Source organism: Bubalus bubalis, chromosome 11 (assembly GCF_019923935.1).
Source record: "Bubalus bubalis isolate 160015118507 breed Murrah chromosome 11, NDDB_SH_1, whole genome shotgun sequence".
NCBI lineage: Eukaryota > Metazoa > Chordata > Mammalia > Artiodactyla > Bovidae > Bubalus > Bubalus bubalis.
The window spans coordinates 35,964,412-36,036,500 of record NC_059167.1 but is presented as its reverse complement, the minus strand read 5'-3'; the positions used below and the strand labels follow the sequence as shown (position 1 = coordinate 36,036,500).

The following is a 72,089-nucleotide window of genomic DNA, read 5'->3' as shown; positions in this document are numbered from 1 at the left end:
TGAAATGTGCATGACTACATGGCTAAAATTAAATTGCATCTTCTATGCATTGTATGTGTTCATTTTTCCAGGCTAACTGAGGAACGATTTATCCTAAATTGCATTCCTGGCCCAAGTAACTCCCCATGCTATATTGATGTATTTGTGCAGAATCCCTTCTAATTCCACCTATCCCCACCTATGTTGTTTTTTACATTCCTTCTAGTCCAAATCCATCCCTATATTGTTGTTTATAATCTCCTCAATTGCAAGTTCAGCAGTGCTCTGCCTTTAGGAGAAATGATAGCTTATAATAAAAGGTAGATCCCACTGATTCACTGTAGATCAGTAAGAATTCTGAGACCACAAAAGGAGCCTGCTGCAATGATGACTTGGATTACCCTGACCAATAACGAGCAGAAAGAGTAAGCTCTTTTCTCAGGGAGAGAGACTGTGAGGGCCCCTCCTCCCAGAGGTGACCTCCACTCAAAGAAAATAAAATGATTTTTCATTGAATTGTACTTAGGAAAGGTAAATATCTTTTGATTTAGATCAAATCCCTTTTAGAAATAATGTTTGCAGTCTTCCAGTCTGCCCTCAGCCAGAAAACCCCATTAAGGAAAATACTATTGTCTCAAAACCATGAGAAGAGTTTCTATAAAGTTAGTATCAGCTTTGTTAAAGATAGAAGTCTGTATGCTTATTGCATTTGGCAGCTTCAGTGATTTGATTTTTGCTGACAATAATGTTTTGAAGAATTGAATATCCAAAGAAATGAAAGAACTGCCTGTCCTATATCCTCTAGGAAAGGACTAGTAATACTCTTTGAGACTCAAGTTGATAATAAATGTATTAAAAGATGGTTAAAGTCTTTTATGTTAAATAAAGGTAGGACAGTGACAATTTTGTTCTCCACTAATATATTACATTTTTAGAATGATATCCAATTCTGCTAATACCTTTCCAGGAAGTAGTTTGGAATATTTATCAAGAGTCTTTTTAAAATGTGAAGGGAGGGGGTATGATTTTAATAAGACAATATGAAGATTCTCTGTGGCACTGGAACCATTCAGTATCGAATACAGTGGTAGATACACCACCCCACACATGTGATAAAATTGCATAAAACTTAATACATACATGCATAAGTACAAGCAAAAGTGGGAAAATTTGAATAAGATTGGTGAATTGTATCAATGTCAACATCTTGGTTGTGATATTATATGATAGTTTTGCTAAATTTAGCCTTGGGGGAACATATACAAGGGATCTCTGCATAGTGTTTCTCACAACTGTATGTAAATCTACAATTGTTTTGATAAAATGCTCCATTTAAAAAATGTAAGCCTGCCAAGACAAATGAGATGCAAAGTATCCCTGGATAAAGAAAGAAATTACTTTGTGTGCTATAAAAATTTTAGCTATAAGGAACGTCCCTAGTGGTCCAGTTGCTGAGACTCTATGCACCCAATATGGGTGGTCCAGTTTTAGTCCCTGGTCAAGGAGCTAAGATTCCACATGTCACAACTGAAAGATGTCACATGCTGCAACTGGGACCTGGCTCACCCAAATAAATAAATAAAAGACATTTTTAAACATTTAGCTCTAAGGCAGAGGATGACCACGTTGCAGGGAATGAGCAGTGAGTGGCTCCTCCTAGGCTCTCCATTCTTATCACTTGGGGGAGGGAAAGAAAGAAGGGTGAGTGAAGAAGGAATTCACAGGGCCTGGACTCCATCTTAGGCCTGTTCATGCTGATCATGCTCGGCCACCTTTCCAATGGACTCTGAACTCTGTGTTTAGTGCCTATGAAAACAACAACAGAAGGATAAGACCCCCTCCAGAGAGGGGAACCTTGAAGATCATATCTAGGTTATTCATCGCCTAAGAGAAAACACACACTAATCACCCCTTCCTCCAGACAGGCCATAAATTTTTCTGTATCTATCGGAGTGTAAGCTTGGGGGTTATTGATTATTGGCTAATTGTTTGACTGAGCACATGAGCACATAGCATGTGAATGATGGGGTTACTGGGATTGTATTTTCCTTGGTTTATGTAAGTCTCAAGGAATTTGGGGTGGTGCGTTCAGACACATGCACATGGGGTATAAAAGATTTTCACAAATTCTGGTCGGGGTCCTTGGCTAAGAGGAGATGCTGCCTTGGGCCCGCCGGTGTAATAAACTGCACTCCACTATCTGCATTGTCCTTCTGAGTGAGTTTGTTTCCCAAAACTCATGGCTATAACATGAGGACTTCTTTGTCCCGGTAAATTCGTATCTTGAGCCTTATTCTCAAGAAATAGAGATAAATGCTGTAGTATTATTTATAATAATAAAAAACTGGAGATAACCTAAAAGTCCATCTTTATGAAATTGATTGCTACGTTATAACATTTCTACCCTGGAATGTCTTGGAACCATTTAAACAAAGCTACAAGGTAAGACACACCAGTATAAAATACAGTTAAGAGAGGGAAGGGCTTCCCAGGTGGTGCTAGTGGTAAAGAACCCACCTGCCAACGACGAGATGCAGGTTTGATCCCTGGGTCAGGAAGATCCCCTGGAGGAGGGCATGGCAACTCCACTCCAGTATTCTTGCCTGGAGAATCCCATGGACAGAGGAACCTGGTGGCCTACAGTCCATAGGTGCGCAAGGAGTCAGACATAACTGAAGCAATGTAGCACAGCGCAGAGCACAAGAGAGGGAAAGGCTGCGTGTACTTTACAGTATTCAAGTATTGTAGACGGTCACCTGAGGAGAAGCAGGGGGGCAAAAACGCAGAGTATCTGTCAAAGTGTTGCTAATGAACTCTGAAAAGAAATTTGAGACCATCTGGGGAAAAGTCAATGCAGAACAGGTTGGATATTAAGTAATCATTGTAGATTTTTGTTGGATGTAACAATGTGTGTGTTTTAAGTCCTTCCTTACCCTTTATGTATTAGTGTTACACACTAAATACATACAGATAATGTCTGGGTAATTTTCTTAAATCCAGAAGTGTTCATATATTACTTGCACAATTTAAAAACTAAATAAAATAAAGCAAATGTTCCCAGTAGTTGTCTCTAGGCTATGTAATTAGGGGTACCTCTTTTTCTTGATGCTTTACTATATTTTCTATGTTTTGTATGATGAATAACTATAAAAATCAGAGGGGGAAAAGTAGGGTGTGTTTAAAAAAATCAGGCCAGAGAACTAAGTGATTTATACACAGGTAATTGCAGCACTGATTTTATTAATCTGGAGACAGTGCCTTTTAAGGGACAATTTACCTTTAGACTTATCAGCTGAGTGGTTGCAGATGCCCTTAACCCTGGGTGGTGGAACCAATTGCTCACAGAGTGACCCACGCAGCTGTTTTCCTGCCCAAGTCGCCTGGGCATGGGCCCCGTAGCTTCCTGGTGGGTTCCCCAGGTCTGAGTGATTGTATCTCAGGCTGCTGGCTTATATCCAGGGAAGCCCACCAGAATAACCAAGGGCAATTTTTAAAAATAACAGTTAATAGCGAATAAGGCCTCGAGGGTGCAGGCGCATGGATTATCTAAAAGTTGCCCGTGTGATTTTGATGAACACATATGGTCAAGCATCTTTGATTTAAATAAGCAGACAGATGTGTAATATATATAATATAGAAATAATTTTGTGTGTATATGACTTTGCTTACATAAGCCTTAAATATTTTTGGAAGCAGATGTAAGAAGGTGATACAAAAACAATGACTTTGGGAGTTTCTAGTGGTGGCTGGGAACAGAGAGGAACTTTTCAGTGTATATCCTTTTGTGCATTTCACATTTTATGTGAATGTATTGCCTATTCAAAAAAAATAAGCCAAAAGTGAAAGAAAACCAAATTTTAAATGAACCTCTGCTTTAGACACTCAGCTCACCAGAATCACTTTTCTTTTGCTAAAATGGTCAAAGTTCTGTAAAATGGTCACATTTGAAGGGGAGAAGTTTTCACTAAACAATTTTTTGAGAAAGCACCCAACATTGATTTTAAAAAAGCACTAGAAATTTATCATCATAACAGATCTTATATTCTAATAGTTACGGAAACCACTTACCACTGTTGAACCATGCAGTCTACCATCAGGCAGAACATACAGCCAGATTGGCTGGAGAAGGAAAGGGTTCTCATTGTGCAGTAATCATAAAGCATTTCATAAAATATTTTGGTGATAGCAGTTACCTGACTCACTCAAGGGTGAAGGTGGGAGTAAGATTTTCCTTAATATTCTTTTCTGCCATTTGAATTTTGTGCTAAGTACAACATATTACCAGTTTAAAATATATATGCAGTATTTTTAAAGTGTGAGCATTAAGACTGTGTGATCAGCTAGAACTACAGGTAGCTGATTCACACCTCCCCCAACCCCCCCACCACACTTTAAAGTTACTCCCAGCAGCACTTTTGAGTTCAAAGGGCAAAGTCTATTGTGGACACCTTCAAAAATCTGATTCTATATATTGAGGCTGACACATTCTGTGGGTGGAAAACTCTGTTTTAGCAAATACTGCACAATAATCAAACGTGGCTGGGCCTGATCGTAAAATCTAAAATTAAAATAAAATCTGATTCCAATTCAAAAGAGTGGGCACTCAGAGGTTCAGAGGTCAACTGGAAAAGACTGTTCATTTACAACAGTGAGCTAGAGATGATCTCGTGGTTTAGGACCATTGGTTAACAAGGTGACCAACAGATGGAGAGCCAAGACAGGAACCCCCTCTCTTTAACCCAGTGGCCAGAAGGCAAGTCATTTAATTCTCCCTAAACCCCAACTTCAAGGTCAGGAGGGGCCCATGAGGAGATACCCCTCATCCAAGGTAAAGAGCAGCGGCTGTGCTTTGCTGGAGCAGCTGTGAAGAGATACCCCACGTCCAAGGTAAGAGAAACCCAAGTAGGACAGTATGTGTTGCGAGAGGGCATTAGAGGGCAGACACATTGAAACCATAATCACAGAAAACTAGTCAATCTGATCACATGGACCACAGCCTTGTCTAACTCAATGAAAATAAGCCATGCTGTGTGGGGCCACACAAGACAGGCGGGTCATGGTGGAGAGGTCTGACAGAATGTGGTCCACTGGAGAAGGGAATGGCAAACCACTTCAGTATTCTTGCCTTGAGAACCCCATGAACAGTATGAAAAGGCAAAATGATAGGATACTGAAAGAGAAACTCCCCAGGTCAGTAGGTGCCCAATATGCTACTGGAGATCAGTGGAGAAATAACTCCAGAAAGAATGAAGGGATAGAGCCAAAGCAAAAACAATACCCAGCTGTGGATGTGACTGGTGATATAAGCAAGGTCCGATGCTGTAAAGAGCAATATTGCATAGGAACCTGGAATGTTAGGTCCATGAATCAAGGTAAATTGGAAGTGGTCAAACAGGAGATGGCAAGAGTGAATGTCGACATTCTAGGAATCAGCGAACTAAAATGGACTGGAATGGGTGAATTTAACTCAGATGACCATTATATCTACTACTGTGGGCAGGAATCCCTCAGAAGAAATGGAGTAGCCATCATGGTCAACAAAAGAGTCCAAAATGCAGTACTTGGATACAATTTCAAAAACGACAGAATGATCTCTGTTCGTTTCCAAGGAAAACCATTCAATATCATGATGATCCAAGCCTATGCCCCAACCAGTAACACTGAAGAAGCTGAAGTTGAACGGTTCTATGAAGACCTACAAGACCTTTTAGAACTAACAGCCAAAAAAGATGTCCTTTTCATTATAGGGGGCTGGAATGCAAAAGTAGGAAGTGAAGAAACACCTGGGGTAACAGGCAAATTTGGCCTTGGAATACAGAATGAAGCAGAGCAAAGACTAATAGGGTTTTGCCAAGAGAACGCACTGGTCATAGCAAACACCATCTTCCAATAACACAAGAGAAGACTCTACACATGGACATCACCAGATGGTCAACACCAAAATCAGATTGATTATATTCTTTGCAGCCAAAGATGGAGAAGCTCTATACAGCCAGCAAAAACAAGACTGGGAGCTGATTGTGGCTCAGATCATGAACTCCTTATTGCCAAATTCAGACTTAAATTGAAGAAAGTAGGGAAAACCACTAGACCATTCAGGTATGACCTATATCAAATCCCTTATGATTATACTGTGGAAGTGAGAAATAGATTTAAGGGACTAGATCTGATAGAGTGCCTGACGAACTATGGATGGAGGTTCATGACATTGTACTGGAGACAGGGATCAAGACCATCCCCACAGAAAAGAAATGCAAAAAAGCAAAATGGCTGTCTGGAGAGGCCTTACAAATAGCTGTGAAAAGAAGAGAAGCAAAAAGCAAAGGAGAAAAGGAAAGATATAAGCATCTGAATGCAGAGTTCCAAAGAATAGCAAGGCGAGATAAGAAAGCCTTCCTCAGTGATCAATGCAAAGAAATAGAGGAAAACAACAGAATGGGAAAGACTAGAGATCTCTTCAAGAAAATTAGAGATACCAAGGGAACATTTCATGCAAAGCTGGGCTTGATAAAGGATAGAAATGGTATGGACCTAACAGAAGCAGAAGATATTAAGAAGAGGTGGCAAGAATACACAGAAGAACTGTACAAAAAAGATCTTCATGACCCAGATAATCACGATGGTGTGATCACTCACCTAGAGCCAGACATCCTGGAATGTGAAGTCAAGTGGGCCTTAGAAAGCATCACTACGAACAAAGCTAGTGGAGGTGATGGAATTCCAGTTGAGCTATTCCAAATCCTGAAAGATGATGCTGTGAAAGTGCTGCACTCAATATGCCAGCAAATTTGGAAAACTCAGCAGTGGCCATAGGACTGGAAAAGGTCAGTTTTCCTTCCAATCCCAAAGAAAGGCAATGCCAAAGAATGCTCAAACTATCGCACAATTGCACTCATCTCACACGCTAGTAAAGGAATGCTCAAAATTCTCCAAGCCAGGCTTCAGCAAAACGTGAACCATGAACTTCCAGATGTTCAAGCTGGTTTTAGAAAAGGCAGAGGAACCAGAGATCAAATTGCCAACATCCGCTGGATATGGAAAAAGCAAGAGAGTTCCAGAAAAACATCTATTTCTGCTTTATTGACTATGCCAAAGCCTTTGACTGTGTGGATCACAATAAACTGTGGAAAATTCTGAAAGAGATGGGAATACCAGACCACCTGATCTGCCTCTTGAGAAACCTATATGCAGGTCAGGAAGCAACAGTTAGAACTGGACATGGAACAACAGACTGGTTCCAAATAGGAAAAGGAGTATGTCAAGGCTGTATATTGTCACCCCGCTTATTTAATTTATATGCAGAGTACATCATGAGAAACGCTGGGCTGGAAGAAGCACAAGCTGGAATCAAGATTGCCGGGAGAAATATCAATAACCTCAGATATGCAGATGATACCACCCTTATGGCAGAAAGTGAAGAGGAACTCAAAAGCCTCTTGATGAAAGTGAAAGAGGAAAGTGAAAAAGTTGGCTTAAAGCTCAACATTCAGAAAACAAAGATCATGGCATCTGGTCCCATCACTTCATGGGAAATAGATGGGGAAACAGTGGAAACAGTGTCAGACTTTATTTTAGGGGGTTCCAAAATCACTGCAGATGGTGACTGCAGCCATTAAATTAAAAGATGCTTCCTCCTTGGAAGGAAAGTTATGACCAACCTAGACAGCATATTCAAAAGCAGAGACATTACTTTGCCAACAAATGTCCATCTAGTCAAGGCTATGGTTTTTCCTGTGGTCATGTCTGGATGTAAGAGTTGGACTGTGAAGAAAGCTTAGTGCCGAAGAATTGATGCTTTTGAATTGTGGTGTTGGAGAAGACTCTTGAGAGTCCCTTGGACTGCAAGAAGATCCAACCAGTCCATCCTAAAGGAGATCAGTCCTGGGTGTTCATTGGAAGGACTGAGCTGAAGCTGAAACTCCAATACTTTGGCCGCCTCATGTGAAGAGTTAACTCATTGGAAAAGACCCTGATGCTGGGAGGGATTGGGGGCAGGAGGAGAAGGGGATGACAGAGGATGAGATGGCTGGATGGCATCACCGACTCAATGGACATGAGTTTGAGTGAACTCCGGGAGTTGGTGATGGACAGGGAGGCCTGGCGTGCTACGATTCATGGGGTTGCCAAGAGTTGATCATGACTGAGCAACTGAACTGAACTGAAGCCTCAACTTGCTCACTGATAAAATGAAATAAATGTTCTTAACAAAACTTGAGAGTGCTGTCATGTGATTGAATCAAGATAGTGGCTCTTGGCTCTCATTTTCCTTTCAGGGTCCTGCACGCCCCTAATGCTAGGGCATTGTGACCCATTGGCACCACTGCCCCTGATGGGTCTAAAGTAGTAAGCAGTCTCTGTAACTATCAGAATGTAAGATGCATTATGATCATTATTTCTGGCATGGGATGGGAGATAGCTGTTGTAATCCCTTAAGCATGGGTGATAGTTTAAAAAATGGTTGAGAAGAAAATACCTGAAATTTATGTCTTATCTTTAGGGATTGGTAAGACGCTGATAGAGGATGTGGTGAACAGCTTCTTTTTGAATCTTGGCTTCCAAGTAACAACAATTTGTCAGATTCTTGCTAAAGATCCTAGGTTTCAGTAAGGCTACAATGCTATGGGATCCTCCCAGGGAGGCCAATTTCTACGGGCAGTGTCTCAGAGATGCCCATCACCCCCCATGAGCAATCTCATCTCAGTTGGGGGACAACATCAAGGTGTGTTTAGACTTCCTTGGTGCCTGGGAGAAAGCGCTCACATCTATGACGTGATCAGAAAAACACTGGATGTTGGGCTTACAGACAAAGCTGTGCCAGCACGCCTGGTGCAAGCAGATACTGGCACAAGCCCGTAAAGGAGGCCAGGTACCACAACCAGAGCATCTTCTGGGCAGATATTAATCAGAGAGGTGTCACTGAGTCCTCCAAGAAGAACCTGATGGCCCTGAAGAAGTTTGTGATGGTGAAATTCCTCAATAATTCCACTGTGGACCCCATGGATTCTGAGGAGTTTGGATTTTACAGAAGTGGCCAAGCCAAGAAAACCATTCCCTCACAGGAGAGCACCCTATACACAGAGGACTGCCTGGGGCTAAAGGCAATGGAAGATACTGGTCAGCAAGTGTTCCTGGCTTTAGAAGGAGACCATCGCCAACTGTCTGAAGAATGGTTTCATGCCCACATCATACCCTTCCTTGAGTGAAACCCTCATAGTCTGCACCAGAGTTCAGGGAACCCCTCACACTTCCAAACCAGTTTCCTCCATGCCCAAGCCTGAGCTCAGATCCAGCTAGCAATTAATCCTCTCTAGTTACCATCTAACATGCCTGTCTGGAAAGATCCAAGATACGAATCTTATCCTTTGTCTCATCCTATCAGCATATGGTTTGTTGAAATCTGGAAGATTTCTCTTCCGTCCTCAAAAAAAGCTAAAATACAGGAAATGTAAATTATCAGTTCTCAGGGTTTGGGGTTTCATCTTGATTTTAACATTCTTTTACAGTGTTTGTGGGTTGGCCAAAAGTTTCCTTCAGTTTATAAGTAAAAATAGAAGACACATTTTTCATTTTCACCGAGAACTTTATTGAACAATATACTCACGATTTTATTCTACTACCTTCTGCCATTTTTCAAGCAACTTTATAATTCCATCTTCCCAAAACTTTTAATCTTTTTGAGCAAAGAACAGTTTCAGGTGTTTTTTTACAGTCCTCTAGGGAATTGGAATTTTTTCCATTAACAGAATTTTGTAAAGACTGAAATAAATGGAAATCTGAAGGTGCAATGTTTGGCAAACAGGCAGATGAATCAGAACTTCCCAGCCCAGTTGTAACAAAGCTTGGTCATCAAAGAAACGTGCAATCTTGCATTACTCTGATGAAAGATTATGCATTTTCTGTTCCCTAATTCCAGATGTTTTTTGTCGAGTGCTGCTTTCAGTTGGTCTACTTTGGAGCAGTACTTGCTGGAATTTATCATTTGGTTTTCCAGAAGGAGCTTATAATAGAGGACTCCCAATGCCACCATATACACATCACCAAGACCTGCCTTTGGTGTGGTGGTTCATTTCAATAGCCCCATGAACTCTTCCATTCCATATTATTGTACAGTATCCACTTTTCATCACTCATTACAATATGTTTTAAAAGTGAAATGTTTTCTTTACATTTAAATGGAGAATCACGTGCAGAAATACGGTCAAGAAGGTGCCACCCCACTCCTGCTTGATTTACATGGACCCCAAACATCAAAGTGACTAACATAATCAAGCTGATGCAAATGATATTCTGTGCTCGATTTGGATATTTTGAATTTGTCAGCTATCTCCCACATGTTATAATGTTGATTTTTCTCAATTGATGTCTCAATTTGATCGCTATCAACTTCAACTGGTCTACCTAGCCATGGAGCATCATCCAGTGGGAAATCTCCAGCAAGCTTCAGAAGCTTCATAAACCACTTTTGACATTTCCGATCAGTCACAGCCCCTTTTGCATACACTGCCCAAATCTTTTTGTGTGTGTTTCAGTAGTGTTTTAACTTTTCTTGAAATAATAAAGCATAATATGCCAAAATGTTGCTTTTTTCTTCTATCTTCAATATTTAAATGGCTACACAAAACTTCAGCAATTTTTTTTAATGCACACTGATATGACAGCTGTCACAATACAATCTAATAGAATTGTTTCGAATGAAGTTAAAGACAATTAAGTGCTACTAGTACCAGTCCATCCTAAAGGAAATCAGTCATGAATAATCACTGGAAGGACTGATGCTGAAGCTGAAACTCCAATACTTTGGCCACCTGATGTGAAGAACTGACTCATTTGAAAAGACCCTGATGCTGGGAAAGATTGAAGGCAGGAGGAGAAGAAGACAACAGAGGATGAGATGGTTGGATGGCATCACCGACTCAATGGACATGAGTCTGAGTAAGCTCTGGGAGTTGGTGATGAACAGGGAATCCTGAAGTACTGCAGTCCATGGGGTCACAAAAAGTCGGACACAACTGAGCGACTGGACTAAGTGCTGGCTTATAGGAAAAACTGAACAAACTTTTTGCCCAAACCAATAGTTAAAGGTTCACGAGAATTCATTGTTGACCTATTGATGTTTTAAGTACACAAGATATTTCTACTGTTCTAATTATCTTCTAAATATTAAATGTATATGGAAATTCTGCTAAAATGATCAAGCATTGACCTAAGTCACCTTCAGCCCTCTGTTAGAAGGTGATTTTGACAACTGTTTAGCAAGAAAAAGATAAGATTTTAGATGAGAACTTCAACCTCACATGCTTCTTGCTCACAGATGAGTCAGCTTTCAGAAGGACCTAGCAATGAGAAGTTTTGCCTGAGATTAGATATGCTTAAAGTTACTTTCCAAATGACCACTGTGAAATAATTACATGGTCCCTGGTTGTTTTAAACTGATTTTTACTTACTAGCGTTTCTGTTTCTCATTCAGTTTACCCTTAGATTTTACAAGTGACATTGCCCTACAAAAAGAAAAGTCTCCATAATGAAATACACCAGTCAAGATCAAATATGACTTTAAAGATTATGTCATCACATGGGTGACATGAGAAACCTCCAAAAAGACAAGTATCTTTGTCTATTCATTTGGCACATTTTCAAATATCTAAAAAGAGGAGAAACTTCTAAAACCCGGAGAAAATTAACAAAACCTAAGTATGACAGCCTCAGAGGAAGTTTTGATACACACCCTGGCATTTCATCACAGCTCTCCCTCAACACAGCCTTCTCAGCACCAATCAACAGCCAAACCACAGCTCTCTGGGCAGCACGGTCAGTTCCCAAAGTTCAAGGATTTCTCAAAAGGTCAGAGTTGTGGACACATTGCTCAAACCAAACAAGAGAATGTGAAATAAGAGGAAAAGCGGATGGACACATTAGGGGCTTGCACTGCATGTGCTAGGAGTCATCCCAACAGGATTTGTAAGCAAGTCATAACTACACCATTATGGAGAGCATTAAAAGAACCCCAACCTAAGACTGGGTGTGTCACTCACTTCCCTCCAGTCAGCCAGAGCCTGGTATTCATGCTCAGAGGGCCATGGAAATATTAAGTAATTGAAGTCAGGCACACAAACACTCCAATTGGCCCATCTAAAACCCTGGAATTCCCCAGGATCAGGCCAGCAAAGTGATGTCCAGACTTGTGGGATTCACCATTTCCAGTCCTACAATAACACTTCCTCCTTAACTCAAATCTTGAAAGCCAAGGAAACCACCATGATGAAGCCAAGGAAGTCATGTGGTAGATGTTTTAAAACTGAAGCCTGTCCAGAAAGGACAGACCCTCCCAAAAAAGGAGGAGTGAACTCTGTTCCATACGTGGGAGGATGACTCTGAGCTACGAAACAAAGGAGCGCTGTGTCCCAGATGAAGGCTGAGCAGGACCAAACTGGGGGGTGGGGGGGGGGGGGGGCGCGGGCTGCCTCAGGAGTAGAGTACAAGGTCATGGAGGAGTGCTGTAGAAGAAAATGACCCTTCTCTTACTCTCAGCTGAAGTTTCCCTTGGTTGGACAGCCATAGACATTCCAGCATTTAACATTTCTTGGGGGTAAACATAGGGCTTCTCAAGAGCAAATGACCAAATAAATGGTAAAAGAGAATATGGAAGAAAGGGAACAAGAGTGAATCTACAGCTTTAAAAAGGCTGTGAAAACACATCAACCAAAAAAACAATCTAAAGAGGAAATAAAGAAAATAATTCCATTACCAAGAATAAAATCTTGGAACATGAATGATTTTTATGGCAGTGAAACTACTCTGTATGATACTATAATGGTGACTATATATTGCAGACGGTGACTGCAGCCATGAGATTAAAAGACGCTTCCTCCTTGGAAGGAAAGTTATGACCAACCTAGATAGCATATTCAAAAGCAGAGACATTACTTTGCCAACAAAGGTCCGTCTAGTCAAGGCTATGGTTTTTCCAGTGGTCATGCGTGGATGTGAGAGTTGGACTGTGAAGAAAGCTGAGTGCCGAAGAATTGATGCTTTTGAACTGTGGTGTTGGAGAAGACTCTTGAGAGTCCCTTGGACTGAAAGGAGATCCAACCAGTCCATCCTAAAGGAGATCAGTCCTGGGTGTTCATTGGAAGGACTGATGCTGAAGCTGAAACTCCAGTACTTTGGCCACCTCATGCAAAGAGTTGACTCATTGGAGAAGACCCTGATGCTGGGAGGGATTGGGGGCAGGAGGAGAAGGGGACGACAGAGGATGAGATGGCTGGATGGCATCACCGACCGGATGGACATGAGTTTGGGTAAACTATGGGAGTTGGTGATGGACAGGGAGGCCTGGCATGCTGCGATTCATGGGGCTACAAAGAGTCGGACATGACTGAGTGACTGAACTGAACTGAACATATTATTATACATTCGTCTAAACCCATAGAATGTACAACACCAAGAGTGAAACCTCATGTAAACAGTCGACTTTGAGAGACTATGATGTATTGGTGTAGGTTCATCAGTTGTAACAAATGTACCACTGTGGCTGGGGATGTTGATAAGGGGAAGCTGCACATGAGTAGGGCAGAAGGTATATGGGAGTGTGATTGCTGGATTACATGGTAACTCTATTTTTAGTTTTTTGAGGAACTTCTGTATTGTTCTCCATAGTGGCTGCACCAATTTACATTCCCACCAACAATGTACAAGGGTTCCTTTTTTTCCACACCATCTCTAGCCTTTATTACTTGTAGATTTTTTGATGATAGCCATTTTGATTGGTGTTAGGTGATACAGTATTATAGTTTTGATCTGCATTTTTCTAGTAATTAGTGATATTGAGCATTTTTTCATATGCCTGTTGGTCAACTGTATGTCTTTTGGAAAAATGTTTATTCAGGTCTTCTGCCTATTTTTTGCTTGTTTTTTTTTTTTCCATATATATATATTGAGCTGTACTTGGTGCTTGGATATTTTGGAAATTAATCCATCTTCAGTCACATGGTTTGCAAATATTTTCTCTCATTCCATAGGTTGTCTTTTCATGTTGTTTATGGCTTCCTTTGCTGTGTAAAAGTTTACATCCCATTTATTCATTTATACTTTTATTTCTATTATTCTAGAAGGGAAAGGGAAGTCACTCAGTCATGTCCGACTCTTCACGACCCTATGGACTGCAGCCCACCAGGCTCCTCCGTCCATGGGATTCTCCAGGCAAGAGTACTGGAGTGGGTTGCCATTGCCTTCTCCAATTACTCTAGAAGATGGATCCAAAAAAATATTGCTGCAATTTGTGTCAGAAAGTATTCTGCCTATGTTTTCCTCTAGGAGTTTTATAATATCTGGTCTCTAGTCCATTTCGGGAGAAGGCAATGGCACCCCACTCCAGTACTCTTGCCTAGAAAATCCCATGGATGGAAGAGCCTGGTAGGCTGCAGACCATGGGGTTGCTAAGAGTTGGACACGACTGAGTGACTTCACTTTTACTTTTCCCTTTCATACATTGGAGAAGGAAATGGCAACCCACTCCAGTGTTCTTGCCTGGAGAATCCCAGGGATGGTGGAGCCTGGTGGGCTGCCATCTATGGGGTCGCACAGAGTCGGACACGACTGAAGCAACTTAGCAGCAGCAGCAGCAGCAGTCCATTTCGAGTTTATTTTTGTGTATGGTGTTAGAGAATGGTTTAATTTTATTCTTTTATTTATAGCTGTTCAGTTTTCCCAGCACCACTTACTGAAGGGACTGTCTTCTCTGCTGTATATTGTTGCCTTCTTTGTCATACATTGGCCATAAGTGCAAGGGTTTATTTCTTGGCTCTGTTTTGTTTCACTGATCTGTTTCAGTTTTTGTCCAGTACTGTAGCTTTGATTGCTGTAGCTTTGTAGTATAGTCCAGTCAGAGGGCATAATTTCTCCAGCTCTGTTCTTTCAACCAATTCAATCTTTAGTGGAAAAAAACTCAGAAGCAGCAACTTGGGCTTATTGGGCAGCTCATTGTTTTATTGACACCTGTGAGTTGAGGTTTTCAGGAATGTTTCAGGAATGTTTCAGGAATTCCCTAGTGGCCCAGTGAATAGGACTCTGCACTTTCACTGCCAAGGGTGTGGATTGGATCCATGGGAGGTAAACTAAGGTCCCACAAGCTGTGTGGCATGGCCAAAAAAACCCAGGAATGTTTTGTTCTTTCCTAGCTTAGGTGATTAGGTTCACTATCTATAGGCTATCAGATCCTTCAAGGAGAAGCAGACCACTATAGTGGCCCCGGCTCCTGGACAGGCTGACAATCAGTGAGGGCTGGGGCCTCTGCTACTTGGAGTGGGGAATGGGAAGACTGCCCAAGAGATGGATTGATGAGGTCACCAGGCATGGACAGAAAAGAGGCAGCAAACTTTTCCTCCTACTTGGAAGTTTCCAGGCAGGCTCTTCCGTATGAAAGACAGAGAAACTCTTCTACTCCATGCACTGCACAGTTCCCTGCCCCAGCCAGCTCTTCTCTCCTCAGCTGCTCCCACACAGAAAGCAGTGCCAGTTCTCAGGAGCTGCAGTTACCCAAAGTTAGGCTTAGAACAGGGACATGAGAGTCATTCAGATTCCTTACTCTTACCCTAGATCTCCCCTTCCCATTACTGCAGGAGGGTGAGGAAAGTAATATCCAAAGGGAGACAGAGAGCCGGGGGTAAATTTATGTTCTGGGATTTATAATCTAATAGCTTGGTGGCTGAGAGAAGCCATTATGAAGGGTATCTTTGCTAAAATAGAATGCAATAAAAATAATTGAGTGGTTCAAAAAGAAACTATTTTCACAAGAACAAAGTCATAACAGTTTAATAATTTAAATAAAACCAACTTCAGGAACAATATACACCATACATAAAAGTTGAACAATTAAATTGAATAGTGTATTTAAATGCATCAAATTCTTAAAAACTCCTGAAATGAACTCAAGGCCATGGATATGAAAAGGTAATTTTGAATAACTTACAGACCAGAGTAAAACAGACAAGGTAGTTACTCTGCATTTACCAATACTCTAGACTGATACCATGGATATTTTAAACTTTTATGAGAACACTTCTAAGGAATCTTAAAGAGTTAAAAAGGACTACAATTGATTTCAGGAAGATGAATTAACAGCTAACATTCTCTTTGGTCCTCCAAGTCACAGCTGTAAAAACTTTAAAATATTAAGCATGAGATGAATGTTAATTCTATCTCTATCTAAATTTTAAACAGGATAATGTCTATATCAGGTTAGATTTTAAAAGGAACTCAGAATCAACCACCAAACTACTTTAGAAACTCCAAATATAGAAAAAAATAAAAGGAACTAGAAGTAGGGAAGAGTTAAAATTAAAAAAAAAAAAAAAAAAACAACAAAAAACACCTCTGCCATCTTGCCCTTGCATAAGCCAAACAGTATCAGAGTGGCAGAGACAGAACTGCCAGAGTTACAGCAAGTATGTAGTTAATCCTTGTTAAGGTAACAGGATAAATTTGAAGAGCACAGTGTCAGCCTTCTCCATGTCAGAGACTTCTCCATGGAATAACCGTGTTTGTTTTTGCAGAGAGTTGGGGTTTTTAGCTGTTGTTGTTTGTTTCGATTTGGCCCACACTGCCCCAGTGGAGGAAATTTTAAGATAATCATTAATAAGACAGCAGCTTCCTGGGCTAAAAGACCTATCCCACTTGAACAGTCACACCAAAGATAAGATCCACTTGGACCACACGGGAAACTAGTATACCAGTTTCCAGTATTTTACACTCATTCCAGAAAATGATGGTGCATTTTCACAGACACCAACAAAATCGCTTTCATTAGACATGGGACAGAGCTCAAAACAGTTCACTGCAATCTGCATTCTCTCACATTCACGGAAGCTATGGTTCTGCAAACCTGAAAATGATGGACACTTTCAAAAGTTTCTGTAAATACTTAGAAAAATATTTGACAGGTAAAAAAAAATTTTTTTGAGGCATCTACAAGGAACTCACAAAGTAAGCTCCCAAGAAAAATGAAAAGGTAGAACTGTGAGAACTAGTTATTTGCAATGTCAGGACTAAGTCTTATAAAATAACGGCTTTTTTTAAAAAAAAGGCAAAGGTATCTACACTCTAAATGGTGTGATATTCTCCTCAAGGCACAGAGAGTTAAATGTCTAAATCCCTGTATATTGACATGAGAATATACTCGTAAACAACTCCAGGAACTAATTTCCTGTACTTGAATTTTAAAAAGAATAGAAGGTAGAAATTGCCTTTTTAACTCATAACGAAATTAAAATACATAGATATTCCACTTACCTTCCCTTGGTGACATGTTACAACTGGATAGTTTAAAAAATATATAAAAAATTAAGTGTCACTGGTGGTTAAATAATCATGATTAAAGTGGAGCCTTTTGGATTTTGAATTTGCAGAGCAATGCTGCATACTGTATATAAATTATTTCAAGCACGACACCATTTTTGTTTGGAGAGGGTAAAATAAACATATTGACCATAATTTTCTCCCATTCCCAACATTCCTATGCTTCTGAATCAAATTACCATACTCTGAACAAAACACATGAATCCTTCTCCCTTCCCAGCACCCTCAGGTTACCTGAAAGGCAGTGGTTTTATACAAGTAACTTACACTATCCTGGAGAAGGGAATGGCTACCCACTCCAGTATTCTTGCCTGGAGAATTCCAGGGACAGAGGAGCCTGGCGGGCTACAGTCCATGGGGTTGCAACTTACACTACGGGCAGTTTTCTTGAATGTTGCCACTAAAAGGTGGCAAGAAGAAAATTCAGGGCTCACCCCTTAATTAATTACTTTTATTTGACTTGCTATAAATAATTATTAAATACAATTAATGACAAAGATGAGAGTTTACATCTGTAACAACTGGAAGTGGAATGTACAAACAATTAAGACCAGACAAAACAATGCTTCTAGCTGCACGATCTGAAAACCACGTGGCACAAGCTGAGGCTCAGCTCTTGATGAGGCTCAGAAACTCTTCCCGGGTCTTCGGGTCCTCCCGGAACACCCCCAACATTGTGCTCGTCACGGTTCTGCTGTTCATTTTCTGCACTCCTCGCATTACCATACACATGTGTCTATGAAACAAGGCAACAAAGGTAGTCCATGGAGTAGACAGTTGCTGGTTTGGTTTTTAAATAAAAGCAGCCCAAAAGATTAAATCACAGTTATCAAGTATGTCAAAATGTCACTTCTTAGATAAATTTGTTCTAAAACATTTTTTAAAGTTCCTAAGCCTTACAGCTTTTATTGTTATCAATGGTTGGGTCCTTAACGCGTCCAGTCAGAGGAGGAAAAGTGGAATTTTCTTCCTGGATGAAACTAATACAAAGGTCTACAGAGATCCACAACTTCCAGAGAAAAAGAAATTCAGAGTTCTCACTTGATCCATCCTCAGGACCAAGTCAGCACTTAGCTGCTGCTGCTGCTGCTAAGTCGCTTCAGTCGTGTTCGACTCTGTGCGACCCCATAGATGGCAGCCCATCAGGCTCCCCCGTCCCTGGGAATCTCCAGGCAAGCAGCACTTAGCTGGCCTAGGTGTTCAGAGAAGTACTGAGGCACACTGGTCTCACCAAGCGGGATCCAGAGAACGGTGACCCAAGTGGGTGAAGTTAGCCAGCAGTGCACAAAGAATGGGTGAAAACTGCCCACAAGATGTACATAATCCTCAAAATTCAGAAGAAGTGTCTTCAGTTGCCCTTTTTACTTGTTTTTAGGTACAACTCTTTATTTTTTAAATATGTGATAACATATTCGGAAAACTCTGCTCAAAGAATCAAAGAGCTAAATAAATCATTAGCTGTTACTGTTGTGTACATTCACTACACCTAAGCCTATGACTCCCTACACCTCCAACCCCAAAAACCACTATGACATTATTAAATGCAAACAGACTTACGTTGCTTCAACCACGACCCCCACTCCAGCAGGTCGCAAGGCCTCTATGATTGCTACGGCAATTTGTTTCGTAAGGCGCTCCTGAACTGTGGATGTGACAAGGAGCTCAGTGAGTCTGACACGAACAGACAGCTGGCAGCTTTTGCTGTTTCTAGAATATTTGAAATCTTAAAAGCAAGACTTTGGTGAGGTTGAAGAGCCACCACCTTTCACCAATGTGCTTGCTCTGCTGCCCAGGCCACAGGACGCCACTGTTCACCTCCCTCGCCTGCCGTACAGGCACCAAAGGGAACTGAGGAAGCCCCGGCGCCCTCCAGCGCCACTGGAGAGAACAGATTAGAATGACGACTGTCTCTTACATGTGCACAAAGACCGACAGAATCCTGACAACACGCGCCCCACGTACAGAGAGCAAAATAAATGAATACACAGCTTGCAACAGGATTAACAAAGGGGCTATAGTCCAATTATTAAATTGCTCTTAGAGCCATGTTGATAACCAATGATTTAAGCTAAATTTTCCTGTGCTGAATAAACAATATCTTTGAAAACATAAGTATTCACTGCAGCACTGCATTTATTTGAAAATTGACAAAATCCCCAAATATCAGAGCAGGAATTGGTTAAATCATGCCACGGCCCAGCTGTACAATGGAATGCTGAACAGTCAGCAAAATAAAAGACATGGTTATGTGTATGTGAAAAAAAAAAGTTTAAGATTTGGTAAGGGAAAAAAGGGTGAAGCCTGTTTTCAAATACATAATAAAAGTAAGTTGATTTTTAAAATGTTGGTATATGCAATAAAATATGAAAGTGAAAGTGTCAGTCACTCAGTCTTCTCTGACTCTTCACAACCCCATGGACTGTAGCTCATCAGGCTCCTCTGTCCATGGGATTTTTCAGACAAGAATACTGGAGTGGGTTGCTATTTCCTTCTCCAGGGGATCTTTCCGACCCAGGAACTGAACCCAGGTCTCCTGCATTACAGGCAGATTCTTTACCATCTGAGCCATTAGGGAAGGTGGAATCTGCAAATACAATGATTTTTTCTGGAAGCCTGAAATATAGTAGACTTTCTCTTTCTGTTTTATATTCCCAACAAAGTTTTTTTTTTACTCTTTTATTTATTTATTGTGTGCCATGCCATGCGGCTTGAGGGAATCTTAGTTCTCTGATTAGGGATTGAACCTGGGTCACCACAGTGAAAGCACCGAGTCCTAGCCATTAGACCGCCAGGGAATCCCCTTAATTTTTATAAGACATATATATTACACTTGTAGTAAGAACAAAAAAATACTTTTCCCTTAATAAAAAATGATTTTCTGTAAATAAAATAGTTTAAAAGTTACCTTGTAATCTTCTACTGTAGATTTCTACAATCCTAGAAAAGAAAGAATTGTTTTAATTATAAACTGAAGTGAAACTTGAAGCCTTCCCCATAAGTCTAAAGAATAATTGCTTTATTGAAGTAATTGTAGGGTGTGGGCAGTGGATAAATGCTTAGAGGAGAAGGATACAAGTAAATGAGAAGAGGGAGGTCAGAAGGAGACCACCAACCACAAGAGTGGTGCTTGTGAAGAGTGAAGAGTGGTGCTTCCCTCAGTCTGCAAAGACAGAAGGAATGAAGTGTAAGCATTCACTGAGGAAAAACAACAATTAAAGGTGAGTAATTTTCAAGCTCCCAAATCACCAATTTTAGACCATGTCTCAAGTGTTCTAATTAATCATATTGTTTAATCAGAGCTTAAAGCTCAAGCTAAAAATAAAGACTGTTAATTAATAGCAGACCAACGTCAACTATGTACCAACTAAACCTATTAGGATAATCAGATTAGAGTTAAACGGACTTCTTCAGACATCCCTTTATAATACATAAGCACACAGTAATCCCCCGATAGGAGCCCCTGATCTCCGCTTATAACAGTCTGTGCAGTGACGCATTCCCTTTCAACACCTTTTCTTCTGGCTGTAAAACATGGAGATAGTCACAGAATTACACATTTGAGGATTGCAATTCATGTGAAGGATCTTTTCTCTAAAATTTGGCCTTTTAGTCATGAATTTGGACTCAATTTAAGGATCAGCTCACCTACAAGGTGAGTTGCAGCCCTTTCCCCACTGTGCCATTCAGACAGAACTGCCATTCAGCAAGAACAGACGACTTGCTTCTTTATTACTTGTGACAGCCAATGAAGGCAGTCACAGGTAGGCCGCCAGTCTAACAGGAACGCCTCTTACCTTTCTCTGCCACCCACAGTGCCTGCCTGTTGCTGGTTGACAGTGGCTACCATGCTGAAAGAGCGTCATTTGTTATTGACTGTCTACTGTGTGTGTATGTGAGTATGTAGCAAACAGGGGTCTTATACCCACAGTTTATAATTTCTTATTCCTAGTTTATTTTTTCAAGTAAGAAATAGGTATGGAATCCCTGTCTTCTCAGCATTAAAGAGAATCATCTAGTGTATTGTCAGGCCATTCAAGATGGCTGTAGTCTTGCTTTCTGGACGTCTGCTCAATGAGGCCCTGCTTCTCTCACATGACTATCCAATTCTCTTAATTACAGAGCTTAATTGGTAACTGCCTCTGTGCTTGCCTAACACCCAGTTGCTGGTTTCCCTGGTAACTGATGAGCCAACCTGACAGTCAATCCCCTCTATAAATGGTAGCCTCCTTCTCCCCGAGTAGCTAAGGTGGCTGCTGTGCACAATGAGGTGTTGTTCCAGGACTTTGCTTTGAACTCATAAGGCTCCCCTGTGCACCAAACTGTTGATATCTCTGTTGCTGTTTTGGGGCTTGTTCTTCTGTCTTGAGGCTGGGCAATCACAAGGCTTGCAGGCCTGCAGGGCGCGCCCAACAACTGCCAAGCCAGTCAAGGCTGAGGAAACTACCACGAATGCAGAGATATCAGGGAATATGGATGGGGAATGCAAAGTTTTGGGGGAATCCTGAGGTGGCCATCTACGAGCAATGTGGGACCCTGTGGCCGCTGACCACCATCAGAGATGCCTGCTTTATATTTCCCCCAATGAGTGAAATGTTGATACACCTTATATCATATGCTATATCAAGATATAGAAGTATGCCGTACCAAGATATCATTACAATCTAGTTTACCATATTACTGGAATCAACAGTTTTCAATTTTAATATTTTAATATTAAATATTATAATATTTAATATTATAATATATTAAATATATAAAATATTTAACATTTTCATTTCAATTTTAATGTTTAATATATAACATTCTTAAAGTAAAGCTCCTTGGATGATAAAAGTTTTTTCATAGGGTTTTTATGACTACACTCATAATTGAGATTAGTCTATAATTAAACAGCTTTGTCAGGCTTTGTTATCAGGCATAGGTAGCTTCATCTAATACAGCTTTTTAGGTTTTTTCACACTCTTGAATTACTAACATGAAAGTCAGTGGTTATGCAAAAGTTTGAAAAAATGCCAACTACACTAACGAGGTTTAGCCCCTTCTCTGCCACCCCCTCTTCCAATATTAATTTTACTTTTCCTAATGGTTACTAGCTTATCTAGGTTTTTAATGCTTGGCTCATTCCCATCCATCTTTTTCTTTAATCTTTGAGTAAGTTTTTAAGAAATTTTTAAAGAATATGTTTGGTTATATAACCTCTCATCTCCAGATAAAATTATTAAACTTATAAGCAATTATGATAGATCATGCTTTCAGCTTGTCACCATTGAGTAAGATGCTAGTTGGGAGTTTGTCATACATAGCCTTTACTTCATATATAGCCTTTACTATACAAGGCAATAAGGTATATTGCCTTTATACTCTGAGTTTTTATCATGAATGGACATGGAATTTTGTCAAATGCTTTTCTACATCTATTGAGATGATATGGTATATCCTTTAGGGCTTCCCTGATAGCTCAGTTGGTAAAGAATCCACCTGCAATGGAGGAGACCCCAGTTCGATTCCTAGGTCAGGAAGATCCCCTGGAGAAGGGATAGGCTACCCACTCCAGTATTCTTGGGCTTCCCTGTGGCTGAGCTGGTAAAAAAATCTGCCTGCAATGTGGGAGACCTGAGTTTGATCCCTGGGTTGGGAAGATTCCCTGGAGAAGGGAAAGGTTACCCACTCCAGTAGATCCTTCTGTCCATATCAAAGGTTGGGAGGTAATTAGTGTTCCTACTCCTTCAGGTTTGTCAGTTGCTCTATGCATTTCAGCCAGTTCATGTTTTGTTTCCATTTGATGAAGATTCATGACAACCTTTAATTTTTTTTTTGGCCAAGCCACACAGCATGTGGAATCCTAGTTCCCCAACTAAGGATCAAATCCATGTCCCCTGCATTAGAAGCACAGAGTCTGAACCACTGGACCACCAGGGAAGTCCTCATTACCACTTTTATTATACAACCTTCTCAAAATAAGAGGACCCACTTTATCCCCTCTGACACATTTTGCCTTAATTTTAATTAGCATTTTATTTTTTTAAAGGGGGGATAGGGTTGGATACATTTAATCCAACGAGCCAGGTGGCTCAGTGGAAAAAAACCCACCTACCAATGCAGGAAATGCAAGCTTGATCCCTGGGTTGGGAAGATCCCCTGGAGAAGGGAAAGGCAACCCACTCCAATATTCTTGCTGGAGAGTCCATGGACAGAAGAGCCTGGCAGGCTACCAGACCATGGAGATGCGAAAGAGTCAGACATGACTGAACATGCACACACTTACTGGTCTTATAAGATCTGTGCTAGCTCTCTTTCTCTCTGTATTACAATATAATATATTATATATAATAATATATATAATATAATATAATATAATAACTCTGTATTATACTTTCTTGTCTCTTGCTCCTCTGGCAACTGGGAAAGTAATCTGGTGATACTTTTACAGGAAGAACCCATGGATGGTATAATTTAAGCTTTGCAAATCTTAGAAGTGTTTCTGATGCCTTCATATAATTTGACTTGACAAGCTAGACTTGATACCAGGCTGCAAATTCTCAAGTGTGGCTAGAGAAAAAAAGGAAAAGAACAGCAAAAAATACAGCCAGGTCATGGTGGGACTTATCTAAAGTAAGAAGCTTGAACTTTATTGAGAGCTATAGAGCTATGAAGGGGAAGCACTATCAAACCCTCACTTGAGAAAGAACATCCTAGCAGCATATGAGAGCGGAGCTAAGGATCCTAAGAGATGTGAGGACAGGAGTTAGGAATTTAAAACATAATCCAGGAGGAACATCAAGGTCCCAAGAGTGGCAGTAAGGATAGCCAGCAAGCAGCATGGTGATGCGAGGGAAGCGGGGGTGGTATAGGAGGTCAGTGAGCATACAACAGCAAGAGAGGGATTCCTCCTCACTCCTCACCCCAAAATACATATAGCAAAGATCTACATATAAAAATAAGGTCATAAAAATAACCCCCCAAAACATGAATTTATGACTATGCAAGTTTTAAACTTAGTGAAAAAGGATAGTAGAAAACAAGACAAATGATAAGCCTGGAAAATGATTCCCAGCTTTACTATTCAGAAAGCTCATATAAACCCCTAATAAAAAGACAAGCAACCTAATTGAAAAATTAGCAAAAACTAAGATCAGAAAGTTTCTGAACAAATTCAACCTCACTTTTAAGTGCAAATTAAAACCTTAGATAGCAGTTTTTACTTATCTTGTTTGGACTTCAGACTCTTCAATGTTTGCCAGTGTTGGCAAAACGGTAGAGAAACACATGCCACTAACCTATTATCAGAGTACAGATCTGTAGGATCTTTTCTGGAGAGCAATTTGGTAATATAAACAATTTAGCTACTCTCAACCCAGTAATCTTATTGTAATCTTATAGACTCAAAGTATGGAAATAGATAAAAATGTATTCACCAACAGTTTTTTCCCCCATTTTTGACAAGTCTCAAGCTGTAGGCTTAAAGACTGGTTAAGTGAATTATATGAAAGAAATACTGGACTTTCCTGGTAGTCCAGTGGTTAAGTATCTGCCTGCCAATGCAAGGAACATGCGTTTGATCCCTGGTCCGGGAAAATTTCACATGTTATGGAGCAACTAAGCCCCTGTGACACAATTACTGAGCCTGCTCACTGCAACTAGAGTAGCCCTTGCTCGCCAAAGCACAGACCCAGCTCTGCGAAAAGTAATTAATTAATTTTTTAAAAATACAATGTGGCCATTAAAAGGAACTTGGACTTTCTAGACTAAAAGATGTCCAAGGAATTTCAAGGAATTTTAAGTTTTTTTTAAAAAGTAGTAGTGAATGTAGGACATGATCCCCTTTTGTCTTACTTAGCGAGTAGTTTTAAGGCCACATGTTTGCATTAAAATCTTCCAGAAGGATAGTGAAAGATCTCTAGTGGGGAATGGAAATAGGAAAGAAAAGTTTTCCCTTTACTCATTCACTTGTATTTAAGTTTAACTGGCACGTTACTTTTATAAGAGAAAAATGAGAAAAAAAAAAAAACATTCCCTTTGTAATCTAATCTACCGTTGTTAACTATCTCCCAGTCTGAACCTCTTGGATCAATCGACCTGCTGCCCATCCACTGGAATATGCCTTGCTCCTACCCTCTGATTTGCCTTTGGCTATCCATTAACTATACCTAGAGGCACTTCTCTTCTGTTCAGAACTCTGCTCAGCCCTCCGCCCCTCGGTCTCCTCCACCCTGCCAGGCCACAGCCATCGTGGGTCCTCTGCACCCAGGGCTCCTAACCAGGTGAGCCTGCGGCACCTGCTGGCTCTCCTAGAGGGTAGTGGCCGTGCCCTACTTCTCTCTAGCAACGACAGTAGCTGGCACAGTTACTTTCACAGTAGTTGTCCAACAGCTGAACCATAGCCACGTGAGGCACTACCATTCTATATTCAAGATTTCATTGTGTTCACTCAATTATTCTAAAGCAAGAAAACGAATACGTGTTCAACGGATTTTCAGCAACAGACGGAATTTCTATTCAAACTAAATTTACTCTAGAATTCTACCAGGGTTAAACCAGATCAACTTACTTCTGGCATTTTCTTGTTACTTAAAGCTTTACTGTTTGATATTTGACTTCCCTGGAAATGAAAGGTCATTCATTTGAAGGCAAGCATATAACAAACTTCACATACAAGATTAAAATGAGCGGTGAAATTTTCTAAGACATTCAGCTTTATTCCTTTTCATTCCCTAAATATTCCCAACTTCTTATAAGGAATAAGCAGTTGGATAATATCTTAGCCTTCTGTTTTATTTAATAGATTCTTTATTTAAAATCTTTACAAAGTATCTGAAACTAACATACACTCAGTTCTTTGGTTCCTTTTTTTGGTGTCTTACGTTTTAATCCTATTCGTGTAAGGACAAATCCCCATGCTAATAATTAACTCCTTTGTATTGTTCATAAAAGCTTAATTATTGGAGAGCTTTTCCTCCCATTAGGAAAGGAAATAACCAAAGGCTATTGTCTTTCACCCTCAAGTCACCACTTTTTCCAGGACCTCACTAGATCACTCTCACACTCATTTTTATAAGGTGTTGCCCATGGTCTACACACAGTGAAGTCTTCTAGAGAAGACTGCTTACATTAAGACCACAGTCTAATGTGGTCTGCCAGGCTTTTTATAGTATAAAAACTATCTATTTTACACCTTTCAAACACAGAGAGTCTAATACAGGAGGGAGCAGGGCCAGGATTTCTATATGAAGTCTAGGACTCGCAATCTTGCTGGAAACGTGGGTACCAGGGGACTGGGCCTACCACTGCATTTGCACAGCAAGCCCACTGAACTTAGACTATGTATTATAAACAGTAAGCATAACCAATTATAATAAAGACACGTACTCAGTTGATACAACTTTATCATTTGGGAGCAAGTTATTGGGGAGGAGGTTGCTAATAGGAATTCTAATAAGGTAGATGGCCCCACCACCACCAGTGCTATTTCTCAGCCACTCCTTGGCACTGCCACTGGGTACAGACCACTGAAGACCAACATGCTTGCATATTTGTATTAAGAGCCTGACTGCAATAAGGCAAAAGTTATGACTTAAGAACATCCTTTCACGGTACCAAGGAGCCCTGTCTGGTTAGGAGATTGAGGAATGAGGTCGGAAACTAGGGAAGTTAAATTTCTCTCTTCTACCTACTTTCTCCTTAAACCCTAGAAGAAATGAGTAAGAACATGGAAGTGAAAACAAAGGAAAAAGAACAGCTGTGGAGAGCAGGTGTCGGACTGCTGGGGTGGTGTTTACAGAGTCCAACACAGAACTGGAAAGGATTTGGGCCACTGTTTCACGATCGTCTAAGTAGAGAAGAAGCAGGAACATATCAGAGCCACAGGATAGTCGGTTGGTTACAAAGGTATGTTTATTTCCATTTTGATATGGTCGCTTTCACCTCAGTCAAGTTATCCAAACTTAGCTTGGTTTATTTTTAGAAGGAGGAGGTCAATTACTGCATTTCATTACCTACTCCTTCATTTTAACTCTCCTCCAATACACACACCTTACAGTATCTGCTCATCACCCAGGAATACAAGGAAACTACACAAAAGGGTATTTAGGTCTGGCCCCCAGTATTTCACTGTTCCTATCAGAGATATATAAACACTAACCCTCAGGTTGACTTCTAGCTAAGCACAGGCGACCATGCTGGTATATCACCACTTCTTTCCTAAAACTAAAGAACGGTGGTAAAGGCCTGAACTCACGGGATAAAGAGAGAGAAAAAAGACTGTAGCACAAACAGAAACAGAGGAGAGTAAGTATTATCTCAGAATAGAGCTGAGGGGGGAAAAAGAAAGTGAAAAAGTCAAGAAAGGCATAGTCTTGGATCTGAAGAGTTAAAGGAACCAGAAGTGAACCAACTGGCCCTGCAGGACCCAGAGAGAGGCATGGAGGTACCCAGGCACAGTGGAAAGCAGGGCTGAGGCCAAGGGTGGTTCGTTTAAAAGTCAAAAGTGCAGTGCAGTTACACCTCTGCCCAGGTTTCCTCTCTCACCCCTCTTAGCTAAACCACCCTTAAAGAATGGGAGCTGAGCTGTACTTCCCCTCAGGGCCTCTCCAGTCAGGAAGGCTCTGCCGAGAAAAGCGTGAGGTAAGGCTTCAAGGCTGAGCAGGTGGGAGGTGGAGAAGGAAGGCTGGCCAACAGGGGAGTGAAAAGAAAAGGGCATCAGTGTTGCAGGCCCTCTAAGTATGTCTTAGACGGACTATATATATATATGTCTATGTATTATCTCTGCAACCATAAAGTAAGTTGGAATGTGCCTTCCAAGTGAGACCCACATGGATCAAGAGACAAAGCTTGATAAGATTCTCACCATGCAGGGACAGGTCCTATAAACCTGTCCTCTTGTTCACTACAGTCATACTTACCGAGCAAGTTTGCTGAGGCCAAGAACTTGCTTGTTAGGAAGATAACCGATATGGACCTTCAGAGAAGAGACAGAAATCATGAACTAAGTGAGACACAGTACTTCTTTGTGGTAAAAGGAAACAATGCAGTAACTTACTATGTGGTTCACATAGTGAGCACAGTGCAAACATATTTCTAAAACATCTAGATACTTTAAGATAGAAAATGAGGCACTTGCATAAATAATTAAAAAGTACATAAATGAAATAAAAGGGAAATAAGAATGATTATTAATAAAATGACAAGCTCGAAGTATGGTCGTAGTATTTCCTGGTGAAGTTAAACTCTGGATACAATTCTTAAAATCCTTCCTCTGTTGAGAGGAAACGTTCTCAGGAAAGCGCAAATTATCCCGCAGCAACATTAAAATGTAGTTAAGAAAGCCTCCTTTAAATGGCTGAAACTGTAACTATAAATACTGCCATTCCACACATCATGGTGGCCTTGAATCCCACCCTGTTGCAGATCTCTGTCGCACAGAAAGAGGGTACCCATGCCCTTTGTCGTGCTGGGAAGCCCCATTTCTAAGCTGCTGAAGAACACCATCCTCCTGACAGGGAAAAAAGGACACAGTTAACAGCTGGGACTCAGGATGAACCGGAATCCTAAGTCCTAAATTCTTGTGGGACCTACTATAAAGCAAAGCCACTTCTATAATCTTAAAGAGCACTGGTTAAAATAAAAAAAAAAGAGGACTGATTAATATCTAGCATGAAAATGTTACCTGTCTTTCAGTCAAGTGTTAAGTATGAGAGGACATTAAATTCTCCAAAAAGATTAATAAATGATCATTTATAGGCAATCAATTTACCTAATATAAAATGACTGATTCATTTGCATGACAATTTGCCAGGCTTAGTTGCATTTGTTCACCTGATATCTACTGTACACCTGAATAATCAGTAATTAGTCATTTTAATAACTAATTAGTCATTAGTCCTAGTATAGGTGCTGTGCTTTGGGAGTCTGAGAATACCAACTCATCGCCTTCCTGGTCAGCAGAAAGAAAAAATTATGTAGCACCTGGACACTGGGTATCTCAAAGAAAAATTAAGTGGAAGCTTCCCCATAGAACCAAGATACAGACATATCATCGAGATTTACATACTTATATGCAGAGCTATAATTTGTTTGCAAAGTTTTTGGTCTTCCTTAAGATCCCATCATCTAAGTGACCACTTTAGACAATCATCACTGAATAATATGTTCAAAAACAGAGCTAATAAGAACACAGACACAGAAGTAATCATAGCAGAAGGAAAAGGATACAGTGGAGAGAGACTGAGTACAGGATCAGGCTCCCAGGTTTGGCCCCAGCCAAATCACTAACTCCCTATGTCTTCTTGGGCAAGTCATAGCTTCCTAGGCCTAATTTTCTCACTTAAAAGGTAATGATGAGCTCACACGTTCCCTCATTTTTTAAAATCCTGAACCCTACAGTCACAGCCCAGCATCATTAATTGTGGAACTACCAGACCACATATGCTTCCTGATATGATGGAGGACAGAGTTCCCAGCATCCCAGTGAACTACTCTATTCAAATATATTTTTAACCTTACACTTAAGAAGTTTTAGATCGAATCTAGTATATAGAAAAATCCAAAGACTGAATGGAGAGCAAATTGAGAAACTGAGAGGCTCTATAGAACAACTGGCTTAGTTAGTTGAGTAAGAGAATGTCATTAGGGTGGACAGGTAGGTGGCTGTCAGGGGAGACTATTTTAAAATAAGAGACTTAAGATACGTAACAACCAAATGTATAAGCCTTCTTTGGATTCTGGTTTAAACAAACCAACCACAAGACAGTTGAAACACCTGAGAAAATATAATATGGATTAGTTATTAGATGCTATTTAGGAATTACTGTTACTTTTGTCTGGGCTTCCCAGGTGGTACAGTGGTAAAAAAAAAAAAAAAAAAAACCCCGCCTGCCACTGCAGGAGATGCAAGAGATGCTGGTTTAATCTCTGGGTTGGGAAGATCCCCTAGAGGAGGAAATGGCAACCTGCTTTAGCATTCTTGCCTGGAGAATCCCATGGACAGAGGAGCCTGGCAGGCTACAGTCCATGGGGTCGCAGAGTTGGACATGACTAAGTAACTAGAACACGCACACTTTTGTCTACTGTAGTGCTACTATGGCTAAGTAAGAATATTTTAGAGATGTGTATTAATAATTAGTAGTGAAGAGTCCTGCTGTCTAAGATACTTTAATATACTAAAGGACTTACTGCCAACTTTTAAGGTTGATAATCCAATCAGAGTTATATTTCTCAAAAAAAAAAATCCTTATCTTTTAGGGAAATATGCTGGAAGAAATTACACGAAAAAAAAACGCCATATAGGATTTGCTTCAAAACAGTCCAGTGGGGATGTATATATTAATAGAACAAGACTGGCCCTTTACTGACAACTGTTGAAACTGGTTGATGGGAACATGGAATATTATATACTAATCTACCTATTCTTAGATATGTTTGAAATTTTCTACAATAAAAGGTTTAAAAAGAGATGCCACTACACACACATCAGAATACTAAACTTAAACACTACAAGTGCCAAATGTTGATGAGGACTCATTAGAGTAAATGAAATGTAAACTGTACCAAATTGTTACAACCAATTTGGAAAACTAAAAGTCAGATTTAATAAGTTGAACACAGGTATACCCTGTATCTGCAGTTCCACTCCTAGGTATACTGCTAAAGAAATGCATTTGATAGGTGGGTCAAGATGGCAGAGAAGGAGGATATGGAGCTCAGCTTCCCCCACTCCCCAAAGTCACATCAAAAATCCGTCTACACGTGGAACAATTCACACAGAAAACCAACTAGAAACTGACAGATTTCTTATATAACCAAAGCTATAAGAAAGATCTCCATGTAACCAGGTAGAGATCTGATTATGGAAAAAAAAAAAAAAAAAAAAGGCATCAGGGCCAGTGCCCCTAGGAAAGAAGGTCCACAGGTGCAGACCCTCCCCCTGTGGAGTCCCCTGCCTACTGGGAGGTCTGCTCAAATAGAGAGACGGGCTGGAGTGGCCTGGACTCTGGTCGCAAGGAATGTATACATGCTAGCTTACCAGCAGTCAGTGAAAAGAGACTGGCACTGGCTCCACCTGGCCTCAATACTTCCCAGTCCAAAATGCTTGCTGAGGGAGGTAGGGGTGCGTGGGAAGAGTGCTGCTAGTATAGATGATTCAAAGAAATGGAAATATATACCATCCTCTTAGATTAGAAGGATTTTTATTGTGAAAATGGCCATATGACTCCAAATACATATCTACAGATTTAATGCAATCCCCAGTTCAGTTCAGTCGCTCAGCTGTGTCCAACTCTTTGCAACCCCATGGACTGCAGCACACCAGGCCTCCCTGTCCATCACCAACTCCAGGAGTTTACTCAAACTCATGTCCATTGAGTTGGTGATGCCATCCAACCATCTCATCCTCTGTCGTCCCCTTCTCCTCCCATCGTCAATCTTCCCAGCATCAGGGTCTTTTCAAATGAGTCAGTTCTTCATATCAGGTGGCCAAAGTATTGGAGTTTCAGCTTCAGCATCAGTCTTTCCAATGAACACCCAGGACTGATTTCCTTTAGGATGGACTTGGTGGCTCTCCTTGCAGTCCAAGCGACTCTCCAGAGTCTTTTCCAACACCACAGTTCAAAAGCATCAATTCTTCAGCGCTCAGCTTTCTTTATAGTCCAACTCTCACATCCATACATGACTACTGGAAAAACCATGAGTGAAGTGAGTGAGTGAAGTTGCTCAGTCGTATCCAACTCTTTGCGACCCCATGGACTATAGCCTACCAGGCTCCTCCCTCCATGGGATTCTTCAGGCAAGAGTACTGGAGTGGGTTGCCATTTCCTTCTCCAGGGGATCTCCCCGACCCAGGGATTGAACCTGGGTCTCCTGCGTTGCAGGCAGACACTTTAACCTCTGAGCCAACAGGGAAGCCCATAGCTTCCCTGGAAAAACCATAGCTTTGACTAAACAGGACCTTTGTTGGCAAAGTAATGTCTCTGCTTTTTAATATGCTGTCTAGGTTGGTCATAGCTTTTCTTCCAAGGAGCAAGTGTCTTTTAATTTCATGGCTGCAATCACCATCCACAGTGATTTTGAAACCCCCAAAAATAAAGTCTGCCACTGTTTCCCCATCTATTTGCCATGAAGTGATGGAACCAGATGCCATGATCTTAGTTTTCTGAATGTTGAGTTTTAAGCCAACTTTTTCACTCTCCTCTTTCACTTTCATCAAGAGGCTCTTTAGTTCTTTGTTTTCTTCCATAAGGGTGGTGTCATCTGCATATCTGAGGTTATTGATATTTCTCCCAGCAATCTTGATTCCAGCTTGTTCTTCATTCAGCCCAGCATTTCTAATGATGTACTCTGCATATAAGTTAAATAAGCAGGGTGACAATATACAGCTTTGACGTACTCCTTTTCCTTTTCCTATTTGGAACCAGTCTGTTGTTCCATGTCTAGTTCTAACTGTTGCTTCCTGACCTACATACAGATTTTCTCAAGAGGCAGGTCAAGTGGTCTGATATTCCCATCTCTTTCAGAATTTTCCAGAGTTTGTTGTGGTCCACACAGTCAAAGGCTTTGGCATAGTCAAAAAAAGCAGAAGTAGATGCTTTTCTGGAACTCTCTTGCTTTTTGGATGATCCAACAGATGTTGGCAGTTTGATCTCTGGTTCCTCTGCCTTTTCTAAATCCAGCTTGAACATCTGGAAGTCCACAGTTCACGTACTGTCAAAGCCTGGCTTGGAGAATTTTGAGTATTACTTTACTAGTGTGTAAGATGAGTGCGATTGTGCAGTAGTTTGAGCATTCTTTGGCATTGCCTTTCTTTGGGATTGGAATGAAAACTGACCTTTTCCAGTCCTGTGGCCACTGCTGTTTTCCAAATTTGTAAACTCTTTGTAAACATCAAAATACCTATTTACATTTTTCACAGAACTGAAACAAGTAACACTAAAATTTATATGGAACCACAAAAGACCCAGAATTGTCAAAACAATCCTAAGGGAAAAGAGAAAAGCTGGAGGCATAATTCTTTCAGACTTCAGACAATACTACAAAGCTCCAGTGCACAGAGATCAGTGGACCAGGACAGAAAGCCCCCGAATAAACCCGTGTACTTACTTACAGTCTATGACAGAGGAGACAAGAATACACAATGCAGAAAAGACGGTCTCTTCAACAAATGGTGTTGGAAAAGTAGGACAGCTACATGGACATTAACGAAATCAGAACATTCCCTCCAACTATAAATAAAAATAAACTCAAAATGGTGTAAAGACCTAAATATAAGACATGACACACCATAAAACTACTAGAAGAGAACATAGACAAAACATTTTCTGATGTAAGTCATAGCAATATTTTCTTAAATCAGTCTCCCAAAAGAAATAAAAGCAAAGATAAACAAACGGGACCTAATCAAACTTACAAACTTTTACACAGCAAAGAAAATCATTGACAAAACAAAAAGACAATCTATGTAATGACTGAAAATATTTGCAAATGATGGGATCAACAAGGGGTTAATATGCAAAATATGCAAACAGTTCATACAACATAATATTGAAAAAAACAATCCAATCAAAAAATGGGCAGAAGACCTAAACAGACATTTCTCCAAAGAAGGCATACAGATGGCCAACAGGCACATCAAAAAAATGCTAATTATTAGAGAAATGCACATCAAAGCCACAACAAACTATCACTTCACATAAATCAGAATGACCATCATCAAGAAGTCTACAAATAATAAATGATGGACAGGGTGTGGGGAAAAGGGAACCCTCTTACACTGTTGGTGAGAATGCAAATTGGTGTAGCCACGATAGAAAAACAGAATGGAGGTTCCTTTAAAAAAAAACTAGAGTTACCATATGATCCAGCAGCCCCACTCCCAGGCATATATCCAGAAAAGATACAAACTCTAATTCACAAAGAATGTTCACAGTAGCATTATTCACATGAACATCACAATATTCACAGCAGCACTATTTATTAATACAATAGCCAAGACATAGAAACAACTCAAGTGCCCATCAAGATACAACTGGTTTATGACGACGTGTTATATGTGTGTGTGTGCATGTTAGTCGCTCAGTTGTGTCTGAATCTGTGACTCCATGGACTGTAGCCTGCCAGGCTTCTCTGCCCGTGGGATTCTGCAGGCAAGAATATTGGAGTGGATTGCCATTTTCTTCTGCAGGGGATCTTCCCAACCCAGTGATCGAACCCAGGTCTCCCACATTGCAGGCAGATTCTTTGCCGTCTGAGCCACCAGGGAAGCCCAGTTAAATGTGTACAGTGGACTATGACTCAGCCATAAAAAAGAATGAAGTATTGCCATTTGCAGCAACATAGATTGAGCTAGAGAACACTAGGTGAAATAAGTCAGAAAGGGAAAGGCAAGTATCATATGATATCACTTATATGTGGAATCTTAAAAATAATATACAAAACAGAAACAGACTAATAGACATAGAAAACAAACATATGGTTACTAAAGGGAAAGGCAAGAGGAGAGGGATAAATTAGGATACAAACTACTATGCATAAAATAGATAGGGAATGAGTATTTACTGTATATGTATAGCACAGGGAAATACATTCAGTATCTTATAGTAACCTATAATGGAGAAGTCTGAAAAATACATATATATAGCTGAACAACTTTACTGTACACCTGAAACTAATATAATATTGTATATCAACTATACTTAAAGTAAAAAAATAGGGAGTTCCCTGGTTGCCTAGTGGTTAGGATTCTGGGTTTTCATGGCCATGGCCCGGGTTCAATCCCTTGTTGGAGACCTGAGATCCTCCTGCAAGCCACATGACATGGCCAATAAATAAATAAAATGTTTTTTTAAATTAAAAAATAAAATATTTAAAAAGAAATATGATGCATCTGTATGTCAAAAGAATGCTGGTTGCAGTACTGTTTGTAATAGCCAAAAAGATAAAAAAAGTCACCACCACCACCAACCCAAAAAACTCAAACACAGAGAGAGAGGAAAAAAAGAAATATCCACCAAAAACAGACAATAAATTATGCTATGTTTGTACAAAGGAATTATATATAGCAATGAAAATAAACAAACTACAATGGCAGGCAGTAACATCGATGACTCCTGCAATGTAGAACAAAAGAAGCCAAACACGAAAGAGTACATGCTGCAGACTCCACCTATTTATATACAATAGTTGAAAAACAAGCAAAACCAATCAATCTATAATGTTAGAAATCCATATACTGTGTTGACAAGATGGGCTGGGGATTAACAAGGGGCACAAGGTGAGCTTTCAAGACATTGATAGTGTTCTAGTTCTTGATCTGTGAGGTAGTAGGGAATTACCCTAATGGGTTGTACATTTTTCTATGTTTCACTTCTACAAAAATGAAAAAAATACTTTAACAAAAAATGTGAGGCAAATGTTAACACATTAAATTTAGGTGATGGGTATATTTATACCACTATTTCCTATAAGTCTTCCATTCCAAAATTTAAAAAGTAAAAAAAAATTATGATATGGGAGGAGGGAAGAGAACAGGACAACTCTTGGTAACCCACATGTTCTCAGAGGGATGTTTAACTACAGCATTAACATTATCTAGGTCACAGATTCATTTTTCCTAAAATATTTTAAAAGGGTTGGAAACAAATCCACTAATACTACAACCTCTGCCACAAGAAATTCTGCAATCATTACTGCTCATGTCATATTATACGCAAGTATAGCTTGGATCAAATATTATTTAGTTAAAATAAAGGGCAAAGGTTTTTCAGAGACTGCTGCAGGTACCTAGAAAAATAGATGGTCTTTAATCTCATTATTTTAACCTATTAACATGGTATTTACTGTGAAATGCTTGCCCTGAGGGCCTTCTGCTACTTGTTTCTATTTCGTTCATTTCCAGCCATTAAATTGGTTGGGCTGATAAAGAATAGATGTTCATGTGTATCTGGGATATTAGGAATTACCAGGTGACAAGTTAAAATATAATTATCCTAACTTTAAAACTGTCATTGTGCTTTTAACACTGTTATGAAACAACACAGAAAAACTTACCTTTCCAACAAAAGGAACTAGATGATGTTCACACATGGAAAACATGTCTATGTCCTTCACAATCACCATCTCATCATGGTCTTCATCAAATATAGCATCATTTAGGACATCTGAAATCAGAGGCTTGCTTTAGTAATGTTTCCAATTTTACGGTAAAATAAAGAAAAGAAAAGTTAGCACTCCATAGGTACATATAAATTGACAATCAAGAATGTTAATCCTAATTAAAACATGAACAGCATGCAAATAAAAACTAGCTATTTTTCTCCCACCAAATTAGCAAAGTCTTTTTCTTTAAATCATAGAAAATCTTTAGGATATGGTACTATATTAAAAATGCAGGATTACCAGTGTATTTGCAGCATAGGAGAGGGAGAGAAAAAGAGGGAGGAAAGGAGATAAATTATGCAAAACAAAAGAATAGGTGTTTCTAGCAATAGAAATAGGCTACTTTCACTTTCTACCTTACATCTTCTTGTACCTAACACTTTGTCTATAATGAACATGTAGAAAACTCTATATGAGAAAAAGTTAAAATAATGAGATAAAAAGTTAAAATAATGAGATTAAACACCATCTTTTTTTCCAGGTAGCTGCGGCAGGCTCTGAAAACCTTTGCCCTTTGTTTTGACTAAATAAAGTCTGATCCAACATATCCTTCTGTATAATATGACATTAGCTTTCTGACTTCTGAAGCTATATCCAGGTACCCATAAACTTGACCTCTGTTATTACTAACCCAAATAATTTTCTACTCTTACAATATTTGCTAGCTGTTGTATGCAAGCATCAGACTCATTCTAAATAGTTGCCTTCCTCCCTTCCTAAGGAAATTAACACTATAGTTTTTATGTGTGTGCCTATTCAGGTTGGCTCTGGGTGATGAACAGTGTCTGGTTTAACCTGTGGACATGGTCACATATGGCCAGGCTTACAACAGACTTTTTTTTTTTTTAATTTTATAATATTGTATTGGTTTTGCCATATATCAAAATGAATCTGCCACAGGTATACATGTGTTCCCCATCCTGAACCCTCCTCCCTCCCCATACCATCCCCCTGGGTCGTCCCAGTGCACCAGCCCCAAGCATCCAGTATCGTGCATCGAACCTGGACTGGTGACTCGTTTCATATATGATATTATACATGTTTCAATGCCATTCTCCCAAATCATCCCACCCTCTCCCTCTCCCACAGAGTCCAAAAGACTGTTCTATACATCAATGTCTCTTTTGCTGTCTCATATACAGGGTTATTGTTACCATCTTTCTAAATTCCATATATATGCATTAGTATACTGTATTGGTGTTTTTCTTTCTGGCTTACTTCACTCTGTATAATTGGCTCCAGTTTCATCCACCTCATTAGAACTGATTCAAATGTATTCTTTTTAATGGCTGAGTAATACTCCATTGTGTATATGTACCACAGCTTTCTTATCCATTCATCTGCTGATGGACATCTAGGTTGCTTCCATGTCCTGGCTATTATAAACAGTGCTGCGATGAACATTGGGGTACACGTGTCTCTTTCCCTTCTGGTTTCCTCAGTGTGTATGGGATTGCTGGATCATAAGGCAGTTCTATTTCCAGTTTTTTAAGGAATCTCCACACTGTTCTCTATAGTGGCTGTACTAGTTTGCATTCCCACCAACAGTGGAAGAGGGCTCCCTTTTCTCCACACCCTCTCCAGCATTTATTGCTTGTAGACTTTTGGATCGCAGCCATTCTGACTGGCGTGAAATGGTACCTCATAGTGGTTTTGATTTGCATTTCTCTGATAATGAGTGATGTTGAGCATCTTTTCATGTGTTTGTTAGCCATCTGTATGTCTTCTTTGGAGAAATGTCTATTTAGTTCTTTGGCCCATTTTTTGATTGGGTCATTTATTTTTCTGGAGTTGAGCTGTAGGAGTTGCTTGTGTATTCTCGAGATTAGTTGTTTGTCAGTTGCTTCATTTGCTATTATCTTCTCCCATTCTGAAGGCTGTCTTTTCACCTTGCTTATAATTTCCTTTGTACAACAGACATTTAGAAACAAAAACTTTATTGTTAAAAACTACACTCATATCTGAACAGCGCGGCAGACTGGATATATTCAAGTCATCTAGCTGCGTGATTTCAGAGATTTGGGGATACCCAATCCACACAGCATGAGACAGACGGGAGGAGATAAATAGAGCTTGTAGCCACCGACTGCTATTTTCCCTCAGAAAGGCAGGCTGCTGAGTGAGTCACAGAGATGTGCAAACGTCCACCCACGCAGCCCGACCTTCCGTGGCTCCGTCGCTACTAGAAGAGCCATCACTGATACTGAGTCGTTAAACACAGTTGTCATCGCCCGTGGTAGGCTATTCAGAGACACCTGACTGTCGCAGAGCAGTCATCAGCGCGGTAAACAAAAGCGAACAGGTGGGGTGTAGACACACAGATAAACACACACCCCTGTTGAGAGAGGTTGATAAAATCCAGAGAGGAGAAGGTTCAGGGCCATTCTTTTAAGTAAATACTCCTTCTCCAAAAGCAGTTTTCTATTCTGAATATGAGGCCCTAACCTTCAGCTGTGTTTTTGAAAGAAGTTCAAAAATAGATTCTCAGTGCTCCCCAAAGGATCCTGGAGTTCTCTATGATTTCAATGTAACGGTATTGCCACTCACAGCTGACTAAAATCTTGAGTCACACAAGGAATCTTCCTGAAAGTAAAAACAAAAAATTTTTTCTTAAAGAACAAAAGAGAACTGTCAAATATAGGAAGTGTTCATTTGTCTTCTCTGGCAAAGAATGAGAGCACACCCTTCTAAGTTCTGACAACAACCATAAGGCATGTGTTAAACGCTGGCCGTTGAGTACGCTTATGTTAGCGCCTGGCTCCATCACTAACTGCTGAATCTTGAGCAAGGCACTCTATGCCTCAATCTTCTCAGCTGTAAAATGGTCATGAAAAAAGCGTCTACTTCATAGGGGTATCCTGAGAAGTAAATAAGATAATCCACTTGTGTTTAGAAATATGCAGGTGAGGTCAGTGGTAGATAATTTTATTACTATTACTATAATTATGGTTAAGAGAGTTGCCAAACCATGTTCCCATGCACACTGATATATGTGCATGTGTGTGTGCCAAGTTGCTTCAGTCATGTCCGACTCTTTTCAACCCTGTGGACTGTAACCTGCCAGGTTCCTCTGTCCATGGGATTCTCCAGGCAAGAATACTGGAGTGGGTTGCCATACCCTTCTCCAGGGGCTCTTCCTGATTCAGGGATCAAATCTGCATCTCTTATGTCTCCTGCATTAGCAGGTGGGTTCTTTGCCACTAGTGCCACCTGGAAAGCCCACATTGATGTACATCACAATTTAAAACGCAATAATTTGCTTCTAAGGAACAGACTACAGAAAAGGAAAAGTAGTAACTTCACTATGGAGAAACATGGCAGACACTCCTTTAATCAAGTAATTAAGGTTAACTTTACCAGTAATAGGGGGCTTCCCCAGTGGCTCAGATGGTAAAGAATCTGCCTGTAATGCAGGAGAATGGGATTCAATCCCTGGGTGGGGAAGATCCCCTGGAGAAGAAAGGGAATGGCTACCCACTCCAGTATTCTTGCCTGGAGAATCCCATGAACAGAGAAGACTGGTGGGCTACAGTCCATGAGGTCTCAAAGAGTCAGACATAGTTGAGCAACTAACACAATAAACTGCGAGTAATAAGACATATTGATATTATGCAGCACCAAACACAAGACCACGAGCAGGTCACATCACCTCTGTAGTGTTCTTCCCCGAAATCTGAAACTGCAGTCTAATCACCAGACAAATCGAAGGACATTCTACAAAATACCTAATGTGCGTCTGAGTCAGTCGTGTCAGACTCTTTGTGACCCCATGGACTATATCCTGCCAGGCTCCTCTTTCCACGGAACTTTCCAAGCAAGAATACTGGAGTGGGTAGCCAACAAAATACCCAGACCAGTACTTTTTTAAAGACAGACTCAGAGGGAATTCCCCGGCAGTCCTCTGAGTAGGACTCTGCACTCCCACTCCTGTGGGCCTGGTCAGGGAACTCTGATTGTACAAACCATGCAGTGCAGCCAAATAAGTAAATGAAAAATAAAAAAGATATGGAAAGATCAAGGAACTGTCCACATTAAAAGAGACTAAAGACACATAATAACTGAAAGCAATAGAAAAACTAAAATTGAAATAAAGCCTGTGGTTTAGTTCCCAGTGTTGTGATTGTACCGTGGCCATATGAGACGTTACCATTAAATGAAACTGGGGGAGGGGTATATGGACTCTCTCTGTACTATCTTTTCATTATCCTATAAGTCCAAAAGTATTTCAAAATAAAAAGTTTAAAAGAAACTACAAAACAATGTATATCAACTGTAATGTATAAACAGTGGAGCACTATTCAGCAATAAAATGGGATAAAATAATGATGTGTGTACTGTGGTTGAACATCCTAAAAATTATACTAAGTGAAAGAAGTCACATACATACACACAAAAAAACTATGTGAGATTCTAGAAAAAGTAAATATAGTGATAGAAAGGAGGTAGATAGTTTATCAGAGACCATAGAGGTGGGAGAGAGGATTGGCTGCAAAAGAATACGAAGACATTTTTTGTTTGATTGAGGAAAACCATCTAAACCTTGGTTGTATTGATGGCTATGCAACTGTAAGAGTTTGTCAAAATTCAAATTGTACACATAAAGTTGGTAAATTTTATTGAATACCTGTTGCAAATTAATAGAGCTTTCTTTTAAAAAAATTGTGGTATAGTATGCAACTTTTTGTGTAAAAGTCGAAAGGAGGAGTTATGAACATAAATACATAAACACTTATCTTCAAAGAGAAACACTAGAAAAATAAGCCAAAAAGCAAACAAAATGATTATCCATACAGGACCAAGAGAACAAGGGGAAAAGGATACCATGGAAGTGAGATATCTTTGAATAAAATTTGTTCTATAATTTTGAACTTGAAATCATACAACTGTTTTACATACTCAAAACTAAACCAAAAAGAAGAAAACCAGCGACCTCCTATGTTGTCATGCTTTGTGTGCTAATGGAACACTGATACGTTGCCTATATCCCATTTCATTAAAATGGACCCAGACTATAAATCTGACCCAGCCGAGTCATTTTTCTTCAGTAATGAAGTCTCCCTGCTATATGTATTTATGTTTTGCTGCAACATATCTGAAAGCTACCATCTGTAGCTAATAAGAACAAAACACTATCACAGATTGTTTTAATTTCCTGCCTGTTATCAGCAGCAAGGAGGTAACCCTGGAAACAAGGATTTATAGCCTTCTATTTCCTACTGTTGGTCATAACCAACAAAAGAACCAAGTTGCCTCCAAAAGTTAAAGGCCATCTATAACACCACCACACACAAAATGTATAAAAATATACCTTTCTCATGTCGTTAATGATTAAGCAATGACAACAAATAACCCTGCTGGGCAGCCATCCCTCAAGTGTTTAGTCCCTTCCTGAAAGCGCACCCTCTGAACCAGGAGTTCTGACTCCTCCAGTGAGCTTGTTAAAACACAAAATCACTGAACCCTGCTCCCAGAGCTTCTGATTTAGAAGGTCTAGGTGAGCCTGAGAATTTACATTTTTAACAAGTTCCCAGAAGATGCTAATGCATCTGGAACCACACTCAAAGCAGCTGTTTTGAAGTATTCCATGTTCTGTGCTGCTACAGAATCTTTACACCTTCAAATGCTCGTAGTTACACAACATATATCTTAAGGAACACAGACCTGTTTTTGCAGGGGTAGAAGGAAACTCCTAGGGGAAATTCCACACAAAAGGAAAATTATATCTAATGAAATTTCTTTAGCATGAATGGTAATAGTAATTAGCACTATCCTGGATGTTTTGTGATCAGCACCAAAAATTAGAGATCTCTGAGGAAGTAAGAATTGCACAGCCAATGCACTGTCTGGAAGACAGCATTTAAAAATGACGGAAGAAGACCTGGAACACTGGACATGTGCCCGATTTAAGCAACAGGAGAGAGGGAATGGGGTCTGCCTACTGCTTTCAAAATTAAGACAGAAAATGACGAGACCTAATAAGGCATCAGACTTCTGTGCTCTTGGCTGGAATTAAATCAACTCAAGGGGCCAACAAAGATAAGCCCAACTGATTTAGTGTAGAAACAGCTGAATCACTGGCCTGAACCCTCTAACATTAGAGCTGCCTCAACCAGCATACAGGACTTATTGTGTTGTACTTCCTGCACCACTGTTATGCGTGCTTATTTCTCCCAAACTTGGAAGTAAGTACTGCAGCTTAAGGCTTTGGCGTTTCCACACAGTGCCCTACATGCCATGCGCAGAGCCAGAGCTAAACAGAGATCTTCCATTTTATCTAATTAATACGTCAGTCTTTACCCTGTGATTTACTTCCTTAAAATAGAAGAAACTTTAAAGAAACTCATGTGGCTAAGGGAAAGTAAGAATTCTTACTGTGGTATTATTGGTAATAACATATATTCGGTATTTAAGTGTGCATCAGAAGAACAATTATACATCTTACTTAGAAAAGCACTAAAACAGACTTCCCTGGCCATCCAGGGGCCAGAATCCCATGCTTCCAATGCGGGGGGCCTAGGTTCAATCTCTGGTCAGGGAACTAGATCCCATATGCTACAACTGAGAGTTCACATGCCACAACCACGACCCAGTGCAGCCAAATAAAAATAAATTTTAAAAATATCATTAAAACCATCAACTAAGATATCTCCTCCTCTTGAGCAACAGTAACCTTCTACCAAGATGTATGCTTGATTGCATGAACCCCTTTGTCAAAATCACATATGTACTGACCACCCTGCTTACCTCTTCTGAACAGTTTTCAAAGTTCTCTGAGACACTGTCTCTTGGGTTATAATCCTCAGGTTGACTGGAATAAAATTTTCCATTTCTTACTTAGACTGACTATTGATTAATTATTCCATCAACCAGAATATAACCATTTAGAAGAAATAAAAACAAGACTACTCATTTGTGGACATACACATAAAATGAAAACATAAATATAGGCATGAGAGTAAGAGAACAAATTCACAACAGTGGTTAACTTTGTGAAGGGCGGGCAACAGGATCAGAAAGAGATAATGAGCTTTACATGCATTTTTAAAGCAATTATAGCAAAATATTAAGGTTTGCTAAAATCAGATGAATGCTGGCTAAACAAATTCTTTATATTTTTTCTTATATATTTGAGATATTTCATTAATAATGAAAAAAGATTCTTTAAACTGAGCTCATACACATGTTGGTGGGGTTTTTTCCCCCCTGAAAAAAGGCAAGCAACTAGAGTAGGATTTCATAGCAAAGACTGTTTGTAAAGCTACAAACTCCTTCAGAAACACACTAAATCACACTCTGCAATTAAAAAAAAGGCTTCTGCTCTGAGTGTGGCATTGAAATGTTTGCTTTCTACCTCTTGTCTGAAAAGTCTGTCCTAAGATCAATATTAAAACAAATTAAAAGAGGAAAGAAAATCACTATTGCCACTTTCATTTCCATCATGGTACTACACATCTTGTTAGTACTTACAACACATACAGCTTTTAGCACTTAACAAGACAAAGCTAACATTTGTGAAAACTGGCCAAAATAAGCATGAACCCAAACATTCCACAGACTGACATAATGACAGAAACTAAGATGACTTTAGACAATCATTCACACCATCTGCTGGAGTAGACAGAGCTGCTGCACGCTTTGATATGCTCCATGAACTTACTTCACAAACTGCAAGTTTGTCAGCAGGAAAGATCCAGTGCAATGCAGAGAAAGTAAAAGTCTGGTTATTTTGGAAATTTTCCTTCCTGCCATCCTTCACTTCAGGTTCAGTCGCTCAGTCATGTCTGACTCTTTGTGACCCCATGGCCTGCAGCAAGCCAGGCTTCCCTGTCTATCACCAACTCTAAGAGTTTACTCAAACTCATGTCCATCAAGTCGGTGATGCCATCCAACCATCTCATCCTCTGTCGTCCCCTTTTCCTCCTACCTTCAATCTTTCCCAGAATTAGGGTCTTTTCCAATGAGTCAGTTCTTCACATCCAGTGGCCAAAGTATTGGAGCTTCAGCATCAGCACTTCCAATGAATATTCAGGACTGATTTCCTTTAGGATTGACTGGTTTGATTTCCTTTCAGTCCAAGGGACTCTTAAGAGTCTTCTCCAACACCACAGTTCAAAAGCATCCATTCTTTGGTGCTCAGCTTTCTTTATGGTCCAACTCTCACATCCATATGTGACCACTGGAAAAAACCACAGCTTTGACTATATGGACACGTCGGTGAAGTAATGTCTCTGCTTTTTAAAATGCTGTCTAGGTTTGTCATCCTTGGCAGAGGTAAATTCTCATATTGCTTCTAAGCAATTAAAATATAGTTAAGACAACATGAATAGACCTTGAGGGCATCATTGTAAGCGAAATAAATCAGACAGAGAAAGACACACAGCATATGATCTCACTTATAAGTGGAATCTAAAAAGGCTGAACTTGGAGAAACAGTCTAATGGTGGTTACAAGGGGTTGGAAGGGTGAAGGAGATTGGGAGAGGTTAGTCCTAGAGTACAAACTTCCAGTTAAAGATGAATAAATTCTAGGGATTTAATGCACAGCTTTTTTTTTATTACAATCAACACATAGGACCGGACAAGGTCAGTTTTCATTCCAGTCCCAAAGAAGGGCAATGCCAAAGAAAGTTCAAACTACCATACAGTTGTGCTCATTTCAAATGCTAGTAAGACTATGCTCAAATTCCTTCAAGTTAGGCTTCAACATTACATGAACTGAGAACTTCCAGATGTTTAAGCAGGGTTTAGAAAAGGCAGAGGAACCAGAGATCAAATTGCCAACATTTGCTGGATCATAAAGCAAGAGAATTCTATGCAAAAAAAAAAAAAAAATCTATGCAAAAGCTTTTGACCATGTGGATAACAATAAACTGTGGAAAATTCTTAAAGAGATGGGAATACCAGACCACCTCACCTCTCCTGAGAAACCTGTATGCAGCTCAAGAAGTAATAGTTAGAACCTCACATGAAATGAATGACAGGTTCAAAATCGGGAAAGGAATAAGACAAGGCTGTATATTGTCACCCTAACTTTTATGCAGAGTACATCATGCAAAATGCGGGGCTAGATGAATCACAAGCTAGAATCAAGATAGCCAGGGAAAATACCAACAACCTCAGATATGCAGCTGATACCACCCTTATGACAGAAAGTGAAGAGGAACTAGAGAGCTTCTTGATGAGGAAGAAAGAGGAAAGTGAAAAAGCTGGCTTAAAACTCAACACTCAGAAACAAACATCATGGCATCTGGTCCATCACTTTCATGGCAAATAGATGGGGGAAAAGTGGAAACAGTGACAGATTTTCTTTTCTTGGGCTCCAAAATCACTTTGGATGGTGAGTGCAGCCATGAAATTAAAAGATGCTTGCTCCTTGGAAGGAAAGCTATGACAATCCTAGACAACATATTAAAAAGAAGAGCCATTGCTTTGCCAACAAAGGTCTGTATAGTCAAAGTTATGGTTTTTCCAGTAGTCATGTATGGATGTGAGAGTTGGACCATAAAGGAGGCTGAGCGCCAAAGAATGGATGCTTTTGAACCGTGGTGTTGGAGAAGACTCTTAAGAGTCTCTTAGGGACTGCAAGGAGATCAAATCAGTCAATCCTGAAAGAAATGAATTCTGAATATTCATTGGAAGGACTGCTGCTGAAGCTGAAGTTTCAATACTTTGACCACCTCATGCATAGAGCTGACTCATTGGAAAAGGCCCTGATGGTGGGAAAGATGGAAGGCAAAAGGAGAAGAGACAGCAGAGGAAGGGATGGTTGGATATAATTACTGACACAATAAACATGAATTTGAGCAAACTCTGAGAGATGGCGAAGGACAAGGAAGCTTGGCATGCTGCAGTTATGGGGTAGCAAAGAGTCAAACAAAAAATCACATATTTGAAAGTTGCTAAGAGAATAGAACTTAAAAGGGTGGTAATTCTATTGTAACATATACATGTATCAAATCAAAACCCTGTACACCTTAAATTTTTACAATGTTATATGAGAATTGACACTTTTGAAACATGGTGTTGGAGAAGACTCTTGAGAGTCCCTTGGACTGCAAGGAGATCAAACCAGTCAGTCCTAAAGGAAATCAGTCCTGAATATTCATTGGAAGGACTGATGCTGAAGCTGAAGCTCCAATACTTTGGCCACCTGATGCAAGAACTGACTCATTGGAAAAGACCCTGAAGCTGGGAAAGACTGAGGGCAGGAGGAGAAGGGGATAACAGAGGATGAGATGGTTAGATGACATCACCGACTCGATGGATATGAGTTTGAGCAAGCTCTGGGAGTTGGTCAGGGACAGGGAAGCCTGGTGTGCTGCAGTCCATTGGGTCGCAAAGAGTCAGAGATGACTGAGTGACTGAACTGAATTGATATCAATTATATCTTAATAAAACTGGGGATGGCGGGGGCAGGGGGAAGATAGCCATGGCTATGGAAATAAATGTTGGATGCCCTCAAAACAGTACCGACATACATGTTTCATTCAGCAACTACAGTGGCAGTCATTATCCCCATCCTTTCAGCAGGCCTTATCGTGAACTCAACATCTATCAGTGACAGACATGTTTCATATAGAAGTTAAAGACCTTTTTCTTGATTACAACAGTAATGTTCGTAATAGTTTATTCATAAGACAATAAAATACTGAAATGAGCAAACGGAAGCACATAAAACCTCTCTACCCACAATTACTGACTGGCTCTTAGGGAACTACACGCACAATGGTTCAAGAAGTTGTATGGTAAACCAGAAGGAATGAGCTCGCTCTCAGGCTCTGCGCAGACTGTGACCTGGCTGGCAGGGCCCTTACAGGTAAGATGATGGTTTTGAAAAAGGAATTCAACATGACTCCTAGGTTCTGGCTTGCACAGTTCGGGCGTGTTGGAAATCAATGCCAAATTACAATAGAATTACCCTCCCACCCCACTGGTCAGCTTTTGGGACGTGCACAGCAATGGCTAGTGGCTTCCTGTACTGAGGCAGAGAAAAGCATCTGTTTTATTCAGATTGATTCATGGATAAAACTGAAGGTTGCCAATCATATACACTAGTAACTCTCAAAGTTACCTAAGCCAAAGAACTCTCATTCTGGTCACAGTTTACTACTTTGAAAATTTGTAGTAGATGAAAATAAGATCCTTAAAAGGCTATTTAAAGAAAGAAACATGGTATACTCAAGGAGTCATTAAACCACACACACACACGTGTCAAATTCAGTTCTTTAATTGGACAATTCTGTATATCTTCCACAATCCAGCTGTGTAAGTGAAAATGGAACTTATAAAATAGATGGTGGTAACAAGGTCTGGTTCGTGGCAGTTCTAAAGAAAGAACACACCAATCTGATAAACTATCCGTTTGCTTCAAAGTCTTTAATACATTCATCCTTAGCATTTAGCTTCACTTATGTCATGAGATTTCATACTGACGGATTTTATAGAACCATTCCATTTTATGGAGCCATTTGACAGATTTGACAACAAATAAGTACCAGAAGGGTGTACAAGCCTCTATCATTCATGACAAATGATTAAAAGATGAGATCATCTTTTAGAACAGTGGCTCCCAATCGCTTCTCGGCCTTTTGGCTAAGATCAAGTGCGGAACAGTGGCTCCCAAATGTAGCCAATCATAGGAAACCCTGGAAAATATAGTTTCCCAAGCCACCCTGACAAAGTCTAATTCACTGGCTATGGGGTGATCCCAGGATTATGTCGTTTAAAAACCCAAGCAATTCCAGTAATCAGTCAAACCAGGAGCACGTGCTTTTAGGGGTGAGAAAGGATGAGGACTGAAAATGGACCTACTACTGGCTCTGATTTGCTGTTCAGCAAGGCCTGAATGGTGGGCAATATAATTTCTCTCCATAAACCCTCACTGCAGTCACCAGAGCAGAGGGTGACAACTCAGGCAGAACACTGTGAGCTCTGCACAAGAGGCCTGGCAGAGGGACTGAGGTTGGGGGCAGTGGGGCGGGTGACAAGAGCAGAGAGGAAGGGAAGAAGGTGCGGCTACCTTCAGAGCAGGTGGCAGAAAGAACCACGTGGTCCAGCAAAACGCAGAGGAAAGAGGACCTCACACGAGAAAGTTGTTCCCATCTCCCTGAAAAATATCAGCCATTTAAGAAACCAATTGGCTCCTACAGCTCACTAGAAATCAGTTTTGAGAATAACATGATCAAGTTCTCCTAGGAGTCCTGTACTACTACTTTCCAAGCTGGACACAAACATATCAAACTGTGATATCAAAAACCTTAAGATCTGAGAAATAAGCCTACATGTAAAAATATTCAGAGAAAGACCATAGCTAAACTACAAAAGTAATAGTTTCCATAAGGGGAAAATTATGGACCAGGAAAGGAAATACAGTTAAACTAAAGATACAGATTTGAGCCAGGCCTTAAAGATAGACAGAGGAAAGAGGGGGGTTTCTAGAGGGGGTGAGGAAAGGAAGTGCTATATGAAATGAAATAGGGAGGTGGGAAACAATAAAAAGAAAGGTGCACTGCCTGAATGAGTCATGCACTCGGCAGAAACTAGGTTCCCTTCGTTTAGAGCATTTTTCTTTCAAGTGAAAATTTACATTTAGTTCATGGCCACTTTCAAGTCCTGCCACACTCTGCACTGGTCAAAAGTTATCATCCCCATTGACAGATGAGGACACTGATGCTCTATTTGGAAACACTAAGTGCCTGCTGAATAAGAGCCCACTGTTTGTTCAAGAGCTGGAGTTTGACCCCTGTCCTCTGACTTCCAGATGAGAGCCTGATCACCAGCCACCTGAACCTGGAGAGACCAGACTAAATCGGGAGTTGCTGCACCTATGAGGTGATGAAATCCAAAGTCAATGACATCAAAGGAAATGTTGTCATTGTTTTTCAGTCTCCCAATTGTGTCCGACTCTTTGAGACCCCGCAGACTGCAGCATTCCAGGCTTCCTTCTCCTTCATTATCTCCCGGAGTTTGCTCAAACTCATGTGCATTGAGTCGATGATACCATTCAACCATCTAATCCTCTATTACCCCCTTCTCCTTTTGCCCTCAGTCTTTCCCAGCACTAGGGTGCTTTCCAATGAGCTGGCTTTTCACATCAGGTGGCCAAAGTACTGGAGCTTCATCTTCCACATCAGCCGTTCCAATGAATATTCAGGGCTAATTTCCTTTAAGATTGACTGATTTAATCTCCTTGCTGACCAAGGGACCCTCAAGAGTCTTCTCCAGCACCATAATTTGAAAGCATCAATTCCTCAGTGCTCAGCCTTTTTTATGGTTCAACTCTCACATCCATACATGAAGAGAGCAAATCTAATTTTTTTAAAGAAAGATAAAAGTAGTTATAAATATGGAGGCTGAAGGAGAGGAGAGGGTCAAGCTAACTGCCAGCCCAGGAAAGCGGCTAGAAAGAGTGGCCTGATACCAACTGGCTGCTGGAGCCCAGAGCTGTTGCACCTCAATGGCAAAATTCTGTTTTACCAACTATTTATTTGGTTTATATGCAGGAAAATTCAGTAATGTAATGCTATTTTGACCTTTACTTTTTGAAATCAAACTGGAAGTTTCAGGGGAAAGGAGAATCCCATTAAATCTTCAAACTAATAAAAAGACTTTTTTAAAAAAGGAAATTCTCCATGGCAGTTTATCCTAGGAAACCAGTAAAAGACTATTTTTCAAACCAATTAGAGTCTTACAATCTTCAAGATCCAAATATTGTATCTCTTCTAATTGTGATATTACATGAATAAAACAGTGCTCCTGCTGAAAATGTTTTCCCTGAATTTAATTAAGTCTTTAGACCTAAATTCCAGTTTCCAGGAATATGAGAGCTAGAGAAACAAGTTGAATGAAAACAAGAAGAAAAGAATCACACAAATCTCAAAGGTAGAATATCTTACGGGAGAACTGACAATCTCTGATAAATTAGGGGGAGGAGGGTAGTAGAACTTTAGATTAAAACCTAATGATCAAATGCAAATGTATGGATACTGAGTGGGTCATAGTTTGAAACAAATCATGAGTGAAAGACATTTGAGATAACTGGAAAATCTGAATGTAGATTAGGTACTAAATGATATGAAGGAATTAATAGTTTTACTAGTTGTTGTTGTTTCGTCACTAAGTCATGTCTGACTCTTTGAGACCCCATGAACTGTATAGCCTGCCAGGTTTTTCTGTCCGTGGGATTTTTCAGGCAAGAATACTGGAGTGGATTGCCATTTCCTCCTCCAGGGGATCTTCCCAACCCAAGGATCCAACCTATATCTCCTGAATTTGCAGGCAGATTCTTAACACTGAGCCACCTGGAAAGCCCTAGTTTTACTAAGGATAGTATAAATGGTTAAGAAGAAAAACACCTTTGAGTGTGACACTTCACCTCAAAACACACACCTCTAATTTGCTCTCGGAAAGGAAGAGGCCATACCAATGTGACAAAATGTTAATTTTGAATCTAGGTAGTAAGTATATAGTTGTCCCTTATACAATTTTATCTACTTTTATATTTGGAAGTTTTACATAATAAAAATTAAATGTAAAATAAAACATGATGATTCTAACAGAATATCAGTTTTCTTGGTATTACAGTTTAACCAACATTTCCTCTTCTAAATGATATGAAGATTTATAATAGACTAAAACCTCAAGTTCTAGTTTGACTAGCAACTGTTTATTCTTCTTGAAGAAGTGTCTACAAGACTCCTGAGGGGAAAGTCTTTAAATAAAGGCTTTGTACAATCAGAGGGGCTAAGGTTAGAAGACCACCAACCCTAAAGAACGCATCAATGAAGAAACTTAAAAAAAAATCTGCGTCACAAGAAAAATAAGAGAGTCCTGTTACCATAGAAACTATCTGTGTGGCTTGAATGTTTCAAAGGAACACAGCACCTTGAGCAACAAAGAAAGCCTGTGGTCCTTGCTAGGACCTCACCTGTCAACTGCTGGAAGTCAACAGAGTGAGCAAAGAGTCCATGCTGACAAGTGTGCCCATAGTCCAGAGACAATTCAACTCTAATCTATCTGCCACTTCCTGCAGTCCAGATCCATGACAGTCCTGAAAGTGATTTGAGTAGGGTCACAAAGTAGTTAGTGTGGATGCCCTGACTAGTCCAGACTAGTTGTTCTTCCCATTATGCCAGGATGATTCTTTGCTAACACACTAAAATGGCTTGAGAAGCACCAAATGGACCTTTAGTATTATAACAGTGAGCATTTATAACATGTAAATATGCAGTTAAAATACTTGTCTTTCTGATAAACTACTTCACTTGTAAGGAGTCACCCTCAAAAAGGTTCAGTTTATTGTGAAGGGGGTATAAAAAGAAAGAGATGCATAGTAAAATGAAACAAACAAAGAAACCCAGCATGGCCTAAGTTTGGCCTCCACTGAGGCAAAGCCTAAAGGTGCTAACAGCTGGCGGCTGTCAGCTCACTGCACCTTACCCTCCCGGCTGAAAGGCAAATTGTGTTTGATGGGCAACCAGAGTGGCACACCTCCACAGTTCCCTGTGCGTTGACTGAAGCACTTCTGTACTGAAGGGGTGGTGAATTAGAGAGGTGTGACCCACAGCAGCTCTGCCTTAAAGTGGTCTGGCGTTCCCCAAAGCCTTGCCAGGTTCACAGCCTCTCAGGTGAACTCCAGCACCCAGCACCCTCATCACTTCTCACGGACATCTTACCACAAGTGCATAAAGTATACAGCCGGTATAACTGTATTTTAAGCTATATTAGTGACAAATTCCTTGTTTGGGATGTTTGTCAATGGCCTCTTGAACTGGGCCCTGATTCCTACTTGGAATAAAAACTAAGACAGGTACATAAAACGAATCATGCCTCACAGCGACAGCCACGAATTTCACCGAAACAGCATCTGGACAAACGATCTCAAAAAAATTCAGCAGAGAACTCAGCAACTGCCAATTTCCTCCTCTAAACCTGGATGCTTTTTCTCAGAACTCCAGAGAAGCGAAAGATGTTGATTGGGCTGGGGAGAAGGGGGCGGGGGGAAAGACTCTTACGTTTAGCAACCAAACCCATCCCCCCAAAAAAGAGGAAAAATTAGAGGAAGAGAGCAGACATAATGACCAAATTCTGCAGGACAAGCCTCATGTAAGACGTATGCCTGAGTCTCCAGCTCCAGTGTGAGAAGGAGAAAGAGTGGTTTTTCAAACCAGGCTATGCACTAAACTAAAGCGCTCAATTGCCCTCCTAAGGAGAGGGTGATGGAAGATAATTTTTAAACACAGGCAAGAGGCTGGAACACAATAAAACCTCACAGCTGTGGTGAGGAAAGACAGGAGGAAATGAGTCAAGTGTTTTCAGAAAGCAGAGACATATTCCATGTCTGTAAGATCCATGTCTGTAAGATCATGTCTGTAAGATGGGAGGAGGACATCTAGAAAGCAAAACAGCCGGTAAAGACGTCACTGGACTTCAGGTGAGAGGTGACTAAGAGTCAGACCAAGGCAAGGTTAACAGAGTCTACAGATATTCACAAAGTACAAAAGCCAGAACGTGGGGCACAAGTAACCAAGGCGATTAATGAGAAGGAAGAATCACAAGATGAAATGAACAAACTTTACAACATTTATAAAGTTTGTAAATGTGTTCAGGTAAAGTTGTCCATTAGAAGTGCTGACTTGCCAGAATGGACTTTAAAAACATCAGCGAAAGGAGCCAGCCCTTTCCATGCTGATCTTTAAAAAGTTTAAAATAAACCTAACTGCTTTGAAAGCTTCATTTAATTCTATGATACAGATAACTACAAATGTAAGTTGTGAAAAAAATATTCTTCTTATTCCAGAATATCTAAGAGCATAATCTTGACAATCATGGACTATTTCTGTTTAAAAAAAGATAAAAAGAATTCCCTTCTAAGTTCAGCTCAAAATCCACCTCCTGTATAGTCATCTGTGGTTTCAAGTTTCTCTGCCATAAGAAGCCACCTTCCTTGTGACCACACAGAATCCCACTTGCTCCTCTCAACAGGAACTCACTGTCTGGTCGCTGCTAAGACAGATCACAGGCCCCTTACGGGCGAGGCCAAGGCCTACCAGTTTTCCTTCCCCTTTAAGAGTTAGCACAGGGTCATTCACAGACCTAGTGTTTGACAAATAAATACGAACACAGTCAAAGTATCTTCGATTCTAAAGATTTCTTTAAATAAGTAAATAAAAATGTAATACAAATTTAAGAACATACAACATTCTACAGAATGAGTTACTGGTTAAAACAAGGACCAAATGGGTCTTTTCTAATTTTAAAATGATGTTCTTAACCCGGATGAACCTTGAAGACATTATGCTAAGTGAAATAAGCCAGACACAAAGGACAAAATGGTATGATTCCACTCATAGGTGGTCCCTAGAGTACTCAAAGGCACACAGAAAGTAAAACAGAGGTTACCAAGGGCTGGAAGGAAAGGGGATGAGGGAGTTATGGGCCAGCAAGTAAAATTTCAGTTTGGGACAAAGAAAATTTTCTGGAAAGAGACTGTGGTGATGGCTGCACAACAGATGACTGTACTTAACGCCAATGAACTACACACGTAAAATGGTTAAAATGGTAAACTTCATGTTGTGTTATACCACACAAAAAAAGCAAACAAATTTAAAAAAAAGAACATACAACATTCAACTATATGCAACATCAACACAGTTGCAGATATGCTGTAGGAAACACAACTGGGTGAGCTGGTACAGATGCAACATAATTTTGCTATACTGTTTGGCCTAATTATCCAAACAGGAGACAAGATAAATTTGTATCTCTGCAATTTACATACCATTGTAACTAAAGAAAAAATTCCTTTAAATAACAGGAAAGATTAAGAATTTATAACTTCATTTAACAAAAAGTACAAGCCCTAAAAACAGATATTTAAAACAGAACTGAAAAGTTTCTAAACAGTAAAACCACTAAAACAGACTCACAAGATACATGTATAACTGAATCTTTGCTGTATACCTGAAACTAACACAACACTGTTAACCAACTACACTCCAATATAAAATAAAAATAAAATAAAAAGCTAAAAAGAAAGATTCACATTGATAAAGTAAAATGATCACAACATAATTAAATGTGCTTTAGACAAAATATATAAAATTTTGGTTTTTAAATATCTCCCACAAAAGATTAAGTGGAGAAGTTTGTTAGTTATTAATCCACGTTAGAACTGAGTGTAATTTAGCTAAATTTTTGCAATCATTCACAAATTCCCCTGATTAAAAATTTCATGAACTATCTTAAAGTCAGGATGTTAAATGATGCCTCAAAATGAAAACTTCTTGGCTTTCTCTTTGCTAAAATTCAGTACGAAAAGCAGAGTTCCTATGGGTTACACTTCTCACATCTTAAATGGACCTTCATATTAGAACGTAACACAGTCACTTAAAACCTGAGCGGGCATGATGTTGCCTGGAACATGAGCACTGTCCGCACACACGCCTGGATGCTGCTGCACTGCCCTCTCGCAAGAGACCTGAACCAGACGCCCCTCAGTTTCCACCTCCTTATAATGAGGACAGTCTCCAAGTTGACGGGAGGATCATATGAGCTCATGTGCACACAGCTGGGCTCACTTCCCAGGGTATGGGTGCCCACCCTCTTTTCTTCAACCCTAAGGCGTTCATTTACCAGCATCCAGCATGCTGATGCCTCAATACACACCAAGGGGAAGCTCACAAGGTCCTACCCGTCCGGGAAAAATACCTCAAAAAAATGTCTTGTTTTCTGTAATTTGTCACATTACTCTCTAAAGTCCTACAATATGACATCTAAGCACATTAAGCTATTGAAACTACAAACACTGAAATAAAATCTCAGTACTCATTGATAACACAGACAGAATGTCTACAGCACTTCATAGACACTGGGCACTTTATGTGTACTAACTTACTTAATCCCCCAGTAACCTTATAAGATAAGCGAGTACTATCAAATGCCTGTTTTACAGAGGAGGCAATCAGGCACAGCTGCTCAGTAACAGGGTTTGATGCCAGGCAATCTGGCTCAAGTTCTTTGTCTCCGGCTCTTTTCCTTCCGTTCTGGATTCCTTTTTAAACCATTTCCTGCCCACTCCTACACTCCTGGATCTCCTGCCCCTCACACCTCCCTTTAGGGCTGTCCCTGCTGGTTCTTCTCTCTTCTTAGTGTCAGCATGCTGACATCTCCTCTTCTCATTCCTTTGAGGAGCTCAGGCACTCTTCTAGCTGCAACTGTCAGCCTGATACTTCACAAATTTTAATTTCTAGCCTGTTTAAGTCACTTTCTTCTCCTCTGCCCAAATACAAATTCTAACCATCCTCATTTCAACGTCTATTCCTGTTGCTTTTAGTGCATAACAAGATATCCCAGAGTTCACTGGTGAGCAACTATTTTATTATGTCCTGGGATTCTGTGGGTCAGGACTTTAGACAAGGCACAGAGGAGATGACTGACCTCTCTTTGCTCCACAACATCTGGGGCTTGGCAGGGACGACTATTTGGCTGGGGACTAGAATCACCTGGAGGAGTCTTTACTCGAATGTCTAGGGTTTGGTGCTAGCTGGTGGGTGGGATCTCAGCTAAAGCCATCAGCTGGAACACCCAGACATGGCCTCTCCTCAAGGCAGAGATCCTCACAGCATGGCAGCCTCAGAGTAACTGGACTTTTACATGGTGGCTCAGGGCTCCAGAGTCTCCCATATTCTTAAAACACTTTCCATCTAATCCAAGCCCACAGTTCCTCCTCACCATAAAAGAAGGAATATACTAAGCATCAAGTGTTTTTCACATACCTTCTTGATTCTTATAAGATCCCAGGCAAAGCAAGTATTATCATCCTTCACAAAAAGAGGAAGATGAAATTTAAGTTTAGAGACATGCCAATAATTATACAGATAGTTAAGGGACAAAGTCACATTCAAACTCAGAATCACGATGATCAAGCTTGCAAATATACACATCTAAATATTTTTTCTCTAATTCCAGGGTAAAGGTTTTCCATAATCAGATTTTTCTTATCAGCTAACCATTAAAAAGTTGTATTTCTTTTGCTCCTAGACTTGAAACAAATTTGTCACGATGTTTTTAATTTATCTATTTAGAAATACATGCACATACTTCAAACATCGAAAACTGAAAATATAGTGAAAAGTCAAGCATGTCATCTGCCATCTGCCCAGTTCATATCCCTGATTAACATGTAACCACTTGTGCATCCTCCAATTCTTAATGCAATATAAACATTTTATTGTCACCCACACACCCCCACACACACGTTTCCCCTACAAAACATGACTCGTCTGCATCATTTCGCTATTCTAAGGGGTCAGTAGGGTGCTTCCTTTTTCATGGCTGCAGTGAGTAACCTTGAGCATAAGGCATTTTGTGTATGCAATTCCCAGAAACAGGGTTTTCAAATATGATATATGCATTTGTATTTAACAGTTGTTGCCAAATTATCATAAGGATAGTTACACTCTCAATGGTAATATCTGTTTCCCTGTAATTTCAATAATGTAATGAATATCAAGTTTCTAGGCTCTGGCCAATCAAACAAGGAAAAAATATATCTTTGAGTGGTCTTTGTGTATATCTTTCACTGAAGGTGAGGTCAAGCAACTTTCTATGTATTTAAAAGTTATTTGTATCCCTTTCCTGTGAATTGTCTGCCCTCAGGTCTAGCCAACTCTTCAACTGTGTTTTTGGCCTTTCTCTCACACTAATTTCTAGCATCTCTTTTTATATTAGCATGGTTATTCTGTTGTCTACAATATGAATTGCAAATATTTCTTCCCAGTTTGTCATTTGACTTCATTTCTGTTAGTATTTGATATGTGAAAATTCTTGGTTTTTATATAAAGTAACTGTTTTCTTTTATGGCTTCTAGATTGAGTCATAATTAAGCAGATCTCCAGTGCAGAATTAAAGAAATATATATAGGAAAAATTAACAACTTTGTATCTCTTTAAGCTTTATTTAAAATATTTCTAAATTTACTGAATGGTTGCAAAGATGGCCTAAAGAGTTTCCATATATTTTCTTTATAAAAGAACTCCAGTTAATAAATTCAGAAATTAAAGAACTAAACACCCCTATTTTTCAACTTCTAAAAAATACTGGATCTAGGCAGTCACCAAGGACTACTAAAATCAGTAACTGAAAGGCTGGTGAGAAACTCTTAAATGGATAAATTGGACTGATAACACCTAAAGCCTATCCATTTTAACATCACAGAATGACAGACAACCAGATATTTAGCTGCTTACCAATGGAAAAATATGCCATCAACCATGAAGCATTCTTGACTAAATTTAAGAGTCAGTGTGGTGAGAGTGAGGCAGGGAGCTGTTGTTGCTCAGTTGCCAAGTCATGTCCGACTCTTTGGGACCCATGGACTGCAGCACGCCAGGCTTCACTGTCCCTCACCATCTCCCAGAGTTTGCCCAAGTTCACATCCATTGAATCAGTGATGCCATCCAACTATCTCATCATCCTCTGCTACCCTCTTCTCCTTTGGCCTTCAATCTTTCCCAGCATCAGGGTCTTTTCCAATGAGTCAGTTCTTCGCATCAGGTAGTCAAACTATTGGAGTTTCAGCTTCAGCATCAGTCCTTCCAATGAGTATTCAGGGTTGAGTTCCTTTAAGATTGACTGGTTTAATCTCCTTGCTGTCAAAGGGACTCCCAAGAATCTTCTCCAGTACCACAATTCAAGTGTCAATTCTTCAGCACTCTGCCTTCTTTATGGTCCAGCTCTCACATTCGTACATGACTACAGCAAAGACCATAGCTTTGACTATACAGATCTTTGTCACCAAAGTAATGTCTTTGCTTTTTAACACACTTCATCTTCTAATTTCATTGCTGCAGTCACCATCAGTAGTGATTTTAGAGCCCAAGAGGAAATCTATCACTGCTTCTACCTTTTCCCCTTCTATTTGCCATGAAGTGATGGGACCAGAAACAGTTAGAAGCAACAGTTAGAACTGGACATGGAATAACAGGCTGGTTCCAAATAGGAAAAGGAGTACTTCAAGGCTGTATATTGTCACCAGGCTTATTTAACTTATATACACAGTACATCATGAGAAACGCTGGGCTGGAGGAAGCACAAGCTGGAATCAAGATTGCCGGGAGAAATATTAATAACCTCAGATATGCAGATGACACCACCCTTATGGCAGAAAGTGAAGAACTAAAGAGCCTCTTGATGAAAGTGAAAGAGGAGAGTGAAAAAGTTGGCTTAAAGCTCAACATTCAGAAAATGAAGATCATGGCATCTGGTCCCATCACTTCATGGCAAATAGATGGGGAAACAGTGGAAACAGTGGCTGACTTAATTTTTCTGGGCTCCAAAATCACTGCAGATGGTGATTGCAGCCATGAAATTAAAAGAGGCTTACTCCTTGGAAGGAAAGTTATGCCCAACCTAGACAGCATATTAAAAAACAGAGACATTCCTTTGCCAACAAAGCTACATCTAGTCAAGGCTATGGTTTTTCCAGTGGTCATGTATGGATGTGAGAGTTGGACTGTGAAGAAAGCTGAGCGCCAAAGAATTGATGCTTTTGAACTGTGGTGTTGGAGAAGACTCTTGAGAGTCCCTTGGACTGCAAGGAGATCCAATCAGTCCATCCTAAAGGAGATCAGTCCTGGGTACTCATTGGAAGGACTGATGTTGAAGCTGAAACTCCAATACTTTGGCCACCTGATGTGAAGAGCTGACTCATTGGAAAAGACCCTGATGCTGGGAAAGATTGAGGGCAGGAGGAGAAGGGGACAACAGAGGATGAGATGGTTGGATGGCATCACTGACTCCATGGACATGGGTTTGGGTGGACTCCAGGAATTGGCAATGGACAGGGAGGCCTGGCATGGGGAGGCCTGTTCATGGGGTCGCAAAGAGTTGGACACGACAGAGCAACTGAACTGAACTGAACTGATGGGACCAGATGCCACGATCCTAAGTTTTTTTTAATACTGAGTTTTAAGCCAGCCTTTTCACTCTCCTCTTTCACCCTCATCAAGAGGCTCTTTAGTTCTTCTTCACTTTCTGCCATTAGAGTGGTATCATCTGCATATCTGAGGTTTTTGGTATTTCTCCTAGCAATCTTGATTCCAGCTTGTAACTCTTCCAGCCCAGCATTTTGGATGATGTGCTCTGTGTGCAAGTGAAAGTGTAAGTTGCTCAGTCATGTCCAACTCTTTGCAACCCATGGACTATACGATCCATGGAATTCTCCAGGCCAGAATACTGGAGTGGGTAGCCTTTCCCTTCTCCAAGGAATCTTCCCAACCCAGGGATCGAACCAAGGTTTCCTGCATTGCAGGCAGATTCTTTACCAGATGAGCCACAAGGGAAGCCCAAGAATATTGGAGTAGGTAGCTATCCCTTCTCTAGCAGATATTCCTGACTCAGGAATTGAACCAAGGTCTCCTGCACTACAGGTGGATTCTTTACCAACTGAGCTATCAAGGAAGCCCTGTACGTATAACAGGGTGATAATAAACAGACTTGACATACTTCTTTATCAATTCTGAATCCATCAGTTGTTCCACATAAGGTTCTAACTCTTGCTTCCTGACCCACGTACAGGTTTCTCAGGAGACAGGTAAGATGGTCTTGGTATTTCCATCTCTCTAAGTTTTTCCACAGTTTGTTAAGATCCACACAAAGGCCTTATTATCATAGTAAATGAAACAGAAGTAGATGTTTTTCTGGAATTCCCTTGCTTTCTCTACGATCCAATGAATGCTGCCAATTTGATTTCTGGTTCCTCTGCCTTTTCTAAACCCAGCTTGAACATCTGGAAGTTTTTGGTTCCGTTATGCTGAAGCCTAGCTTGAAGGATTTTGAGCATAACCTTACTAGCATGGCAGATGAGTACAACTGCCTGGTAGTCTCAACATTCCTTAGTACTGCCCTTCTTGGGAACTGGGATGAAGATTGACCTTTTCCAGTCCTGTAGCCATGGCTGGGTTTTCTAAATTGGCTGACATATTGAGTGCAACACTTTGATAACATCATTTTTAAGGATTTTAAATAGCTCTGCTGGAATCCCATGACCTCCACTAGCTTTACTGGCAACAGTGCTTCCTTCCTAAGGCCCACTAGAACTTCACACTCCAGGATGTCTGGCTCTGAGTGAGTGACCACACCACCGTGGTTATATGGGTCATAAGATCTTTTTTGTACAGTTCTTCCATGTATTATTGCCATCTCTTCTTGATCTCTTCTGCTTCGATTAGGTCTTTATCGTTTCTGTCCTTTATTAAGCCCATCTTTGGATGAAATGTTCCTTTGATACTTCCAATTTTCTTGAAGAGATAGCTAGTCATTCCCTTTCTGTTGCTTTCTTCTAACTCTCTGCAGTGTTCATTGAAGAAGGCCTTCTTGTCTCTCCATGCTATTCTCTGAAACTCTCCCTTTAGTTGGGTGTACCTTTCCCTTTCTCCCTTGCTTTTCACTTCTCTTCTTTACTCAGCTGTTTGTAAAGCCTCCTCAGACAACCACTTTGTCTTGCATTTTTTTTCTTTGGGATGGTTTGGTTCACTACCTCCAGTATAATATCATGAACCTCTGTCCATAGTTCTTCAGGCACTCTGTTTACTAGATCTAATCCCCTGAATCTATTTATCATCTCCAATGTATATTTATTGGGGATTTGATCTAAGTTGCACCTGACTGGCCTAGAGGTTTTCCCCACTTTTTTTAGTTTAAGCCTGAACTTTGTTATAAGGAGCAAATGATCTGAGACACAGTCAGCTCTCGGTCTTGTTTTCACTGACTATATACAGCTTCTCCATCTTCAGCTACAAAGAATGTAATCAGTCTAATTTTGGTATTGACCATTTGGTGATCTCCAAGTGTAAAGTCGTCTCTTGTTGAAAAAGGGTGTTCGCTATGACCAGGGCATTCTGTTAGCCTTTGCCCTGCTTCATTTTGTACTCCAAGGCTAAATTTGCCTCTTACATCAGGTATCTCTTGACTTTCTACTTTTGCATCCCAATTCCCTATGAATAAGACATCTTTTTTTGGCATTAGTTCTAGGTCTTGTAGGTCTTCATAGAACTAATCAACTTCAGCTTCTTTGGTAAGCCTCTAAATCTAACTACTAGTATATAAGCAACACAGGAGCTAAAGGAACATGTTAAACTATTAATAAATCGTAAGAAAATAATGAGCAGAACCCAGGAGGTGGGGAATTCTATAAGACAAATGACCTTGTTTCTTCAACAAATTGTTAGCAGATAAAAAGAAATAGCAAACTAACAAGTTAAAAGAGACTTGAAGACTTGATTTATCAGATATAATGTGTGACTCTTATCTGAATCCTTATTCAAACAAAGCAATTTGTAAAGAGATACCTGTGAGAAAAATCAAAGAAATGTTAACAATGGTTAGATATTTGATATTAAGGAATTATTATTGATTTCAAATATACTATTTTAAAGACTTTATATTTTAGAGATACAGTAAAGTCTTTATCAATGAAATGACATATCTAGGATTTGCTTTAAAATAATTCAGCAGGTGATTCATATTGATGCATGGCAGAAACCAACACAATATTGTAAAGCAATTATCCTTCAATTAAAACTAAATAAATTTTAAAATAATTCAGCAGGGAAGGTGTGTGACAAGCAGGATGAATAAAGGCAGACTTCCGTTTGTATTAATGGTTGGGTGATAGACATATTCAAACTCATTATACTATTTTAACTTTGTTTACATTTGAACATTTCTACAATAATTTAAAAACTGACCGCAATCCTGACATTTTCTAGCGATTTTTCCCCGTAAGAATTTTGATGTGCCAGGCTAACAGGCCAGTCACTTCAATCGATACCTTGGAATAACATGTTGACTGAATATAGAAAAAGCCAGGTGCATGACTCCATGAAGAACAAAGATGTCTAAAGGATGACTTCTGGCATAGAAGTGTCAGGAGATCCAACAGAAATAACTCCCATGACTTTTTCATAAAGCTCAATCCTCTACATCTTTCTTTAGTGTTTAAAAAAATAAGCAGCATTTATTGAGCATTTATGCATAGAGCACTGTGCTAGAAGACACACATTAGGAAAGGGTCCTTGTCTTTAAGAAATTAATTCAAACGTTCATCAACTTGTCTACATGTGCTGGGCAATCTGCTAGACATTCTAAGGTAAGGACAGACAGTCACTTTTCTTCTAGAAAACTGTGACTCAGGCTTTAATAAAACCAAATTCTAATGAGCAAATGTTCTCTCAACCTTAAATGTAACAAATTTACCTTGATTCAATCTTTGAACAATCTTTGAACAATCTTTGATTAACACAATCTAAATTATCCCTCAATCTAATTTCCATAAACTCAATGGAGAATGTATAACCATAGGGAACATATTCATTATATTACCTAGAATTATGAATTGTTCACATAATCTTAGATTCATAATCTAGGATTCATCAAAGATTAGATAGTTGCCCTCTCCTGGCAAATTTCTTTACTGCAGTCTGACTCAACCAAATACTGGACTCAAATTAGAGAGGTATACAGCAGTGAGTCAGTGGGGAATGCCCAGGCATGGAACAGTTTCCAAAGCTGGACAAAGAAAATAGCAGAGAAGATACAAAAAGGAAAAAGGAGGAGAAGGGAGGTGATTCAAATAAATCTGTAAATTACTATTGTTACAACTAAATTGTGAGAGATTATGATGATTCTCATTCTCAATCATTCTCCCAATGCTGATACTTTTCAGATAAAGTGAAAGTGAAAGTCGCTCAGTTGTGTCCGACTCTTTGCGAACGCATGAACTATACAGTCCATGGAATTCTCCAGGCCAGAATACTGGAGTGGGTAGCCTTTCCCTTCTCCAGGGGATCTTCTCAATCCAGGGATTGAACCCAGGTCTCCTGCATTGCAGGCAGATTCTTTACCAGCTGAGCCACAAGGGACGCTCAAGCCTTGGGTAAGTTCTTTCTGTGCCTCAGTTTCCTTATCCCTAAAAATAGGGCTAATATTACCTACCCCATTGGCTTATTGTGAGGATCGATAAGGCAATACATGTAAAGAATGCACAACTGTGTTCAGCACGTAGTAATCAGTTGTGTTTGTTGTTATTCAGATGTCAGCTCAAGCATCCACACTTCCGATCTCCCAGCACAGATCAAGTTCCTTTGTTAAATGCTCTCACCGAGCTGTGTCCTTTTCATCATTACATTTCTCCATCTATAATCACACATTCATGTGATTCTATTGAATATGTGATTTAATCCAATAGACTGTTCTATGAGAGAAGAAACCATATCTGGTTTTACTCAGTCTACTTCCCAGCATTCAGCGCAGTGGGTGGTACTCAATGAATAAATTCAATTATAAAGTTCCCAGACACTCTAATAAATAACATCACTTAACACTCGAATAGGCTAAATTGTGTTGAAGATAAGTTGAAATCCTAAATCTCAGTACCTCAGAGTGTGACCTTATTTGGAAATAAAGTTAACTGCAAACATCATTAGCTAAATTAAGATTAGGCATGTGTGCTAAGTTGCTTCAGTCATGTCTGACTTTTTGCAACCCTATGGACTGTAGCCTGCCAGGCTCCTCTATCCATGGGATTCTCCAGGCAAGAATACTGGAGTGGGTTACCATGACCTGTTCCTGGGGATCTTCCTTACCCAGGGATCGAACCCATGTCTCTTATGTCTCCTGCATTGGCAGGCGAGTTCTTTACCACTAGCACCACAAGGCATACTGGAGTAAAATGGACTTAATCCTATGTGACTGATGTCCTTAAAAAAGGGAAATTTGGACACCAACAGAAGCAGAGATGGGAGTAATGCTGCTGCTGCTGCTGCTGATGCTAAGTCGCTTCAGTCCTGTCCAACTCTGTGCGACCCCATACCTGGCAGCCCACCAGGCTCCTCCGTCCCTGGGATTCTCCAGGCAAAAACACTGGAGTGGGTTGCCATTTCCTTCTCCTATGCATGAAAGTGAAAGTGAAAATGAAGTCGCTCAGTCATGTCCGACTCTTAGCGACCCCATGGACTGCAGCCCACCAGGCTCCTCTGTCCATGGGATTTTCCAGGCAAGAGAACGGAGTTGGGTGCCATTGCCTTCTCCGGGGAGTAATGCAGCTGCAAGCTAAGAAACACCAAGGACTGCCAGCTACCCCCAGAAGCTGGGAAGAGGCAAGGGAAGGATGCCCCTGACTCCCTTCAGTTTTCAGAGGGAGTGTGGTTCCACCAATGCCTTGAATTCAGACTTCTAATCTCCAGAACTGTGAGACAGGTTTCTGTTGTTTGAACAGTTCAGTCTGTAGTGCTTTGATATGGCAGTCCACTGAAACTAGGACAAGTACCAGTTTGTTTGGTATTTCAAAGTTATGTGTAGTGACTTTTCCTCCCAAGCCAGAAAAAAAAAAATGTTAATAGATAATACATTTTTAGAAGAAACTAGTAAGACTCGCTTTTCTCCTCCATTCTCAATGACTATACCCTAAAATCCAGTCATATACTTTAACAGTCTTGTTATTTTTTTCTTCTTTATTCACAATACCTTTTCCAGCAATATACAGAACTAAGTCCTACACAAGAATTCATTAATAAAATGAAAACAAAATTTAGTAGTGAATCGAGACTTAAATGAACTATACACATCCAAAATAGTACCTTGCAATGATGAGGTTAACTTTTCTACACCATACTTTACAACTTGGGTCATAAATTCATCTTTTGCCCACAATATGGGCATAAACTCATCTTTTGCCCACAATATGGGAGGGGATAATAAATAAGTTGACTTTTTGCCCCCCTGCACATCTTAGAAGTTGTTACAATTCTTACTTTATTGTGGGATTCTGATATGGTAAATCACAGAAGTTTGTGATTCAAAGAAAAAGGAAACCTTTTGTGACTGCTGGCATATTTCAGCATGAAGTGGCTAAGACTCAACTTTGTGCAAACAGAATATCTAATGCCCGGCTTTATCTTTAGAGAATAGCTGTCATCTTGCAGTGTGCATGGTTGAGGCAGAGTGGGGGGACAGTCAAGAAGTCCATCACCTGTGCCATCGCTTCCTCCTGCATTATATACAGGTCCACATGCTCCCCAAATCTGGGACACTGTCAGCTTAATTTATGAAAATTTCTCTGGCATCCTGGACAAGACAAGCTAAACTCTATTTCAACTAGAAATGTGACAGAAGAGTCAAGACTCTCGTGTATTTCCGTAAACTCATAAAAAGGACAATTAATGAGACAAGTTATACTCAGCCTCTGGTGGATAATACTTTCTAAGGCTTCCCTTGTGGCTTAGCTGGTAAAGAATCCACAGGCAATGTGGGAGACCTGGGTTCGATCCCTGGGTTGGAAAGATCCCCTGGAGAAGGGAAAGGCTACCCACTCCAGTATCCTGGCCTGGAGAATTCCATGGACTGTATATTCCATGGGATCGCAAAGAGTCAGACACCACTGAGTGACTTTCACTTTCACTTTTAAGTGTCCCTGATGGCTCAGATGGTGAAGAATCTGTCTGCAATGCAGGAGACCCAGGTTCAATCCCTGGGTCAGGAAGATCCCCTGGAGGAGGGAATGAAAACAAAACCCACTCCAGTATTGTTGCCAGGAGAATTCCATGGACAGAGAAGCCTGGTGGGCTACAGTCCATGGGGATCACAAAGAGTCAGACACGACTGAGTGACTAACACTTTCACTTTCACTGTCTAAGAGGTTGTCACCATTTACACCCAGGAGAGGACAGGGGAAGGGAAGGGTCAGACACAAGGACATGAAGACCAAACACCTCAGGGAATAGTAGAACCTCCAATTTAATTAAGGTTCTGAATTTCAGAAATACAGGAAATATTTAGAAAGAAGACCTCAGCAAAGTAAATTCTTGAATATGTAAGAGAACTTGGATGTGGTTAAACTCAAATGGAACAGCAATAGATAAAGGTGAGCTGTCCTGTGATGCTATTCAAAGGACAGCCAGTTCCTGGAAGAGATGAGTTTCTCCTCCAGCCTTCCCTCCACTATGAACTACAGCCCAGTGGCGAACAACAACAGGAGACTTGCACAACCTTGACACAGCCCTGTTACAGCTGCAACCATTATAAGGTACACAAAGGAAAGTAAAGAAAAGTGTACCAGGCAAGGGTCATGAAGCTACACTGCAGCACAAGGAGAACTGAAAGACTCCCCAAACACCAGAAACTGGCATCAATCCACTTAAGAGGAACTGAAAAAATATACAATAATAATTTGGGGAATATAAAGAAAAATTTATTTAATTTTATATTTTACAATATTTAATTCAACACTAGTAACAGGAATTAATACACAGAGATATAAAAGATGTTAAGTATCTTATTTATAAACATAGAAAAGTGATAGTTTCAAAGAAGTTTGTTTCTATCCAAAATAATCTATAGTGGGCATTGAATTATGATCTCTAAAGAAATAAAAATTAGGAATTGGGTAAGAGTGTTTTCTCTTACTTACTTCTGTATTTTCTATAGATTTAAAGTATCCTTCCTTCTCCCACCTAGGTGGGCCCAAGGCCTGGACCTCCACCCTTTCAGGTTCATTCCTTTAAGTTCAGCATCATCCTTGTCATCCTCTCCTCTGTCTTCTCTTTATGTACCTCTAAGGAATCAATGGAAACAGTGTCAAACTTTATCTTTTTGGGCTCCAAAATCACTGCAGATGGTGACTGCAGCCATGAAATTAAAAGATGCTTACTCCTTGGAAGGAAAGTTATGACCAACCTAGATAGCATATTCAAAGGCAGAGACATTACTTTGCCAACAAAGATTCGTCTAGTCAAGGCTATAGTTTTTCCAGTGGTCATGTATGGATGCGAGAGTTGGACTGTGAAGAAAGCTGAGTGCCAAAGAATTGATGCTTTTGAACTGTGGTGTTGGAGAAGACTCTTGAGAGTCCCTTGGACTGCAAGGAGATCCAACCAGTCCATTCTGAAGGAGATCAGCCCTGGGATTTCTTTGGAAGGAATGATGCTAAAGCTGAAACTCCAGTACTGTGGCCACCTCATGCGAAGAGTTGACTCATTGGAAAAGACTCTGATGCTGGGAGGGATTGGGGGCAGGAGGAAAAGGGGACGACAGAGGAAGAGATGGCTGGATGGCATCACTGACTCAATGGACATGAGTTTGAGTGAACTCCGGGAGATGGTGATGGACAGGGAGGCCTGGCATGCTGCGATTCATGGGGTTGCAAAGAGTCGAACACGACTGAATGACTGAACTGAACTGAACTGAAGAAATCAATATTAAGTCCTTAAGTATGATCCTCTAGATAGAGGCTTTCAAAATTTTGACCACAGTATAAGAAACACATTCTACATATGCAGCTAGTACATACCGCCCCCAGAAAAAAATAATACCAATAAAACCTACTTGGAAGTTTCTCAAAACATTTACCCTTACTACATATGATAGACTCATTTTTCTCCATTGTACTCCACCTTATTTTACTGCTGGTGACCCAAGTATTAGGTCAGAACTCAGTCTGAAATGCTTAGTAGAGACGATAACACTGATATATCTTACTGAGTAGCAACATAAGGAAGCAGATAAGAGTTCTGTCTTTAGTCTGCCAGGATTCAAACACCAGCTCAACCACTTGAAGTTGTCAACCTCTCTGCCTCTGCTTCCTTATCATGGGGTAAAAGAACAGTGCTTAATTCAAAAATGAAGGTTAACCAAGACCACACATATAAAGCACTTGGAGCATGAAAAGTATTCAATTAATGGCTATTAATAATTCTTAAATGGTCTGTGAGTTTTTAGTGTGGTAAAATATATACATAACACTCATCATCTTAACCATTTTAACATGTGCAATTCAGAGGCAGTTAGCACATTCATAATATGTGCAACCATCAAAACTCTCTAATCCCAGAACACTTTCATCATCCCAAAAGGAAACCTAGAACCCGCTAAGCCCATTAAGCAGATTCTCCCCATTTCACTCTTCTCCCCAAGCCCTCTTGGGCAGGATGATGATTAGATTCTCCCTAATCTGATTTCTCTTCCTAGGTCCACAGACTCTTTAAATAATAAATTAACACTTGACTAGAATCATTTTCTTAGGTAGAACGAAGTGTTCTTTACAGTCATTAGTTCTATGGCTCATGAAACAAACCTCTACGAATCATTTCTTAAGTAAACCTTTTTGAGACACTTAAGGTAATTCTGTGACCTGCCTCAGGGTCAGAAATCGCTCTGTCTGTGAATTCTATTAGGGCAAGATTTCCAAAGCTTGATCAAGTGCAAAGGACACTTTCAGTGTACACAAGAGGCAGACAGAGCAAGGCCCTGAGAAAACGTTTCTACATCGTGGACTATCACCACATCATAGAATATTTACAAAAGGAAGAATGTTTATTCTTCAGTCTTTGCATTTTGAAATTCTGTATTCAAGGCTCCAAACGTTTACCAACATGGGGTTAAAAAAAGTAAACATGGACACAGAACTAGATATCCATGTCTTGGCTTTAGGATGCACTGTCATTTCCTTTTTGGACCTCACCCCTCTCACACTGATTTCCCACCCTTCCTTTGGGGTGGGGGGAGACCAGTGCAAAAATAACTGTTTTTCCCAGAATCAATTAAGGGAGTCTCCAGAAACTTGCTGGGGGAAATAAACCTGACCCGGGAGGTAACCTTGCAAAGCAGCTCTGTTACTCTTTGAGAAATGGTGACAGCAGAAGGTTTCTTGGGTCAAAGAAATAAATGTCACGAGAGGTACAGAAGATGTGAACTGGAAAACAACGTCCTTAGTCCCACCTGTGTAACTCAGAGTTTTTTTTTTTACTCTCCCTCTTTTTTTTTAATTTGACCAACACCCATCACCCAGAAAACAGGCAGCGGAGTCCTCTGTTAATGTCCACCCCGACCCTGCGCCCTTGCTCTCAGCCTCCTGGGCAAAAGCCTGACCCTCCTCTGGCGCGGAGAGCACCGGGCCAACCCGGTTCCTTTGGGATGGGGGATGAGGGGTGGGTGATACAGGGACTCCGGGTCTCACTGCCCAGAAAACTTCCCCGACTCCCAGGGAGACGCTTTCCTGCTTTGGGATTTGGGAAGTGGGGTAGGAAAGGGGGAGAAGGCTTTAAGCAGCAAACTAACCCAAGAAACTTCACACCTCAAACTCCGGGAAAGCCTGTACCCAGAATGATATCCAATTCTGGGAAAGTCTTGAGCTGTAGTGACCTCGATGTGAACAAAACATAACTATGACTTTCCCAAGAGCCGGGTGCCCTGACAAGTCAGCGAGAATGCGGGTCCCCGATGCTCCCCCGGCGCTCCAAACACACGAAGCCAAGACTTCATCCCAGACCTACCAAAAAATGAGACCTCAAGAGCAAGGATGACTTAAGAAGCCATCACTTCCCGGAGCCCAGAAGCACGTTCCTCAGGTATCCGGCCCTGGACGTTCAGGTTCCCACCCGGGGGCATGAGGAAGCTCGGTGACCGTGGTCCCGCCAGCCCAGGCTGGAGGAGAGGGCTGCGTGCAGGCAGTGGGAGGACCCCGCGAGGACGGCTGCAGACAGGCCCCGGAGGGAGAGGCCGCTGACTCTCCAGGCGCCCGAAATGAGCCCCACCCAGGGCCCTGTCCTTGGCCGGACGGCTGGGCCAGGGCCGAGGGCGGGGTTCGGCAAGTGCCAGCATTCGTCTTCCTCCAAGAGTGAGCAACTCCGGAAACTTCCCGCGGCCACCACCCCCGTGCCCTGCACGCCGGCCGGCCAGCGAGCACACTGACCTGAGATGGTTTCCTGGTAGCCTTTGGTGAAGAACTGCATGGCCGTGGCCGCCCTCCAGGGCGTCTTGATCAGCCCCTGCCGCTCGGGGTCCTCTCCCAGCGAGCGCAGGATGGACGAGTAGGCGGCCGCCAGGTTGGGGAGGTTCAGCTCGTTGTCCTCCTCGCTGCGAGGCCGCTCGCCGTTCCAGCCGTCCGCCGGCTGCGCGCTCTTGCTCTCCGGTCGCGGCGGCTTCTCGGCGGGCGGGCTTGGCCCGGGCCGCGGAGGCTCCCCCTCGAGGAACCCATTGCTGCACCTGGCGCCCCGCGACTTCAGCGTCACCCGCCCCGGACCCTTCTCCATGGACCCGCCGCTGCCGCTCCGGAAGGACCCTCGGGTGCGTGAGGGACTTCAGGTGAACTTCCCGGGAGGGGAGTGGGCTCTGACCCGAGTCACCTGAGGAAGATAGGCCTGGAGCCAGCAATACGTTCCGAGTCTGGGACAGGCGAGCCAGAAGAGTACTGTGTCGCCTCCTTTTTATGGGCTGGCGGCTCTGTCGGCGCCGCGGGGCGTTTCTATTGGCCGAGCCTCCTGGCGTCAAGGCGCTCACTCCGCCCCCCGCCCCTCCCCGCCCTCCGCCCGGTGCCCTGGGGGCCGGCAGACGCCGGGAGGACCTTGTCCGAGCCCCTCCCGCGCCAGCCGTGCGGATTGGATTGGACCCTTTAGCTGTGACCAGATAAACCAAACCCTAAAGGGGGCTGGTGGCCGGAGCGTGGGGAGGCAAGGTCTGAGTGCCCAGTCAACCATTCCCTCTTAGGGCAAAGAGGCTGCATCAGAAGTGTTCTGGTCCCCTCGTCCTGTCAAAGATGAGCAAACAGGTGGCCTTGTCCAGGAAAATGTGGGTATGGAAACCAACTCATACTTTCAGGTCAGGAGAATAATATGAATTGAAACGCTTGAGTTCGTTAGTTAAAAATGTGTCCAACGCACCTGCTTCCTGGCGCTGTCAGGAGGAATGTTACACCAGGTGGCCCTGAAGTGAGTCCCTATATCTAAGAGGATGGTAATATGTGGTGGCCAGAACTTTGACCCTGTGGAAATTGATTAGCAAGGGAAGAAAAACTAGGGCTTTCATCAAAAAACCATTTGCGGTTTGGGGAAACCTAATTGTAGGAATTTGGTGCTGATTATTTTAACAGTGACGTGCTGAGTACCTTCCCCTGATGTTGCTAGAGGTTGTGAAACGTTGTTGATCAACTGGACTCTTAACCAGTGACATCTGCTTTGACTGTGTAAGATTTTTTTAAATGGGCCTTTTTTTCTTATTAGGGAGATTATTTCCCAATGCCAAAGGTGAGTTTTAAAACATGTATCAAATTAGTATTTTATGATTTGCTCCAGAGAGATTCTTATGCTGAATTTCTGACATATAGACAGATATTTAAAGGCTTAGGATCAGACACAGTAGAAGGGAGGTCCCTGGAATTGATCTATACTAATAAATTGGCTCAGTCATTATTACTAATTTCTATTTATTGGATGTCTGCTTCAGGCATGGCCCTGTTCTAAATGTTAAGGAAAGAAATATGGGAAATACCTAGCCTCCCAGGAACTTTTAGTCTGAAATGTTGGTGTAAGTGGGGTTTTTAAAAATAGTTATTGGACTTCTGTATACATTAAATATCAAAGTATACTGATCAAGAAATATGAACCTCCCTTGGAAAGCCTCTTTGTCACTCTCCTAATATTTATTGTAAGTGCCCCCCACACCCCTGTAAGATCTTATAATATTTTTTCTCTCTAACTGCTCTGCCCACTGTCCAGTGATACTTCCTGGTCAGAATTATCCACTGGGTCTCAAACTATTTCAAGCTGGAGACATTAAAAGATGACCTTG

At 40.7% G+C, this 72,089-nt stretch overlaps 1 protein-coding gene and 1 pseudogene across 1 annotated transcript; one reads left to right on the top strand and one right to left on the bottom strand.

Annotated features, from left to right (window-relative positions):
* Nucleotides 1–9,182, top strand: part of LOC102399268 — a 19,017-nt pseudogene extending 9,835 nt beyond the window's left edge.
* Nucleotides 9,183–17,768: 8,586 nt separating this feature from the next.
* On the bottom strand, nucleotides 17,769–70,698 carry GCH1 (GTP cyclohydrolase 1). The gene is made up of 6 exons (XM_006064866.4): nucleotides 70,216–70,698; nucleotides 36,364–36,473; nucleotides 28,230–28,285; nucleotides 20,237–20,268; nucleotides 18,889–18,973; nucleotides 17,769–18,067 (listed from the first exon to the last, which is right to left on the bottom strand). Exons 1-6 carry the CDS (start codon nucleotides 70,553–70,555, stop codon nucleotides 17,941–17,943), a joined length of 750 nt encoding a protein of 249 aa, XP_006064928.1. The 5' UTR covers nucleotides 70,556–70,698; the 3' UTR covers nucleotides 17,769–17,940.
* Nucleotides 70,699–72,089: the final 1,391 nt, after the last annotated feature.

Excerpts from the sequence above, each read along its gene's own strand:
- GCH1 (XM_006064866.4), bottom strand. The coding sequence starts at position 70,555 with ATGGAGAAGGGTCCGGGGCGGGTGACGCTGAAGTCGCGGGGCGCCAGG. Across the intron at positions 20,269-28,229 it reads GGCCTCAGCAAACTTGCTCG|GATTGTAGAAATCTACAGTA; the intron begins GTAAGTATGACT and ends TTTCTTTTCTAG. Across the intron at positions 18,974-20,236 it reads CTACAGTAGAAGATTACAAG|TTCAGGAGCGCCTTACGAAA; the intron begins GTAACTTTTAAA and ends TCACATCCACAG.